General features: G+C 40.8%; 3 protein-coding genes and 1 long non-coding RNA gene across 6 annotated transcripts; 2 read left to right on the top strand and 2 right to left on the bottom strand.

Annotated features, from left to right (window-relative positions):
* Nucleotides 1-13,247: 13,247 nt before the first annotated feature.
* LOC144704291 (uncharacterized) lies at nucleotides 13,248-14,942 on the bottom strand. The gene is made up of 2 exons (XR_013581784.1): nucleotides 14,048-14,942; nucleotides 13,248-13,960 (listed from the first exon to the last, which is right to left on the bottom strand). It is a non-coding gene; the product is annotated as an uncharacterized LOC144704291 (long non-coding RNA).
* Nucleotides 14,943-25,283: 10,341 nt separating this feature from the next.
* On the top strand, nucleotides 25,284-31,941 carry LOC144704282 (cactus-binding carboxy-terminal, cactin). Of its 2 annotated transcripts, XR_013581783.1 has the most exons (15): nucleotides 25,284-25,545; nucleotides 26,007-26,399; nucleotides 26,481-26,572; nucleotides 26,769-26,868; nucleotides 27,237-27,308; nucleotides 27,428-27,490; nucleotides 27,631-27,771; nucleotides 29,212-29,307; nucleotides 29,488-29,772; nucleotides 30,313-30,448; nucleotides 30,552-30,712; nucleotides 30,799-30,975; nucleotides 31,049-31,315; nucleotides 31,408-31,604; nucleotides 31,704-31,941. XR_013581783.1 is itself a non-coding variant. In XM_078576650.1 (14 exons), exons 1-14 carry the CDS (start codon nucleotides 25,543-25,545, stop codon nucleotides 31,525-31,527), a joined length of 2,106 nt encoding a protein of 701 aa, XP_078432776.1. In that variant the 5' UTR covers nucleotides 25,284-25,542; the 3' UTR covers nucleotides 31,528-31,790. The 2 variants fall into 2 exon arrangements, 1 of the variants encoding a protein (XP_078432776.1); XM_078576650.1 differs by having other exon boundaries at nucleotides 31,408-31,790.
* A 7,571-nt stretch (nucleotides 31,942-39,512) lies between these two features.
* LOC144704274 (scopoletin glucosyltransferase-like) lies at nucleotides 39,513-41,027 on the top strand. The gene has a single exon (XM_078576634.1). The coding sequence runs from the start codon at nucleotides 39,517-39,519 to the stop codon at nucleotides 40,945-40,947; it is 1,431 nt and encodes a 476-aa protein (XP_078432760.1). The 5' UTR covers nucleotides 39,513-39,516; the 3' UTR covers nucleotides 40,948-41,027.
* A 24,666-nt stretch (nucleotides 41,028-65,693) lies between these two features.
* UPL5 (ubiquitin protein ligase 5) lies at nucleotides 65,694-71,300 on the bottom strand. Of its 2 annotated transcripts, XM_078589847.1 has the most exons (4): nucleotides 71,159-71,300; nucleotides 69,246-71,010; nucleotides 66,842-67,431; nucleotides 65,694-66,109 (listed from the first exon to the last, which is right to left on the bottom strand). In XM_078589847.1, exons 2-4 carry the CDS (start codon nucleotides 70,972-70,974, stop codon nucleotides 65,846-65,848), a joined length of 2,583 nt encoding a protein of 860 aa, XP_078445973.1. In that variant the 5' UTR covers nucleotides 70,975-71,010; nucleotides 71,159-71,300; the 3' UTR covers nucleotides 65,694-65,845. The 2 variants fall into 2 exon arrangements, with proteins under 2 accessions (XP_078445973.1, XP_078446049.1); XM_078589923.1 differs by having other exon boundaries at nucleotides 69,246-71,285.
* Between the last annotated feature and the right edge of the window lie 789 nt (nucleotides 71,301-72,089).

Below are 72,089 nucleotides of genomic sequence, written 5' to 3'. Positions count from 1 at the left end.
GCCTTCCCCCATTTATACTATGTATGAAGTTTTCATAAAAAACCCTGAAATTTAAGTATATATATTCTAATGTCCAAAAGGCCATTTGCATGTGACCCTCTTGGTCCATGTATCAGTTTAGTTAATTATTCTAGTGGCTCAATAAGCTTTATTGACCTTCCGAATTGATTAATTATATCATCATATAGATTAATTAATGCCGGATCGATTTAACCCAATCAATAGATCGAGTATCTAGCCGCGGTGTGCCAGGCTACATCTCATGCTCTAGTAGACATAAATAAGTATATCAACTCACTCATGGAATTTATATATCACTATTTTCCATATACCTATAGTCTCTCATTTGCTTGACACTCTTGAATGACTTAGGTTATGGACAACATTCAAATCTTGATTGATCATTTGAGTTAGTATTGTTGCGCATGAAAATTATTTGAAAACTCTTCTCTTTCACTACCATGGCCAAGGACTTCATGTCATCATCTTCCTTGAGTTGTCTCTATTGTATTATGCGCAGACAATCACATCTTGACCACTCAATCATCTTCGTAAACTTCTTGATGCAATCGAACCTTGATTGTTTAGAATTTTGTGATAAGGAACTTGTTGCTCATAATCATAAGTACAATTTTACATCCACAAAACGTCTTTGGTTTCTCAGGTCTAAGGACCACTTACACAATTGCGACATGAATCAACTTGAAAGATATTTTAGTATAATACCATTCAAGGATTTGTACGGGTCAATTGAAAGAACCCTTTCTGTAAAAGAGCACCCACTATCTATCTTGGCTATCTCCACACTTATGGCTACGGGACCGACAATACTTGTCTTATGAGTGAGATAGGATATTTTGATGTCCTTCTCGAGTATCTTTCAAATAGGAATATGTAGAACACATGCTAAAAGACTAGTACTCTCCATATTATGATCTCATCATAATTCAGTTAGTCTGATCATGTATTAATGAAATACTTAGTAACCATCACATGTGCACTATATCAAATAAATATAATAATGAACATGGAACGAGATTTCCTTGCAATTTCCCATCAATCATTAGATCATCCTTAAAAAATTTTGGTATGTCTCACTCTGTTTTATTATCTCAACATGAATCATGTCAAATAGTCAATCACACCCTATAACACAACATATGTTTAATTGGTTATCCTTTGGATACTCAAGTACAAGATAAAATTTCATGTCAGCTCAAAGAGAAGTTTTTAGACATCATGTGCGAGTCTTATATAATTTTGTCATTGTTGATTACTGTTCTGATTCTCTTCCGCCACCATAAGTTCCACATCACATCATTAACTTTGAGCATTACCTTCAACTACAACCATCAATGGAAGGCATCATGGGCATTGTTGTCATGACATTTTGTCTCAATATTGTCCTTTAAAGAGGTGTTATGGGAACCTCCACCTTTATATCTACCCGTAGACTGCCTGCACCATAAGTGCCCACCCCCATTACCATCATTATAACCATTCCAAGGGAATGCCATGTTTTTGTTGACATAGCCCCAATTTTGGTCATTCATACAATGTACACGCCCTTTTATACCTATACATATTGATTAATTAATTTATGTTATTTTAAATTTCATTTATTTTATGTAGTAATGCATATACATTGTTTCCTATTTTACCATGTCATTTAATGCATGAGATTAAATTTCATATAATAATGAAGATAATATTAATAAAATGATGCCAGAATGGCTTTATAATGTGCATGCTTTCAGGACTCATTTTGGGTTCATCAATGGGGTGAATCATGAGAGGTAAAATTATCTTCTTGTGTGGTTAAATTGGAGGCTGCTTTAACTAATTGTTTTATTCGTAAGCCGGGTTCAACAGCACATACATTAATCATTCCACCTTTTCTATGAATTACATTTCATCCATGACAGCTGAGAGTGGTGGAATATTAGTCATTATCTACTGGAGTTTCAAATTATTTAAAGATTCATCCGAATTTTCAATTTTTATGCATAAGTGTGCTTCCACGTGCAGTCTTAATCTCTTTCTGTCTTATATCTCAAACTTGCATAAAGGTTTGAAAATTTTCCCAAACTTCTAAATTGTGGTGAGGATATCTCCTAGGTAATTTCTTCATTTTTCCATCTTTCAACTAGGGATTCATTGAACCCTTGACAAAAATATCGTAAGTATTCACTTTTTTAACTGAATATTTTTAAAAATGTGATATCCATTTCTTTCCAAGAACAAAAACTGGTAGATAATGCTTTAAACAAACTTCAAGTTTTACCTCTAACACTGAAATGACATTATCTCATATTATTGACATAAAAAAATTAAAAGTCAGGCAAATGTGACTAAAATATTCCAAATGTTTATATGAATATTATTACATAAAAAATCAAAATTCTGTAAAGAATGAATCATATGATGATTGATTTTCAATTTGAATCCCTCATTGGTGGGAGCATTAATGTTATAAAGCGGTTCATGCCCAAAGAAACTGAATATCATTTTAATCTTTGTATTATTTTCACCATATTTTAATCATGAGCAATTCCACTTATCATATAATCATCAATTTGATCATTTTATCTATTTTGGAATTTTGTTATCCATCTGCTTTATTTCCTAAGTCATGTTGTCTTAGTGATCTTCTACTGTTCAACATAAAAATAATAATCAATAAAAATTCAAGGAAGATAACAACAATAAATAAAGTTATGCCTTCCATTTGACTTTTTCATGACTCTCCTTGATTTCAAACATCCCTAAGGAATTTTAGCAAAATATAAAAAAATTACAAATAAATAAATAAGACCCATAATAGTAACCATTCTCTAGCAATAGTGCAAATTAATAAGATCAAAATTAGGATTGAAATTACGTCATTGCTGTTTTTGAGTTGAATCAATAAATTTATAGAAAAACATGTATTCAGGTAACAAATCATGCTAGTGATGAGTACAGTTCATCCCCATGGGGAATGATGATTGGGGATTTAATGTCCTTGAACTTGCCATGAAGGTAGGAGAGGATATATGTTTAAAATGGGAGATGCTGAGATGATGGAAATGATGATGTAAGAAGGTGATAATTACTTTTTAATAAGAATGAGATGACTATTAATAAGATAAAAGATAGTAAAACGTGAACATAGTGAGTTAGAATAAAAGAATGAGATGGATGAATAAGTAATAAGGTGATGATGGAAACAGAATGCGTACAAAGAGATAGGAGTGAGAAAACAATTGAATTACGATTTTAAAAGTAAGTGAAGATTTAATGATGTGAGGTGATAATGCCAGGTTAAGATGTGATTATAAGACAAAATGTGAAGAAATGAGAATAATATAGATCAATAACGATAAAGGAGTTGAGGCAATTTAAGAAGATAAAAGTTACCCCTAGGTCTTTAGTTTATGCTAGGACCACAAAATTTTTTCTGCTTCAAGAAAGCCTGTCAACTTCTCTTTTGCCTATCCTCAATACTTCAAGACACCAAATAGCATACCTAAAAATTCAAAAATCATTCTTAAATAACTTTGATAATTTACACTTCCTAACTGATAATATCAAATAAACATCTAATTTTGATAGCAATTTCATGTATTTTATGTGCAATTCTCACTGAAATCACTGTGACACAATGTTATTTAGGCTTACATTTGAAGGGTAGATTAAAATTTTCTGTATTTTTTGGTATTTTCAAATAACTTTCTAACGCTAATTTCATAAAGAAAATATTCTCATAATTTAGAAAGTATAAATATAGATTTTTTTTATTTTTATGAATAGTTTTTTATATCTTTGGAATGAAAATGTATTTTTTTTGATTTTTTAGTATTTTTTGGAATTATTGACGTTAAATTCATAAATAAAATAAAATTATATGATAATATAATGTTAAAATTAATTCAAATATTTTTTAAAAAAATTATTGTTTTTTCTCCAAGGATTGTGTGCTATGTTGACAATTTGCTACACAAAACAGAGGAGAGAGAAGATCAAAGGAGATACATATATTAGATGGCTCACATGTCATCAAATTCAAACGGTGCTACCTAACGACATTGGAGTTTTGAGCTGAATAAATTTGTCCATTCAAATCGAAAACAATTTACCTCCTTTATCCATCCATCCATCCCCTTGGATCTAGAAATAGAGCCCCCATCATTTTAAAAAATACACCCTTAGATTTTTTTTCGTAATCATGATTATGACAGTGTGATGGGGAACCATCCAACATCAAAGACCCCGTCGAACCAGTTTGTCGAGTGAGGGTTCATGCATGAGACCCAGCCTTCAGAGTACCAGGCCTAGTCAATGGGCCGCAAAGGTTTGACATTATCTTTCCTTACATTTTCCTTGTTTAGTAGGCCATGTATGTTGGCCGCGTATTTGTTTGCTTTTGTTTGTTTTGCACGTGTTCGGACTGCTCTATGGACCTACACATTTGCGCGTGTGAGAGCCCATGTGTGGGCATGTTAGGGGTCTCTCTCTCCTAATACGGGGCCCTAATTACTTTAATTGGGCCTTTTCCCCGGGGCAGCCCCGTGATCGCCGCTCAGCCTCCCTTTGAATGCCCCGTGGCCGCCCCTACGACTTCCCCTCAACCACCCCGTGGCCACACTTGGGCCGCCCCTCGGCTGCCCCTTCAACCGCCCCTCGGCCACCCCCCCTGGCCGCCCCTTCGGTCACCCCTCAGCTGCCCCCGTAGCCGCCCCTCACCTGCCCCTATGGCTACCCATCGGCTGCCCTGTGGTCACCCCTCACCCGCCTCTGCAACCGCTCCTTGGCCGCCGCCGCCCCCGCATCCAGCCACGGCTGACCTTGGCGCCTGTCGCACCTCCGTGCCTTGACGCCGTCATGCCTTGTTACCATTGTGCTGCCACGCCATTACGCCATCGCACCCTACTGCTACTGCGTCCTACTGTTGTTGTGCCTTGCAGTTGTCACGCCATCATGTGCTAGTCAGTCTGCCCATTTTCGTGCCCAACGTTGCGCCCGTCATCTAACCTACTGTCGACCTGCTTGTGCCGCCACTCCTACCTATGTCATCATCACACCTTGTGTTGCTCGCCTTCCACTGCTACCAAATCAGACACCGCACGCGCCTATCGCTACTGGTATGCTCATCAACTCCCTTTCAGCGTTTTATTATTTCTTTCAGTGCCTCTGAACAGTTTCTCCACCACCATGGTTAGGTTAGTTATAGATAGGAATATGTCACTGGGCATAGGTTTCTATTGGTACGATCTTGGTTGGTGCTTCGAATGGTGCTTGTACGAGCAGCAATAGTCGCACTCACACCATTCGCTCTCAACCCGCCGTCCGAGTCATTAGGAGCCTAGTGGCATTCTTAGGCCACACTTACTGTAGCCTAGTGGGCGTTGGTGTTTGTCGACATCGGACATATACTTCTCACTGATTTCATCATTCCATCATCACTTGCATTACGTCCACATTAATCGTCTCCACTACATGACATGATTGCCCTTGCCCTCCCTATGTGTAACATGAGTCGTTTGATCCCGGCATCCGTCGTGTTACATTAGAGTGGCTTACTGATTCAAAATCTTTTCTTGGATAGGTTCTTGTATTCCAGGAGCAAAGGGTTGATGGAGTGACATTCATATCAACGCATGTGAAGAAAAAGCACCACTTGACCCATTTTTCATGTGATGAGATTTGTGATCATCGTTTTTTATGACTCACATGTTTGTATTTTTTTAAGTCATCACTGATAGCCAAGGTTTTCACCATCCTATACACCTCTACCAACCTCTGCCACTTCTTGGAGCATACATGCCTCATCTCTAACATCATCAACAACGGTATATTCGCATCACTTGCCCCTGTTCTATCACTTGTTGGCGCATGTCCGCCACCATCTTTGTTTCATCCAGCGTAGGCATTTAATTCATCTGCTCCACTCCATCCATGCCACACCATCAATATTCTCTCTTCATAAACTAAAAAGAGGGGCTAATTTATGTCATTATTAGATGTTTCATCAGAAAAATCTATAAACAAAAACTCATGAAAATGTAAAAGCTATCAAATGTGTATGGGTTGTCTCCTCATGGAACGGATTTTGGGGAAATACCTATCTCGATATGGTGATTTTAAGAGGATTAGAAGGAATACATATATGCTAAGATGTAGTGATATGATGAAGATGATGAGGTAGGATGGGGATAATAACACACGTATGAGTGGTAGATAGTGGAACGTGAACAAAGTGAGGGGAAGTGAGAGAATGAGATGGAGGAAGATGTGGAGAGGTGATGATAAGATAAGATGATGATTAAAGGGGGGATCATAAGAACAAATATTTAAAGTAGGGTTTAATATTTAAATTAGGAGTTATTATAATATAAGAGGGGTTGATGGCAAGAAGTGATGGAGATGACAGAATGAGGCATAGGAATGAAGGTGGTGGATGTAGGGAATGAATGAGAAATGAGATGGGGGAAGGTAGTGGCTAAGGGTTTATTTGGTGATTAGAGAGGAAAACACGTGATGGGATCATGATGTAGTCGATGGTACATGATATAGATGGTGGAGGATTCATGATGCTAGTTGTAGATGATAATGGATAGTGATGGTGGTGAGGAATGACAGGGGATCCCCCCCCACCCACCCTAACTAGATAAACTTCCGCTTATCCCTTTTTATTTTTCTTTTCTTTCTTTTAATAGTTTTCTATTTTTTTATTGTAATCTCAAACGTATCAAGGGAGAAGGTTATAAAAACCCCCTCCCTTGGCGTGAACGGTTGGTGGATTTTGGAATAGAAAAAGAGTTTCTTTTTCACCCCTGTTGTCTTCAGCACCGCCGCGTTATCGCCATGCCACCACTCGGACGGCAAATCCTCCTCCTCTCCATTGCGACGACCCGTTGTCGTCATTTGCATGCCCTTCGCCCACCTCCGCTGTCCGTCGTCATCCTGCATCAGATGGATGTTGGTGGATAGCGATGATGAAATGGATATGATCTATCTAAGTGATGGATATTGGTGGATAGTGATGATCAAATGGATATGTTCTATCTAAGTGAATGTGTTGTAGATAAATCAATGTAATGCAAGGTACTAACCTTAGATCCCTATGTTCTTTTGGGGTCAAGGCATCTTTCTGATGCATATCAGCCTCCCCACTTGTTTGTTGACCATCTTCAAGCACTAAAGGCGCTAAGAACACTCATGCAGGACCTTCAAAACCTCACTCTCTTTTAATTTGTTTCTGTAGGAGGAAATAAGCCTAAAGAGGTTTTTAAAAAGATTTAGGCCACAATTTATAACCCTACAAATGGATAGATGACAAAAAGATGAAGATATCCTACAAAGTTCAGCTCAACCAAAGTTTTGGATCGCCAGATATCTAGCCTTGATATTGTCCTAGTTGTTGATTTAATTCAAAGATTTCTCTATCATTATCCTCCTCAGTGCCATCATGTCCTTTTTTGAGGTTTTTCTTCGTCATGGCATTAAACTCCATGATTGGTTCAGATTGGTCCACTTCATCCATGATCAATGACTTCGTCATGCCACTTCTCCTCAAGGAAAAGGGAAAAAAAATTAATAACGATATATTAATGTCCTGTTAATATGTTAAGGAAAAGGGCATGCAATGTGGCAGTGCATCGGAACGTTTTAAAAAACCAGCAAAATAAAGACACTTGTGCACCACGTATCTCAGGACACATCTATCACATCAGTATTTTTGACCAGGCAAAGGATGTAAGAATCAGTTATCTTGAATTTGTTAGTCTTGTTCCAGGTGTGCATTGATTGAAAGAAAAGGGTGTCTTTTTTTCTGGTTGGGCCACATCACCGGCAAATTAAAAAGGGGGGAGAGTTTGTTATCATTAAATGCAATTATGGCATTGCTAATCATGATGCCAGATTGTTTCTTCTTTAATGATTGGTTTTCACCAACATTTAATGCTAATGATCGATACCCACTAGTGCAAAGGCAGCAAAGATATAGAATGGATACTCTTTAGTAAAAATAGTTTGTTGATATGTATTAATCACTTAATGGTATCATACGAAAATTTTAATCAAACGTATTCTTGTAGGATTGTGTAAGTGGTCCTTATCCATGAGATACTGAAAAATACTATGTGGATGGTTAGCGGCGTATTGACTATCATCTAGGAGTTCTTAATCATCAAACTGTAAATCGTCATAACTTAAATCCATCAAGATGTTCAAAAAGATAATTGAGTGCTCAACATGGTATCATTCATCCTAAATGTCTTTCAAGTAGACACAAAGAGTATGTGTATTAGTTGAGGGGATTCCATGGATTGTGGTGCCCCTTAAAAGAGTAAGTTTCTAAACAAGGATAGAACCTCTAGCTATATTGATGAAAATATATGTGGCCGATAGGAGAGTTACACATTTGACATCTGGTTCATAATTTTTTAGTCTAATGTATTCATTTTAGTGCACATGTGATGCTTATAATGAAGAGCATGAATACATGGTCCAACTTAGCAAGTTATGACAATATCAAAATAAGAAGATTACTATTCTTTAATCATGCATTCAAAATATTCCTATTGGAAGGATACTCAAGAAGGATAAGTATCTACTCCCACTCATATGATAAGTATGGCCGCTCTCATAGTCATTAGGGTGAATACACTAAGGACACATAGTGGGTGGTCTTTAGCAAAAATATCTCATTAAATCAATTCATGTAAATCACTGAATTGTATTATAACAACCTTTCACTCATGTTGATAGTATCATGGTTGTGTTAAGTAATCCTTAGAGCGAAGACACCAAATACCTATTGTGAATGGATGGTTGCACCTTGACTATGACATACGAGTTCATATTCATGGAATTACAAATAATCTTAACTCAAGTGCACCAATAAGTTTAGAAGGATGATTGAGTGGTCAAGATGGAATAATCAACAATTGGTATATGATGAGATACCTAAAGGAAGATGACACAATGAAGTCACTGGTCAAGGCACTAGAATATTAGAGAATAGTTCTCCCGTTATTTTCAAATGCATCAATACTAGTTAAGATGACTAACTAGGGTTTTATAATTGATCATACCCAAGTCATCCTAGGAGCATTAAATGAATGATGAATTATATGCACACATTAGCCAATGAAAGACAAGTTTCATGAGTTATTAAATACACTCCTTTGGATCTTCTAGATCATGAAGTCTAGCTTGGCACCCCATGGACTGGAAACTCAATACATTGATTGGGTTAAATTGATCTCTCGTTAATTAATATATTTGATGATATAGTTAGTTTATTTGAATGGCTATTAAATGTTATTGGTCCATTGTAATTATTCAATAGACTGATACTTGAGCCTAGAGGATCACATCTTTTTAACATTAAAATATATGCTTAAAGTTGAGGGAAAAAGAGAATCTTACTTTGTATAAATAAGGGAAGGCTTTGAATGAAGGTCACAAGGCAAGAATTTTCAAGGCCCTAGCCTTCTTCCACTTCTCCTTTTTTCTCCTCTCCATTCTTGATTTGTTAGGGAGAATGTAAATATGATGGTGAAGCAAGAACGAGGCTTGTCAAGATGATGTAAGAGATCCAACATGCCATGTATCATGTGGATACATCTGGAGGCTTCACACTTGAACTGCTCATTGCACATTTGATTTTATCAATAGGCTTTGAATCACCATTATGATTTTGTTCAAAATTTTCAGCGACCAGAATATATTTAGTTTCCTCCAAATAAAGGCTAGAGAACCCAATGTGTACTTTATTTCACGGAATCCTATACTAAGATAAAATTAATCAGAAATTTTTGGGTTGGAGTGAGGAGGATCAACAAGATAACATAGTTCTAATTGCCTTTGAGGCATCTCACGAACACTCATATTTTAGGGGATTTTTTTTGGAAATATATGTCACTTTAAAGTCTATTGCACATTCCACCTCTTGTTTTATACTGATTGATACAATATATATGAATTATAATGTCCATGCAATTATTTATATCTGAAGTCCATGAATTCATGCAATGCTTATGATGAGATCAAAATACATTGATCATTATTCTTTAAGCATTTGTTCAAAATAATCCATCAAAGGATACTTGAGAAATGCATCAACATATCCAGATATAAAAATATTCTCTAGTCATGATGCATGTTATGAGTATGGTTGATCCCGTAGCCATTAATGTAAAGACACTAATGACAGATATTGGGTGTGATTTTTAGGGAAAAGATTTAACTTGATTGATAAGTATGCATCCATAAATTATATTATGATTAATTTTAAAGCTTATTCATTCATTTTATGGTGGTCCTTAGACATGAGATATTGAATATAATATGCGGACAGAAAATTGAGTTTAGAGTGATTTCGGAGTTCTCAATCATAGAATTCCAAACCATCTTAGCTCAGATGCAATAAGAAGTTTACAGGTGATTGAGAGGTTAAGATGGAATCTTTTGGCATCAATATAAGAGAAGAATCCTTAAGGAACATGAAGTAATCAAGTCATTTACCAAGAAGAGTTCTTTAATGATATCCTAATGCGTTAGTACTAACTGGGATGATTGATTATGGCTTGATTTTAACTAGACCCCAAGTCATATGGGAGTTTTGAGATGATGAAGGATTATACCTACAAGACAACCAATGATGGTTGATGAACCATAAATAAGGGTTAAATTTATCATTTAAGGCATATTTATACTTAAGTAAAGGTTAAATCCACGATGTGCAATTAATGAATCAGTCCTTTTTAACTTTACTTTTATTATTTTATATCTTTTTAATGAAACCAATCAGCAAAAAGTAATTAAAAAAATTCTAGGAAGGTCAGAAAATACTAATCATACTCGATCTAATTTGTTTAAATTTTTATTAAATAGTCTTTGAAAAAATATGGAAATTCATAATTAGAAATAATAATAATGAATTATAGTTAAAATACTTTAGCATGCGCTCTGGGAAAGATAGGTGACAGTAAAAAACACTGTCCTGAGTGGTGGATACATAGATGAATGAAATCACATGATTGATTGTGATGGAGATGGTGATGGATACGCACCCACGAGAGACAGTTTTTTGGAGGCATGTTTGATGGCAAAAATATAGGCTATCTTGGATGATAATCTAAGAAAAAGGACAAAGTGAGAGTTAAAAAAGATGAAGATCGTATTAACCTTGTCCTCATATTCCTAAGGAGGTGAGTGGTGCTTTCTGTTCACTTGTCTTGATCTGAATGTCAATCCTTGAATCCTCCGCTCTTGGAATGAATAAGTGAACCTAAATGAGATGTTGAATGAGGATATCAATTCAATAATCTTAATTAGAAACAAACTCCAAGGGTGTCTTATATATATGTATGGAGGTTTTATTGATAGATCATAGATGATGGGTTGATAGAGGAAACAAAGATGAAAATACCCTCAAAATTTTGATCCCAAAAGCCTTCTAGATCATTAGATAATTATTGTTTGAATCTGAGACAATCTTTCCCATCCAATTTTCTTTCTCCCATAATTTAATATCTGCTCTGATCAGTGTGGCATTAAATTCTAGGAAGGGGTAGAAAAATAAAAAAAGTCATTGAAATATGAAAATAAATTCAATTTTTATTTTTAATTAAAAATTATTTTATTTATGAATTTAATTTCATAAAATTTCGTCAAATACCAAATAAAATCTATAAAAATCAGAATGTCACTCAAGGATTTTGGTGGAACAAAATCATAATATTCAGATTCTTAACTGCCCAATAAGTTTACTACTCAATCTTAAGAATAAGATGGGGTCATGCAAGTATAAAAAATATTAGTATTGAAGCATTTCACACCAAAATCCAAGGGTAAAAACTTTACAATGGCCAAAACTTTTATCTTTTTAGTTCTTAAACTATTGTAAGAGAAGCTGAACTCACGTAGTCTCTAATTATATTGTTCTATAGAGGGGAAGACATCATCTGATGAAGTGTGCAATCTTCTGGCATCAAATTCATTAAATACCTATGATGTTCATGCTTAGATATAGTTAAAATTAAGAGACAAAACCTATGAATTTGGACCTCAAAATAGTAAAACTACATAGTTTATATAAAGTGAGAGAAGTAGAAATATAAAGGACATCGAAAGCCGTATGGACATGCATTGAGGAAGAAAGAAAAACAAAGAGTGAATGATATAGAGAGAGGGAGAGATAAAAAGAAATAGAGAGATAACTATACATGGAGAGAGGAAGAAACATGCACAGATATAGAGTTAAGCAGTAAGAGAGAAAGAGAGAGATTCAGAAAGAGAGATCAAGATATGAAGAAATTGAGAGATATATATGCAGAGACACATATCAAAGATAGATTGAGAGAGATAAATAATGAGAGAACAAAAGGGAGAGACAGAGAGAAGGAGAGATGCACAAGGATACATAGCTATGTAGGGAGAGAGAGATATCTATTTTAGGAAAGAGAGATGCAGGGAGAGTGAGAGATGCAGAAATATAATGAAATACAAAAGAGAGAAAGAGTAGTAGAGCAAGAGATATATATAAAGATATAGAGAGAGAAAATCAGAAATGGGAGAGAAGGAGAGACATGGAGACGTGCAGAGAGATATACATGGAGAAAGAGATATGAAGGGTTAGAAAGATCTACAAAAGGTAAGAGATATAGCTATCATGGAGAGAGGGATATGCAGGGAAAGTAAGAGAGATGCAGAGAGAGATATATAAATGCAAGGAGAAATAGCCATGCCAAAAGTGAGAGAGATACAAACCAAAAGAGGGAGGGAAAGAGAGAGATGCATAAAGAGAGAAAATTCAGAGCGAGAGGGGATGCAGGGATATATAAATGAAGGGAGAGAGAGATGCATGAGAGAAAGAGAGGTGCATAAAAAGAGGGAGATATGTGTGGAGGAGTCTAGCTACTTAAAGTACCATCAACAACTCAATAAGACAGTGCATGGACTAATAGGATTTAATTTAAAACTTAGCTGGTAAGAAATGAGCATGTTCACCTTATACTAGAAACATAATTAATATTAAAGATAGATTGAGCGGAATCAATATGGATAGGAAACATTTTGATGGTGAGGATTATGTTGGGATCTCATGAAAAACATACCTAAAAGGGAAAACAAAGTGCTCAAGCTAGCCATAGGCCATCAAACACAAAGTGCTAAAGCCAAAAAGTGGCCAGAATGTGGCAGCGCACAAGCAGGATAAAGTAGCAGCAGGGCAACACCCCCACAATGAACTAGGTAAATTGAGCCCACAAAGCACCAATATCAGATAAATGCATAGCCAGAGAGCACTCATGAGGAGGATAGTATTTGAATTTAATATAAATATTGGGGAAATATGATGTCGGACGTCGTCCGGTCGGCACCGAGTATGATGGCTCGGTACCAATAAGGGATGGTGGTATCGAACGTCGATGGTGTCGTTGTCCGACGGGTAACCCTAACGGTCAATGTAACTACGATGCGCCAAAATGAGTGCTCTACGTGTCGTGCGTGCAAGCTCCGACTCGAGGGAGGCGCCGAGCTCCAAGCTTGGATGGGGTCACCGAGTGACGACGACGGTGGCCTCTCAAACCTCGTCGGAGCGATGTAGGCATCTACGGCCAAACAGACTCAGTCCATAGGGCTCTCACGTAACGAACGATCTCATCCGTACCGGTAAGACACTCACAGAGTCGTAGTTTTCTCTCAAAACCTCTCTCACCTACCTAGCCCGAGCGCGGTGGAGTCAAGATGAAAATGTACTGCAAGGAAGAATTAAACTAGTGACGGGAGAGAACGGCGTACCTCGTGATGCAGGGTTCATCGACGGTCACGACAGTCAAAGCGGGTGGGGCGGAGAGGCGCCGGAGAGCTGATGGCGGCTCGACGGGTGATGATGGTTCCGGAGCGTTGGCAAAGGGGCGGAGGAGAGGAAGAAAGAGAGAGCAGCAATGGTCGCGGCTCCAGCCAGTAACTGGTTGTGTTCGGCGCGTTAGTGTTGGACGCACAACTCCAGCACGATGGACAGTTTCGGCGAGCGAGCGGCAACGGATAGACTCACCGTCATGGCAGAATTCCCGTCCGGTAGCGCGACGACTGACGGGGTGGTAAGATCGACCGACGGTCACACGGCCCCTGGGAAGTTTAGCCCAACTGTGGTGGACTGATCTGTGTAGCGCGAATGGTCTGGGGTGACCCAATTCCAATTTGGTCGTCTAGTCTCATTGGTCAAGATCGGAAATCATTCGGCACCAAGGCACAAAAGGGTAAGCTAACTTTCTCTGGCGCTTGAGATCCATCGACAAACGGGACTCAACGGAGGTTTCGGTCACCTGGCGCCTGGCGTCTGAACTCCCGTCCACAGAGAGGATTCAACGGAAGACTTTATCACCTTGCGACTGATGCCTGAATGTCCGTCGGCAGAAGGATTCACGGGGGATTCAGTCCTCCGGCGCCTGAATTTCTATCGGTAGAAGAAATCCGACAGCGTTGACAATCATCTATTACCTGAATTTTCCCGGCAGAGTTTGAAGTCGCCATCTGCGATTCCTTTTCCTGGCCGCCCAACGAGGGGAACGGCGTCCGACTTCTCGTTGTTTGTTGACTCCGATGAAATCAGAGGGTCGTTCAGTCTTGAACCAACGACGGGGCTTGGAGGCAAGAAGCACGCCCCCAGGATATCCTGCCGAGTCCAATTCTGACGGAATTCGCACTGCTCTGACGAACCCCCCCCCCCCCCCCTTTCGTCAATGTGACGGCCGAATATCTAATGGTGGTTCGAATTTGCTTGCCCAGCGAGGGGCCAAGGCTATCACCTTGTGTTGAGAGGTAAGAAGATTAAACTCCTATCCCAACCCCTCTCGATCTTCCTCTTCTCCCCTCCCTTTCTGATATCTCTTCTCTGAACGAAGGGAGAGACCAGAACAAGAAACGACGATCCTTTCTCTGTGTTCTTCCTGGTCTGAATGTTTAGGGCGCCCCCTATTCCGTTATAAAGGGGAGAGGCCAATGGGCCCCCAATTGGGTCAACAAAGGGGGAAGAAAAGGGTCCATTAAGGGGGCCCTTATATAATGGGCCCTCTCATTGCAAAATTAAAGGGGAAATTAAAACAAAATAAAAAGAAAAGGAAAACAAGAGACAAGGCACAAGGGGGCCCAAAATGGCTAAAGACCCTTCTCGTGTCGATGATGAGGGACCACGGGACATGTCGCAAACACGACAAAAACACAACGACGAGACGAGAAAAACACAAAACACGAGAAAGAACGAAGAAAACAAAACGCGATAATTCGAGCAATTTCACCTGATCTTCGACGACAGTGTTGGGTGGTACGGACGACGTCGTCGACGATCTTTGATGGCGTGCGCCATCAAAACATTTATATAACATAAATTATTCTTTATTTTTCTGATACAGATTAATGCATGCCTTTTAAGTTTCAACTTATTTACGTGGGCTGGGTGAGAAGATAAAAAATAGGTCAATATTAGATTGAAAGAGATAGGAGATCAACCAGGCTTTGAGCAGATCCAACCCAAAGCCCTCATTGGAACAAGGTGGCTTATAACTAATAATCCAATATTGACCATCTGATTCTCTACAGAAGATTGGATGTTCAATTTATATCTAGCCCTTTTTCTTTTTATCTTGCATGCTTCTAATTCCTTGGTGGCTGCTAAGGGGGATGGTGGGACCCTATGATGGACCTACTAAAAGGCTAGATGCTGACGAGGCATGTGATGGCGTGAGCTGATGAGGACATATGATAGCCAAAAGAAAAAGGGGCCCACTGCTGAAAATTAATCACAACTCTTTGTTATGGAGATTGGATGGCCAGGGGTTAAGCCTGTCCTTCTTCATCCCTCTCCCCCGCTCCCCCCAAACCATCATCCCCCATCAACCGGTCAGTGGAGGCTGGAGATAGGAGTTTGTATTCCTACTCATTGACCCATGAGATCCAAGGTCATGAGAGATACCTCTTGATTTGTTAAACGCTTGTTTGGCCTTGATTTTTGGCATCTTCATCATAGAAAAGGTGCAATGGTGGCGACTCTTTCTAAAGTTCTAGAAAGCTGGAGTGATGTACGACGGTCGAAATTGACACTTTGTGTTACGTCCGAAGGGTAAAACTCTAAAAGTGATGTTAACGTAGTGGAAAAATGTATATGATTTTGAGAAAATGTTACGAGAAGTACGTCAATCATCAAATGACGCGAGACACAGCTCAATTGGAAGACATGTGATGGGTTTTGTCACAATCAAGCCCCAATGATCTGCGTGATCGGCTCAAGGGGTCAATGTAGTGGGGGACGATTCTCGTCCAAGGGTGTCCACAACGTCAACGTGAACGAGCAAATCCAAATACTGTCAAAGATAATTTCCAAACACGATGGTGGTGGCTAAATCCTATATCAATTATTAAAATCACTCGAGAAAATGAGCAATTAGAGATCGACACTGAAAGAAATAATTAACATTGTGAATAAAAGGAGAGAGAATGTGAACTTCCGACTCGATGCTGGTGGGATACTGATTGAGAAGGCCAAAATCGTCCGAGTACAAGCAGGCCGTCATTGGTGAATGCTTTCAGAAAAACCAAATGATTCATATCGGCAAGACGATCCAAGGAGTCGTGATCGATATGAAGATCCAAGATCAATAAGGTACAAATCACGTCTGAAGTAAGAAGATCACCGAAGAGGTTGCTTTGAATGGATGTGCTTGGAGAGCACTGCTGAGCACGGACAACAACAATCGCACAATTAAGGGATAGGCTTCAAGGGTGTTCACCAGAATTACTAGTCAACCCCAACATGAATTGTAACCGCTCATTGGTAGCACTTTGTGATGGAAGAAAGACGCCGTCGATATGGATTTGTCGTGGATGCTGATCAGAAGATGTCGACGTCGATGAAGCTTTTGGGAATAGCAGGCAAAAGACCCCTCCGTCAATGAACACTTTGGAAAAAAACCGACCCAAAATAATGTTGAAATCCTTGAGAGTCGCATGGCTAAAGGAAGGGTTAGAAGACCCAACCTCTTATCCAATTGTTCCGTCAAACTTCAAATATTCGTTCAGTTGTAAGAAGCTCCATTGAGTGTAAATAATATTTCTGGGCGATAAATAACCGAGGGGCCCAATAAAGACTATCTTTGCTCACGTAATCATATGGATGTAACGATTCTCGGCGGTTGTGTTAGGCCCCTAACTAGGCGGCATTTCCTGCCCAAAGGCCTGCGTGCTTATTGGGAGGGCGTGTCCGTTGTATTTGGCTCATGACATTTTATGGAATGAGTCATAATGGATAGTGATATCCAAATACCTGATCTATTAGGCCATTGCCACTGTCGGTGGTGATTCATGGCAGACTGCGCACGTGCCCGTCCACGCCCAGAGCGGGACGGATCAGCTATGGTCCGCGCGTGCTGGGCGCGCGAGCTGATCGCCGTGTGCGTGCGCGCGCCAAGTGCCACGCGCCAAAGCCAAGCGCCACGCGCGGGCGCCAGTGCTACGCATCAGCGCCGAGCGCTGCGCGCAGGTGCGGGACGCGCAGGCCGGGTGGCATGCCGCGGGTGCAGCGACGTGGAGTTGTGTGGGGTGCCGCGCAACGGCCGCACGGGCAGCGCGCACATTGCGTGTGCGGGGCGCGCGGTAGGGAGACCTCCCGCCAGGAGACTAAGGCAAGTGGCACATAGAGAGCGCCGAGACGTCACATCGGGCGCGCAGCGCTCCTGCGGGTAGTGCTGAGAGCTCAGCGCCCAGCTCGGTGGCGTCGAATGCGGCGACGTCATGCAGACTGCGCGCTAGAGTGTTGACATGGGTGCCGGTGGCGTGTGTGATCGTCAAGGTAGGAGTGGCGTGTGTGATTGCCAGGCCCGCGGGCGCACGGCGCCCGGCCCGGCGCGCTTGTGTAGCAGCAGAGCGGGTGCGCGCGCGCGGAGCAGTGGCTCTGAGGCGGTGTAGCGACATTACCTCGGCGCAAGGCGCCTTGTCTCGTTCCTTGTAACACCCCTTGTCTTCCCCCATGTAATCTTGATGCACTCTTTAAGATATCAATGCAATGACCCTATTCATGGATGGTGCCTAGCACCAACATCTCCTCTAACCCCTCTCAAGCGATCTTAAGCAATTGCACAAGCTTCCGCTGCAAGAGATCAAGGCTGCTCAGTGTTCTGCTCCAAGCACTGAGGCTGGCACACGCCAATTCCGAGCAAGAAACCCAGTTCGAGATTTGACCATGTGACAAGTTGTCATAGTACTCCTTCATCGAAGAACTGGCGACGGACAACGGACGCGTTAGGAGGTAGTTCTCCACCCCAGAGTTGAAGTGGTGAGGAGAAACAGATGAAAAAAATCCATTTCAAACTTGGAAGAGCCGACCAACACGAATAAGGGAGCTTGATGGAATGTCACAGAGCTCACCATCTTCTTTTGTCGAATCTTCCTCTAACGAAATAATTTGCAAGAGGGTGGCACACGATCACACGACGCACCTTCTCGTTCTGTTGAAATATCGTTCCAATACTTTGAATTTGTTAAACGAATCGATGACGTGCCGGTGAATGAAGATAACTCTCAGTCTAGGAGAGGCCAACGAGACCGACGATCGTTGGCAGAAAAGGAACCCAATGATACAATCTTCAAGATGAGTTTTCTTCAATTTCTTCCTCTTATTCTTTTAGAAAATAAACATGATTAAACTTCTTCAAAATGGGGGAAAAAACACACGATAACTGCCAATGATACCACAGATATGAAATTTTCAAGATGACTAAGCCTCCTCCTCCCACATCCACTCCTCCCCTTCTTTATAGAGAGGGAGTGGCCGTTATGGGATGCCCAATTGGGCCCCTTGTAAGGGAAAGCTTATTGGGCTTTTCCCCTTAGAAGGACTCTTTAGGGGGCAAAGAAGCCCAACATGGATTTCCTCCCCCTAAAGATGACAACTAATTTAATCAAAATAAAACACGTATGAGGGGGAGGCCGGCACTCACCCACGAGGGGCCTCCCAAAAATCCGAAGACGACAAATAAGAAAATTACATAAAGACACACAACATGAAGCGAGAAGACGATGGCACTTCTCAAACCTGATAGTGGAAGTATGGGTTCTTCATGTTGGCTTGGGCTCCGCGAAGTGATTAGTGATGGGTCAGGGCGCTATTGACTGGATAGTCCTCCATCATCCTCTTGTTGGGTTCTAGAGGCCTTAACATGGATGAGCAAATGAAAATGATGCGCAGCAGAAGACTTTTGAGAATCGAACGACATCGACAAAAACATTAAACGAAGTACCTTTGCACAAATCTCATTCGTGATTTCTTCGATCCCAGAGCGAGACGAGTTGAGCTGCTCAAGTGTGCAGCCTCTAGACGTATCCACGCGATCCTCGGCACATCGGATCTCCTCCTTCTCGTTGACGAGCCCCATTTTTTCTCCGTCGGCGTCGTTACGTCGTCCCAATCACATTAGGGATGGAGAGGGGATGTGGGGAGAGTAGAGAAGAAGGGGAAAGGCCCCTGAAAAATTCTGGCCTGGGTGAATTTAGTTCAGGGCCTTCCCCTATTTATACTAAGTGGGTATTTTTCATAAAAACCCCCAAAACTTAAGTATATCTTCCAACGTCCAAAAGACCATTTGCGTGTGACCTCTAGGCCCATGTATCAGTCTAGTTAACGACTCCAGCGGCCCAATAACATTTATTGGCCATCCAAATTAATTAACTATATCATCATATAGATTAATTAACGTCGGATCAATTTAACCCAATCGATAGGTTGAGACTCCGACACGTGGGGTGCCAAGCTACACCTCATGTACTAGAAGATACAAAGGAGTGTGTATCGACTGACTTATGGAACCTGTTCATCATCAGTTACCGTGTATGTATAATCCCTCATCCACTTGACGCTCCTTGGATGACTTAGGGTATGGTCAACTGTCAAACCCTAATCGATCATCTGAGTCAGTATTGATGCATTCGGAAATCATTGGAGAACTCTTCTCTGATATTTCACTACCTTGGCCAAGGACTTCGTTGCATCATCTTCCTTAAGCTGTCACCTCTTAAACCGAGGGTGGACGATCCCATCTTGACCACTCAATCGCCTTTGTGTACTTCTTGATGCACCCAAACTAAGACCGTTTAGTATCACATGATTAGAGACCCGTTGGCCATAGCCAAAGTACAACCGTCTGTCCACAAGACGTCTTTGGTGTCTCACGTCTAAGGACCACTTACATAACCGTGATGTGAATCTACCTGATTGACATTTCTGTACAATACCATCCAGGGATTCGTACGGATCAATTCAGTGAACTCTTTCCACAAAAGAGCACCCGCTATCTATCCTTAGTGTCGCCACACTAATGGCTACAGGACCGGCCATACCCATCATATGAGTGAGGCTAGATAGTGCTATTGTATCCGGATACTTCAATGTCCTTCTCACGTAACCTTTGAATAAGAATGTTTAGAACACATGCTTAAAGGCTAGTGATCTCCGTATTACGATCTCATCATAATTCACTAAGTCCGATCATGTATTCATGGACTTCATTACACACATCACACGTGCACTATAATGAATATGTTCTATTAATGAACATGGAACGAGATGTGGAATGTGTGATTGCCTTGCCGGCCGCATATATTTCTATCACCTCCCGGGGTTGGAAGAACTCGACTCCGACGAGTTAAAGCCAATGATATCTTCAATGGGTTGGATGAGCTCCGCTTGAGCCCGACGAAGTTCTGCCTCTGAGATCCATGTGTTGTCAGAAGCCGGTCGACCCTACTAGTGCACCAAAAACTTGCGGTCCATCTGCTCCCCTACAGCGTTAATTACCTCCTCCAGTACCGACATGCTCATGCCTTAGTGGGGACAGGACGGGAGGGGGTAGATGGCTTTTCTCGCTCACTTCACAACTAAGGCTCAAGGGGCTGTGATGCTCAATGATAGGTGGCATAGGTTGGTACCAGACCAGATCACTAACGTTGAAGGTGGGACAGATCCCCTAGTCTGGCGGGATACCCGCAACGTAGGCATTCTCACCAACCACACGGACTACCGGGAAAACCTGACACTATGAGCATGAAGCTTCGTAGCGACCCCAAAAGAGTATCTCTCGGGCCTCAACCTGATCATGACAAGATATCCCTCGGTGTAGCTAACTGACCTACGACGCACATCATCGGCAACCTTGTATTTCTCGTTTTGCATGATGATGCGAGTATGAATGCCATGCGTAACTCTCTTACACGATTCATAAATGCAACTCCATAATCTAAGAACCTATAATGCATGACTAAGGGTGTAGGGTCATGTGGCTTACGTGGTATCTGGCCGTACATGGTATTGAACATAATCAACTCGATGACGTAAATTGCAAGCGATAAGGTCGCAAACTCTACCCAAGAAATAACCCATTCCCACATCATGAAATCTCTCGTATCACAAGAACATACTAAGTAATACACGGGAGATGAGTCGGCCTTAGTCCATCTATCTATCGCGGAGGGGTAAGTTATTTATAGTAAGACCAACTCGTGTATCTCAGAGAAGCCACATCGGCTTCCAGAAGTACCTCACAAATAGAGCACCGTAATCATAAAGGAAATACGGAGGTGCATCAGACCTCCTCTCGTGAATGTGATTCGCGTTTGTGGCGACGCGATGTATATGTCTTAGCCTGAAAAGCACATCTATCACCATCTCAACTGCGGGGTCAATGACGCACAAAAACTTCTACAGTGATCGTGAATTATCCATAAATTCTCTCAAGATATGAATGGGAAGCATGGCTAAAAGTGGGTCTAAGTCTAGATCGGTACTAAATCCAAGCTGCAACATTGCCAAGGGCAGAGGTTCTTCCGAAGGCCCTATCAGGAATCAATAACTAAAGATAACCAACGGTTCAACTAACTCAAGGACTACAAGAACCATATACTATAGCGTCTGTAGTGGCAAAGGCTCTTCCGACTGCTCGTCCGGGAATCCATTACTAGATGTTGCCATGAGTTCAACTAGCTCAAGCATATCGGGAGAGGTAATCTGAAGTTTCTTAAGTAGAGGAAACTCTTCTGGACGATTTTCCAGGGAATCGTAACATCTCATAGCATCGAGCTCTACTAGCTCTGAATTAGTGAGTAAACTACCCCAAATGGTCTGCTGTGGCGGAGTCTCTATCGGAGTCTCCAGCGGGAGGTCATCACTAGGTGTGGCATCGAGCGCATCTACGTTTCACTCTGTAACGAAAGTAAATGATGGCCTCGAAAGTGGTAGAGGCCCATCTAGTGGGTCTACTAAGAAGGTAACACTATGGGCAGTCTTGAGCTCATCTAGCTCAGGTGAGACACAAGTATGAGAAACAGGTGGGGACTCAGTAGAAGTCGTGAACGTATGTGCATATGGTGCGTTACGAGCACTTCTCCTAGTCCTCCTAGTGGTCCTAGCACGACTGGGTATACGAGGAGGCTCTCCACCATCATCGTAATACTCGTCGTCGGATAGTCGTGGATAGGAACCATCATATTGTGGACCATAGTAGTCCTCATAAATCCATGGGGGCTCATCATACTAAGTGTCATACTCTGAAGCAATGTGAGAAGGCTGGTATGTGGCCGGGGGCGTATAAGTCACGTGAGGCACATGCGGTGCCGGTGGACCATACTATTTGAAGGGAGTCCACAGCGTGAAGGACGTATATGACGCGGGCGTAGCATGTGGTGGTGAGGGCGCTAAGGTTTGGTAATACCCCGTCGATGGCGCAAAGTGTGCAGTTAGCGCATAAGGCGCGGGCAACCCTTATGGACCAGTCTGCCCATAAGGAACCGGCGGCGCATGTGAGGCATACGAAGTAGGTGCAACCAGTGGGTAGACATGCGGCGGTGGCATGTCAGGCACAACATAGAGTGCGGGCTGCGCATAAGGCACAATAGGCACAAAAGACGTATGCTGGGTTGGGGCCACGAGTGGGCCCCATAGGTGTGCACTACAGGAGGTGCCTGTGGAGCATAAGGCATCAACATCGCATGGGGGTATCCTTGCCGATGCGGGTTTGGGGCAACATAAGGGGCCGTGGTGGGTATGGTCCACTAGAAGCTGGAGCATAAGGAATCGACTTGCGATGTTGGCTCTGGTGGTCGTAGGATGGTCCTCTTGTCTGATGTATGTCATGTTTTTGACGGGGGTCTTCCTGTAGCTGGGGACAGTCATCCGAATATCCATAGTAATAATCATGCGGGCAGTACGGATCATCCATGAGGTGATCGTCAAGGTAGTGATCATCCTGATGTCGGTAGAGATAGCTGTCGTCTTGTTCTCGATAACGATCATCCTAGGTGTGGTAGTCCTAGTAATGATCTTCGTGCTGGTGTTAATGATTGTCTCGCAGTCGATAGTGATCGCCCTGGTGGCGATCATCAAGGTGGCAATCATCCTGATAGCGATCGTCTTGATAGCAATCGTTCTAATGTCGATAGTGATTGCATTAATGGCGATCACCATGGTAGCAATTGTCCGGATAGCAATCATGATCGTTTGGATGGCGATCTTCCTGGTAACGATCATCTTGGAAGCAATCATGATCGTCATGATGGTGATCATTCTGGTAATGATTATCATGTCGATGATAACAATCATCTCGTTGTCGGTAACATTCGTCTTGGGGGTGGTCGCCTGGGTAGCTTTCGTTCGAGTAAGTGCGCGAACGATAAATGTAAAATTGATCTTCCATCGGAAAATTGTAAGTGAGGTCATTTTCCAATCCATGATCGATCATGTAGTCTCCTCAAACGGTGCTACGATTCTGACCCATTATCTTAGCCAGATACTACGTAAATGGTAGGGGACTCCAACTAAATGATGAGATGACAAGTATATGCATGAATGCACATGCTATGAATTTTGAAAAAATGAATGTGTGCAAGACGTGCAAAGATGACATAAATAACTTTTTTTTGAAAAATTTAATAGGACCGATAGTGCTCAGCACGGAGGTTAGCACGATCGGCTCACATACCAATTTGATGTAACACGAAGTGTCAATTCCGACCATCGTGTTACATCATGGAGGGGTCGTGACAACTATCAGCCATCTCAACAGGGATAGGGATGATAAAGAGAGTTTCAGCACACATTAAAATCATGTCAGCACAGAGGAGAAGAGGAGGGAACACACTTTGAGGTTTGGGGACGGCCGTCAACACCCAGTTCATGTTCTTTGAATCAGGGCAATATGTAAGTTCAGTCCATGTCTTGAATTATTTCTGATTAGTTTTGTTAGCCCATCTATTTGAAAGTAAATATTGGTATTTGCATTAGGAATCGAATTTTCAACCGAGTTCCTTAGAACAGCCTCATTGAGGCATTTTTTCAAACAATTTGCAGCTCTGATAACTTTTCTCCAATTTTCTCTCATTTCATTCTTATTTTATCATATAAAATACCAAAAATTAACTAGTAAATATAAATCATCTAATCTCTTAATCTACCTCCCTAACCATCTATTAACATATGAAATTAACATTTAGTCGCTCATATTATTCCTTAATATCTTCTATTATCCTCTCTTTGTCTAATATCTTAATTTATCCTAAAAGCTAAAATCCAATTTCTCCTGTCTATGTTATTTTTAACCTCTTTCCTCTCCATTAATCTTTTTTTGTCACTTTATCCCTTCTTTCATCTTACTGATTTCTCTAATTATCCATGTTATTGTCTTATTCTTCTTAATCCTGATTCAAGAATTAGATCTATATCTGACACTATACATATTAGAGTGAGTTTATAAAATCAAATTTTATTTGATTTATGCAAGTTTAATTTCAACGTACTAAAATTAACACCCAAACCTAGGCCATATCAACTCAGTTTTATGTTTGGACCTAACCACGGATACATGTCATGAGTTAAAAGGTCGTCTTCTACTGAACTGATTAATACCCAGTTCAGATTCAAGCCTGCTCCATCCGACTTTCAACAGATAAGTTCAAATTGTTGACCAGTGCTGCCAAGGTGAACTCCTTAACATGACTCTGTTCCTGCTGAAGGCACCAAAACTGCCCTCATGCTGTATCAATTATCCTATTCTAAAAATTCATAAAAGGGAAGGTTGTGAATCTAGTAATCGTATTGGGCTTCTATGAGGCCTGTTGGGCTTCTCTTGGGCCCATTGGGCTTTTAAGGTACCTGCTGGGCTTCTATGAGGTCTGTTTGGCTTGTAGTTGTGCAAGATTAAATTTGGAATAAATAAAGTCTAAAAATGTAAGGATACATATTATCATTTCTGACGTGAGGGCCGGCCGAGGGGGGAGATGATCATTTGGCGCGACTCCGTTTGATTCGTCTGGGAAATGAGCAGCGACTAGGGTTTAAGCTGGCTGATTTTGTCCGTCTTTCGGTATCCGCATCATACTTCGTGGGTCTTTTCAATCGAGGATTTTGAACCTAATTTCTCAGAAGTCGCGGTTTCTGTGGTGTTGGGATACCCGTTTTCGTTGCCAAGGAGGCTGATTGAGGAGTCGAAGGCTTCCTGGGAATAGAAGAACAGCATGGTGAGTACAATACATCTGTTTTTCATGAAAAAGTTTATTTAATTATTGTTTTTTCGCCCTTTTTCCGGTTGATTTCCGCTGAAAGTCATCTCGTGTGCTGCAAAGTGTAAAAAATCGTCGTGGAGTGTCAACTAACTTATGTAAAATTCATGTAATTTGATTTCATACTTTTCCTCGAACGACGTTAGAAAGATTGTTTTTTTTTTTGAGGAAAAACGTTAGAAAGATTGTAAAAATGAGTTTGAACTTTTAAGGCAGGAAGGAACGATAGGCATTCAAATGTAGAAGAGTTTATTTTCATAATTTTCTTTGTTATCTGACGACCATCGAAGGCTTATCATTTGCTCTGTACCCTCGCTGGAGTTCACCTCCAATTATGGCGTTTCTCCGATTTCAGTCATTCCTGGTTCCAACTTTTCTATCCTGATTCTCATACATCCCAATCTCTTCTTTTCAAACAGGGCAAGGAAAAACGTAATGATAGAGAAAAAAAAACTGGGAAGGAACAGAGGTTTGAAGATAATGATGAAAGTTGTTGGTCCAAAGAAGATGATTCAGAAGGCGGTTCTCTCTCCCCAAGAAGGCGTAGCAGGGATAAGCAGAAGGAAGAGAAGAGTTCAAGAAGCCGTAAGAGTAGCCGCAGGACTGGCCGCAGTAGCTCATCTCGTGGCCGGCATAAATATTCTAGTGAAGACTGTTCAGATGATTCTGCTTCAAATTCAGAAGAAGAAAGCTCAGATGACCTCCGTTCAAGAAAGAGTAGGGACAGTTATCGCAGTGGGAAGAGAAGGTCGTCCAGGGATATCACCGAAGAACAAATTCAGGAATACTTGGCCAAAAAGGCCCAGAGAAAAGTATGGCAGAATCTTCCTCTCTTTTCCTTTCAATATATTTTTAGAATTGTGATGATATGATTCCGAATTTCCGTCTTTTAGGCTCTTAAAGTTGCAAAGAAACTGAAGTCCCAGGCAGTATCGGGCTACTCAAATGATTCAAACCCATTTGGCGATGCAAATCTCACCGAGAAGTAAGCTATTGTCTTGCATGTTGATCTTGAAACGACCTTGTGGAGCATATTAAATTTCCCTGTGATAAATGGAATCAATTTGCATATATTTCCAATGAACCCATCGATCATTTTTTTGGTCCAAAATTTTTTGTCAATAATTTTATGTGCTTTTTTTTTATAATGAGTTTCCTTGACGCTATTTCTTGAATATCAGGTTTGTATGGAGGAAGAAGATTGAGCATGACGTTGCAAAAGGCTTACCTCTTGACATGCTATCAATGAAAGCTGAGAAAAAGAGACAACAAGAAAGAATGGTATTTGAAGAAAACGTGACAGAGAGTTGTTCTTGTGCATAATCCTTTTCTTCTTGTTTTTAATGATGGCGAAGTAAATCAATGAGGCATCAATATCGAGCAGAGAGATATGTCATCCTTAAGTTTAGAAAATGTTAAATTGGCAATGTTAGATGATCTTAGAAGTTGCCCTTTACTTCCATGCACAGAATCTCCCAGTTTAGGTTTCGAGATATCTAGTAATTAAAGAGTCGTCTGCCTTGCACTCTTCTTTTAATAGTTTAATGCACTCTTTAGCTTCGTAATCTGGTGAAGATATAGTGGCGTAATTTATCATCTTAATGGAGAAGTTTCGTACTTTTTTATGCATTATTTTTCCTAATTTTCAGGCAGAGATCGAAAAGGTAAAGAAACGCAGAGCGGAACGAGCAATTGAGAAGGCGCAACACGAAGAGGAAATGGTAATTTTCTCTTGACACTTATGCCTGACCTTACTTTGGATAAGGTCATTTTAATTTTTATGTCATTGAAGTCCCATTTGAAATATTAAGGTATAATTTCAATCAAATTAATGTGACAGGCGTTACTGGCTAGAGAGCGTGCAAGGGCTGAATTCCAGGATTGGGAGAAGAAAGAAGAAGAGGTCAATGATACTATCCTATTAGCTTCAGTTTCTTGATATCCATCTTTGTCTTTGAATTTGTTTTCTCCATTTTGGGTCATATTTACGTAACTTTGTATAAAGTTTGGAATCATTCCTTACTTGCATCTTATCTTAAACAGTTCCATTTTGAACAAAGCAAGATCAGATCAGAGATTAGACTACGAGAGGGTCGCACGAAGCCTATTGATATTCTGTCAAAGAATCTTAACGTCTCAGATGATTTTGATGTTGAAATTGATGAGCCTTACACAGTCTTCAAGGTAATTCTCTATCTTTCTTTATAGAGACCTTTCTAATTTTCAGTCTGTTATATTAATGGCGATTTAAGAAAAGAGTCCTAAATGGCCAATCACAGTCCTCGAGTTCTTGGACGACTTTTTTGCCTACAAATAAACCTTTGTCTTGTACACAGTGAAAATCGTTTAACTTCTATCTTTTTAGTATAAACTTACTTTAAATACGCGAAGAAACTAACTTGAAATACCCGAAGTATGATTACTTTAACACATCATGTGAACTGTGTTCCTTAAAAATTAGAAACAACATTATTGTGGCGGAATGACGAAGTTGAAGGCGACCTTTTTGTGGACAAAAGAACTGGGATTGGTCATTAATGGAAATTCTCTGGAACCTTCACAGATGGTGATGATAAACTCCTCTCCATTGCTGCCAGCACTCCGAGAGAACTTAGATTTTGAAAAGAAAGGCATCGTTCACTTGATTCTCTAGTGGGATTTCAATATAAACATCTGATAATATATTTTTTTGAATATAACATCTGAGAATAATATTTTACAAAAAAATAAACATCTGAGAATAAGTGACTGAAGGACAAGTCACGTGGGCCACTTAAATTATATTGGCCATTTAAGTCACTTAGTTTCATTTGTGAGAATAAGTGTCTTGAAAGGGAGGAGAAGAATGACTCACGTGTTACTTAATGTGGACACTAACATAAGCTAAGAACAAATGCAAAGAAGGGGTTGGGCCACTTATAACACGTGCCCCATTTACATCAGAATAACAACCATTACGACAGGGGAAATAAAGTTATAAAATTGAAGAAAGAGAAAGAGTGCTCTTTTACTGAAGTAAATGACTGTTTGTGCAAATATTGTACTTAGAGGCTGTTGTGGAAGAGAAGAGGAAGATAATGACATACCCATAACTGAGTACATAGGTGGGTATGTATACCCTAAGAGAGAGAAGGATAGATGGGCTAATGGGCTTATAGAATAGGGCCCATTAGCCCATAGTAGCTAGTCTCTCACTAACAGAGGCTAAGTAAATCAAAGTATATAAATGTTTTCTTCATGTTATTCCATAAATTAGACTTCATATGCTTACCAACCCATACATTTAATAATCACTTGTTGTATGTCTGGTTTTTTACCATCTGTATACGCACATCATTTGCTCAAGAGCGTCAGAGGTGTTTGGGGGTTGTTTTTTCTTGATAATTTAACCTCGGGATGAAGTTCCATTGGGATATTTTGGATCTCTGACATTTGGAAGTTTTTAAGGGTATCAATCTGTGTTTATTAGTTGCACTTAAGTGGTGTTCTTCTTTGATTTGATCAATCTTCATTTTCAGTTTATTCACTAATGGTTGTCAAATTTTGACCCTCTATCTTTTTCTTTGTTTGAAGTTCTATTTAATTATTCACTCGCTTTAAATCCAAATTATCTCATGTTCTCAGGGTCTCACAGCAAAAGAAATGGAAGAGCTTCATGATGACATAAAGATGCATCTGGACCTAGATCGAGCTACTCCCACCCATATTCAATTCTGGGAGGTATTTATTTAACACTATCTCATATTCCCTCTTGAACTTTATTTTTGTACTTTGTTATTTCTTTTTGTGCCTTGTCAGGTACTTGTAAAATTTAGAATTCATCCAAATGCCACTTTTATCTTCAATTCTCACTTTTAAGATAGTGAACACATTTTTATCTTTTAACAATGTTGGTGCCAGGCGATGATGGTTGTTTGTAACTGGGAGCTGGCTGAGGCTCGCAAGAGGAATGTAATTGATCGTGCCAGAGTTCGTGGTGAAAAGCCACCCCCTGAAGTGCTTGCTGAAGAGCGGGGTCTTCACTCAAGCATCGAGGCAGATGCTAGGAAACTCCTAGAGACAAAAACCCTTGATGAGTTGGAGTCTCTACAACGTAAAATTGAATCTCAGATGCTCAGTGGCACGGCCAAAGTTGTTGAATTCTGGGAAGCTGTTCTTAAACGGCTTCCTTTATACAAGGCCAAGGTAGATTCCTTCACATTGAAGATACATTGTTTGGATTATCATCTAGAAACCCTCGCTACATTTTTTTAACTTTATTATCCTATTTTTATTTTGTTTGTATTGCTCTTTTTCATATTTTCCTTCCCTTATTTTGTCTACTAAGCCCATTTATAGTAGGGGCCACATTGTAACCCCATAAATATGCTGCTGGCATCTTAGAAAGAATTGATTCAACCAATGCTAAAAACCCGTGTCTGTAATCCATCCATTGCCAGGGCCACCATCGGCTGGAGGAGAGCTGACAGGGAAAATTAATTGGGCTTAGGAGTAGTTGATTACCCTCTAATGATTATGCTGATTTTAGGCAGAGAGGATAGAGTAAAAAGCTTACTGGGTCATTATCCTTGTAATGAGTTAATCATTTGCTAGAATGAACGCACAAATTATGATCACGTGTAGGATGCTGAGTGAGAGTAAACTGTTTTTTACCTACCTTAGAATTTTTACCTCTGGACATTTTTAGTGGTTGAATTATCCTCGTATCATTTTATCGATTCGCAGGCTTGCTTGAAGGAAATCCATGCAGATCTTTTAAGGAAGCATCTGCAACGTTTGGAGCAGACTGTTGAGACCCAACCAATAATTGAGAAAGATATTGGCTCAAATCAGGAAGAAGAGATGGATAGCGATGCGATGGGTACAGATTAATCCCCCCTTTTGTTACGTAACTGGAACAAATGAGTAGATATTTACTTTCTTTAATCTTGCTGAACTTTATTTTCTTTTTGGCGGCTTGGCAGGGGAATTTATCTCAGATATCCGTGAGCCATCGCCTGCAGTAATGGCTGCCGAGGTCAAGGAAGAAGCAGAGGAAGATGAGGCAGGTTCATTCTCTCCCCAACTCTTGCATAGTGACGAAGACGAGGGAGCCATAGACCCTGATGTTGACAGGGCTGAGCTGGTATGCCCTTATCTCCTAAAGACTTCACTGACACCTCCTGAGTGCCACCACTGATTGACGCTCTGTCCCTTATTCTTCTGCTGCAGGACCGTAAACGTGAAGCCCTTGAGCATCAAAAGAGGATCCAAAAGGCCATGTTGACAAAAACTATCACCAAGGACGAGGACATCGCTTTGGAATCAAAGGCAATAAAGGCGATGGGGGCTATGGAGGAAGGGGATGCTGTTTTTGGCTCCGGCGCTGAAGTCAACCTTGACTCCCAAGTAATGTTTAAATGATCATTTTATTTCAGACATATTACCGTGAGAATTAATGTTTAATTTATTATGAGAGCAGGTGTATTGGTGGCACGACAAGTATCGTCCGAGAAAGCCGAAGTACTTCAATAGGGTGCATACTGGTTATGAGTGGAACAAGTACAACCAGACGCATTACGACCATGACAACCCGCCGCCAAAGATTGTGCAAGGCTATAAGTTCAACATCTTCTATCCAGATCTCGTGGACAAGTCCAAGGCCCCTGTGTACACCATTGAGCGCGATGGCAGCAGCGGCGAGACCTGCCTTATCCGCTTCCATGCCGGGCCCCCCTACGAAGACATCGTAAGAACATGCTGAACAGAAGAGTATAAGTAGTTATAGTTGCTTGACGTTCTGTATCTGAACTGGGTTACTCTTTATTTTTTCCTGGGCAGGCGTTCCGGATTGTGAACAAAGAGTGGGAATACTCGCACAAGAAGGGCTTCAAGTGCACCTTTGAGCGTGGGATCCTTCATGTCTATTTCAACTTCAAGCGCCATCGGTACAGGAGATGACCTCACGTTGATCTGTCCCTCAATCTTTTGCTCGATTGGAATTTTTCTTCTAGCTTCAATGAGAAGCAAGATCTTCAGTGAGTTGACTCTCTGGTTTCTCACTCATCAGTTATTTTTCTCTATCTATGTGGAGTTGATCAAACTGACTGATTTGATTTTTTTTATTCTTGGGGCAGAGGAATTAGAACAGCATATTGAGAAACACTTGACCTTTGTTGTCGGCCCATGTAAATTAATGACAATGTGCCAGAGAATTCAGAGAATGTCTGCTTGGATCCGTGGCTTTAACAGGTAAATATGCTGCAGTGCGCATTCTTCAATTTGTGCTGGAGGCATTATTCTAGCCAACACGAAATTATTTGAAAATTTCATAGTGTAATCTGTTCTGTTATCTCGTTTTTACAGTCGTTAAAACCAGAGAATCAACTGACACTCTAGTGGAATCCAGTAGAATTATCTCTACCTTTAATGGTAGCAAAAAATCTTATATTCTACTGGAACCCAGTAGAGTTACAAACTTTGAGATCTTGATATAGTATGAGACCACCAATATCCTTTCTAGCTACACATGTATTAACACAGGAGTTGCACAAATTTACTCCTCTGCATAAGCTTCAATTACTCCTATATTTAACTCACGAAAACTGCTAAGAACTAATGAATCAAATTACGAAGTTCCCTTTAAGTTAGTCATGCAATTTTAGAATTGTTAATCTTGCAATTACTGTTCCGCGACTCATGATGAATAGTATCACTATAGTTAGATTTGGTTGTTCGGTTCTTTTTGTGTGAAGTGTTTGTTCTGTTCGGTTTTCCGAATAGAACGAAAATGAATTCGAACAGAACATTGCACAGACCCATGTGCGGTTCTTTTGTTCGCTTTGTGTGAATTTTGTTCTAATTTTGTTCCAATGTGCGAATTTTTTTCGTTTTTGAAAATAAAAAAAGAACAGAACAAAGAACAAGGCGCTGTGTGGTTCTTTTGTGCAATTTTTTCTTAGTTTTAAACAAACAGAACAGAACAACCATGTCTAACTATAGTTAAATAATGAGTTGAATAGGATATCAGGAGTTTCACGTCAAGGTCCCTTAGATGTAAATCGTTCTGGTTTTACATTTTCAGGACAGCTTTTTATCACTAAATATCTGGTGACTTTGCCGTAGTAGAGAATCAGAAGGCCTGTGATGATGTCAAATCTTGAGTCTAATCAGTGGTACGGAGAGATCTATCAAAGACTTAAGTTTGGGTGCTAACTAGCTGACAGAAACTTATTTCTACAATTTGTGGGATGTTCAAAGGGGTCAAGGAAGCTAGGGATTGGAAGTGCCATTTGGGAATCACTGTAAACAGAATGGGTACACACGGACTTGGAGATATGTGCCTTGCTCTTTGCTCCACGTATCCTCATGATTTCAGCTCATACTTTACAAACCTTTTGGCTGAAATTAGGAAAAAAACCAAACGCAAATTGGTAAAAAATATTTGATCAACTTATACATTTGGTGTCAACTCGGTGCTTCAGGAAATCAATTTTGGCTCATTTCAAGTTTATCTAGCTGTATATTTTAGATGATGAAGTGATATTTTTGGGACATCTAGTTTATGGAATATTCAGTAGTACAATGAAGACCATCTCTTGTTGCCCCAGTATGAAGATCTATCTAAGTTCTTTCTCTAGGTACACTCTCACCCTCTGTTAATGCACTTATTGATTCTAAATAGAATGTGCGTCTAGTTCTAAGTGTGAGTGTTGACTTGTTCAACTCACATGTTCTAGAAGCTTTCGGAATGATACTATTCATCATGAGTCTTTCTAGAACCTTCAAGATTCTTCTAGAGCCTTCTAGATACTTCTGGACTATTCTAGACTATAATGGATCTTTCTAGAAGCTTTTAGGTCTTTCTAGGTGATGTAGGACGTCGTTTGGTCAGCACCGAATATGATTGTTTGGTGCCGATAAATGATATAAGTATCAGATTACGGCGGTGTCGTCGTCCGACGGTTACCCTAACGGGTATGTAACTACATGATGTAAAATGCCCTACGTGTCGTATGCGCATGCTCTGACTCGAGGGAGGCGCCGAACTCCAAGCTTGGACGAGAGTCGCCAGGTGTCGGTGAAGGGGGCCTCCCGAACTCGTCAGAGCGACGAGGATGTCTACGGCCAAACAGACTCAATCCGTTGGGCTCGCACGTAACGGAAGTACTCGTCTGTAACGGTAAGACACTCAGATTCGTAGTTATTTCTCGTTTAGCCTCTCTCACCTACCTAGCCCAAGCGCGGTGGAGTCGGGATGAAACTATACTGCGTGCAACAATTAAACGAGCGACAAGAAAGTATGTCGTACCTCATCAGCGTGGCTCCTGGTGCAAAGAGTCGTCGATGGTCGGCAATCAGAGCGGCTCAGATGACGTGGCACCGGAGAGATCACAGCAGCTCGGCGAGTGACGATAGTGCTGGAGCTATGTGTAAAGATCGGAGGAAGAGACGGTGGATCGATCGATGGTGGCGTCGCGGTCTCGGGCACAATGAAAATGTTGCAAGTGCGACAAAACACAATGAAAATGAGACGGACGAGAACGGGAAAAGAGACAAAACATGATAGAGAGAGAGACGAAAAGACGGAAAGATAACTGGAGCAGCTTCACCCGGTCTTCAACGTCGAGGGCGCGTGGCGCGAATGACGTCGATGACGATCTTCGATGGCGTGCGCTATCACTAGGTGTTCTAGAAAGTTGTGAAAACGTTCTAGAGAGGGAAGTTTCTAGAAGCTTCCAAGGAACTCTATAAAAGGCGTCTACCTCATCTTGTGGTAGAGGTGAATTTTGTTGGAATTCTGGAGGTGCCCAAGAAGGAATTCTTGAGAGCATTCTATGAGCAACCTTGGAGGATTCAAGCTTAGCCAATTGGAGAGTTGGAGAAGAGTTGGGGGCAAAGCATCTGGCAAAGAGGTCTTTGGAAGAAGGTGACACCAAGGGTGTATCTTCTTGTTGGTTAGTCCCTTTGGTGAAGTAGTTCTCTTTTCTCCTTTTGTACTTGCTGTCTTGGACCTCTATTGTGAACACTTATCATCCCATTCAAGAAGGTTATTTTCCCCAAATCAGTGTGTGGAATTTGTGTACTCTCATCTCTATACTCTTAGTGGAATCTTGAGCTTGGTTGGACACATACTTTAGGCTCCATTAAGCTAAGATCCTCAATACTAAGTACTGAATTTTGGGAGTTTGATAAGATTATTACATGGAAGATTCAGTAGATCTCACGTCTGAGAGCTCCTAACAGTTTCTACACTGAGAGAAACAACGACCTTGTTTACTTGGAGAATTTTCTCTTGATATTTTTGGCCTAAGCTATCCGATCAATGTAGGCCATCAGTCAGGATGGGAAACAATTTCTCCTTGACCTGTTGATAATCTCAATTTTAGGGTTAAAATTTGTCGTTGGTGATTGAGATTATTCAATAAAAGTATGTTTAATCGTACTTGATAATACTTAGTTAGTGATGAGTACGGATCGTCTCCACAAGGAACGATGATTAAGGAATTACTTTCTTATACTAGTGATGATGGATGGGAGGATCGACGAAAGCAAGATTTGAGGACGTGAGCTAGTGATATATATAAAAGATACGTAATTATAAGTTAATTTAACTTAAAGAAAAGAGTAAGTGATTGTGATGGATATGACGATGAATGACGATATGAACGAGGATAGTGGTTGGATATGGAGTGGTACAATGACAAGGATGGAGAGATGAGAGAGTGGGGACGTAAGTAAGTGAAGTGATAAATGAAATGTTGATAAAAAAAAACTATAACTATGATAATGATGATGTTGGGAGAGAAACAATGTAAGGCGAAGACACTTACCTTAGATCCTTACGTTATGCCAGGATCACGGCGATTTGCGAGTGCCGGTAAGCTCCCCCTCTTCTCTTTTGTCTCTTCCCACACACCCAAGACACCAAGAACACTCTTGATGGATCTCAAAACTCACTCTCTTTCAATCATCCCACAAAAGTGGGAAGCAAGTTCAAGATGGTTTTTACAATGATCCAGGCCTCTATTTATAGATTAGAGGGTATGGATAGAAAGAGGAGGGGAAGATGAAAAGTTATGGCCATTGGAAGTTGAAGCAATCCTAGCCTTCAATTTCTTCTCACTCTCCTCATCAATGTCATCGATTTCGTGCTAGTCAAGAAGTCAAAGCACTTGGTATTCTGTGGCTTTTCATATTCTGTGGCTTTTCGTATTCCGTGGCTTTTCATATTCTATGGCTTTCATATTCCATGGCTTTTCGTATTCTGTGGCTTTTCATATTCCATGGCTTTTCGTATTCCGTGGCTTTTCACATTTCGTGCCGCATATAGATAACAAATGGACAAAAATTAAAGGAAAAAAATTTCTTTCTCGACGCTGACGTGGCGGCGCATCGGCGCACCACGTCACCCTATGGCCTAAAAAAAACCAAAATACTTAAAATTTCATATAAAATGAAATGAAAGCCCAAAAAATATGTATATATATATATTTTTTGACTCAGAAAAATCATATCTTTCCAAAATTAATATCAAACAATTCCATAAAAACCATATCTTTTAGAATATATTGTCAGAAAAATCCTTAAAAATACAGAAAATTCAGAAATTTATTCTAAACATAGATTTAATCATTTTAAGCTTGATAACATGCAAATATGAGTAATTTAATGCATAAAGACACATAAATATAATAATATAAGGGACTAGAAATGCATGTTATCACCTGTGCAAGCCTAATGGTTATCTTTTGTTCAAACTGATCCTCAGCTGAATATGTAGTGTACATTTCCTAATCTTGTGATGAAACAGTTGAATAAAACACCCAAAAGATTATGATAAATACTATGAGTTAATACTAAATTATAATTACCAATGGTGAAGACAATATATTTCTAAAGCATTTTGGTTGGATATCAAATTTTCATTCAGAGATCGGCATATTTCCAATTTTTGCAGGAATATTTGACCAATACTGAATCATTTATTGTAAAAGGTATTCAATGAGCGTTACTTATAGATCAATTCAACATATCAATAATAGTTATGGACTATGAGCCACGTGGTCCATTTTTACTAGGCATTATTAAATGTATGCTAATCATAATGACGATAATCATTTGTGAGGGACAATCAATTGTAAAACACTTAATCAATCATTTGAAAATAACTAACATATGAAGTAGATGAACTTTGGCAAAGTGAGGAAGAAAATAGCTTCTAAGGCAGCAGACTCATGGGTCTAAAATGTGCGATCATATATATCATCATTGTAAATGAAGATATATTTCATTTAAGTCAACAAGTAATGGAAACAATTTTCAGGAAATGTGCTTTCATCCAATAAAAAGAAGTTTAAATCTAGTGATTTTTATTTACAATATTTAAACTTATGTTCCTTTTGTGCTGTTCTATTTTAGAAAGAATGATAGGGTATAATATAAAAAATACTGCATGTGAGGATGCAGAGAGAAAGGCTATGAGTGGCTGATAAGTATTTTAGCAAAGCGTACCAGAGGGAACCGTTACAACTGACAAAAACTGAGGCGTCAGACTGAGATGATAAAGAACAAGCGAGGGGGAAAAGAGGGAAGAGGAAGCACTTTCAGTCATCTCTGGACCCTGAATGGGTGAGGAGCTGGAGCAGTCGGAGGAGCGTTCTCGACGGCCAATGGTGGGAGAGCGTCCTGGAGTCTCTCTCTTGATCTATCTTTCTTCTTTCTTCTAGCTATCGCAACATACATTGTGTTCTTCCCCTTTATTTCCTTCTAATTCGAAGCAACTCTCTTCTGTGGGTGATTCGATATACAAGAAAGCTCAGGGACTTCCTGACCAGTATATCAGTGCCACATCATTTTTGGATTTTTTTGGGCTTATCTCAGATCAAATGAGGAACCATTTTTCCCTGATGTTCCACAATCAGATTACTTACCTAAGCACATTACCATAAATATGGAGGTTCAATTTCACACAAAAAATGTCAAACTAATATGTACTTAGAGAGAGTGCTCATAAAAATAAACAAGGAAACACACCATTTCAACCTTCAAAATGATGGAGTTAGGGATCGGCATGTCCAGAGGATAACAAGAGGAAACTGAATAGTGTAGAGGTGAAGAGTGATGAATCGACGATTTTAATCAGAAACGAATAGGGATAACATATTAAGATAAAAATTCAGACAGAATAGACCCCTAATCAGAAACGAATAGGGATATACAAGTCGCCGTTCCGCCCCGACGGCAATGAGAATGTTGAGGCCAATCATACTTTTACGCATTGTTAAATTTCATTAACACAAGTCATACTAAATATATTGGTATGTGATGACGGACGAAGGGACGTCGATCCTAGGGGCGACAGGGATAGTGACAGGGAGGGAGGGAGAGGGAGAGAGAGAGAGAAAGAGAGAGAGAGAGAGAGAGAGAGAGAGAGAGAGAGAGAGAGAGAGAGAGAGAGAGAGAGAGAGAGAGAGAGAGAGAGAGAGAGAGAGAGAGAGAGAGAGAGAGAGAGAGAGAGACAGAGACAGAGACAGAGACAGAGACAGAGACAGAGACAGAGACAGAGAGAGAGACAGAGAGAGAGAGGGAGAGAGAGAGAGAGAGAGAGAGAGAGAGAAAGGAAGGGAGAGAGGGAGAGGGAGAGAGAGAGATAGAGATAGATAGATAGAGATATGGAGATAGACAGATAGAGAGATAGAGAAAGACATTTATAGAGATAGAGATAGATAGATACAGATAGACAGATAGAGAGATAGATAGATAGATAGATAGATACAGATAGACAGATAGATAGATAGATATAAAAAGAGATAGAGAGATACAGATAGACAGATAGAGATAGAGATAGATAGATAGATAGATAGATAGACAGATAGAGATAGAGATAGATAGATAGATAGAGAGATAGAGATAGACAGATAGAGATAGAGATAGATAGATAGATAGATAGATAGATAGACAGATAGAGATAGAGATAGATAGATAGATAGAGAGATAGAGATAGACAGATAGAGATAGAGATAGAGATAGATAGATGGAGAGATAGAGATAGACAGATAGAGATAGAGATAGATAGATAGAGAGATAGAGATAGACAGATAGAGAGATAGAGATAGATGGATAGATAGATAGATAGAGGGAGAGAGTTGAGAGAGAGAGATAGAGTTATAGCTAGAGATACATAGATCGAGAGAGAGAGAGAGTGTGTATGAAGTGAATCTTTATTCTTTTAGATGAGTGTCGAGGAAAATCTTCTTAATGACCGATTACACAGATGCATTAGTTATAATCAGTCACATGACGTGTTATCGAGACTCAAAATACCAGGATTTTATTCGCCAATGATAGATCAAAAGCTCTTCTAAATCGTGAGAGAATGTGCGCCATGAAATTTTTGATTGATAAGTAAAAGCGAAACTTACTTGAATGAAACATAATTAGGAATTGAGATACATAAATATTGGACATAGATATTTCGATAGCGAATGAAAACTGAGTTTGGGATATAGCGGTGGGATCGAACGATGATTAAATTGGATGTTTCGTTTCAATATGGGACTGGAACACACGGTAGAGATATGTTTTAGTTTGATATCAACTTGCGAGAGAAAACTAGTACATATCTTGAGCTGGCCTTCCGACTATTTTTATCTGCAAGTTATGGAGTTCTCTGACTCTCATACATCCAGCCGGGACAGATGACGTCTAGTCAACCGAAGTTGCAACCAGCGTCGTACCTCATCCACTTAACCACTACCATTAATCAGCCACCACAGAAGTCCTACTGACGACTTGTTAGCCAGATTTCGGCCGGTGGTTTTCAACCCATTTGATTTAATAATGCAAGCTTGAATACCTATCACTCTCTGACGTTCTATCTACAATTCTACACATAACATACTATAAAGCCCGAGGCGTAGGTGCATCCACTGGAGTCAGGACAAAGCCATGGAAACTTCAGAAAAGAGAAGCAGAGATCACGTCATGATCTTCCCGCTGATGGCCAAGGGCCATACCATCCCTCTCCTTCACCTCTCCACCGCTCTCTCGGCCCGTGGCGTGGCCGTCACCGTCGTAACCACGCCTCTCAACTCCTCCTTCATCCGCCAGTCTCTTCCTCCTCGTCCCCTCTCCAACATCAACCTCGCGGTCCTCCCCTTCCCCCGTCACCCCTCTCTCCCCTTCGACTGCGAGTCCACAGACCATCTCCCCCACCACGACCAATTCCCTCTCTTCCTCCAAGCCGCCGAGTCTCTCCGCGACCCTTTCCGCAAGCTCTTACACGATCTCTCCGAGTCCAACTCCCTCCCTCACTGTGTCATCTCCGACTACTTCCTCGGCTGGACTGTCCACGAATGTCGTCGCTTCAACATCCCTCGCGTCGTCTTCCACGGCTTTGGCGTCTTCTCGCTGCTCCTTTGCAAACGCCTCGTCGCTACAAGGCCGCACCTCGCCGCCGCTGCCGCCGGCGAGGAGACCTTCCATGTTCCGGGAACCCCCGCGGGACTTCGACTCTCCGCCGACGACTTACCCTGCGCGCTCCGCAACATCCCATCCGGGGAAGACCCTCTTCTTCCTTTCGTGCTCAAGAGCACCAAAGCCGAGTTGGAGAGCTGGGGCGTCCTCGTCAACAGCTTCCAAGAGCTGGAGGGGGAGTTCGTGCCTTATTTGGAAGACTTCTACAGGGCGTCCCACGCGAGAACGTGGTTGACGGGCCCGCTGTGCCTCTACCATCATCCCCTTAACGCTATCTCTCGTGCGACTGACCCTTGTCTGGATTGGCTCGATGGGCGGCCGCCGAGGTCAGTCGTGTACGTTTCGTTCGGGAGTCAAGCCCACGTCTCGGAGGAACAGATGGAGGAGGTTTTGCAGGGGCTGGAGATGAGCGGCCAGGATTTTATCCTGGTGGCGAAGGCGGCGGAGATGGCGCGGCCTACTCGGGGGCTTGTAATTCATGGGTGGGTGCCGCAGAGAGAGGTGCTCTTGCACCCGTCGACTGGGGGCTTCCTTACCCACTGTGGATGGAACTCGGTGTTGGAGAGCTTGTCGGCCGGCGTGCCGATTCTAGCGTGGCCGCAGACCGCAGAGCAGCCGTTGAACGCGAGGTTAGTGGTGAGGGAGCTCGGCGCTGGGGTTAGTGTCAGTTCTGGGCATGGCGGGCTGGTTCAGCGGGGTGAGATATGCAAGTCGGTGAAAGAGTTGATGGGCTCTGGAGAGAAGGGAAGAATGGCAAGGAAGATGGCAGAAGATCTGGGGAAGATGGCCGTGGCGGCCGTGAACGAAGGAGGTTCGTCAGATTTGGGGTTGACCCGATTTATAGAGGATATCCGTCGGGCTGCCGGAGGGTTGTCACAGGTCAATAATGTTGGATCGCAGTGATAACGATGGTTTGTGTAATTTATGTTCGTTTTTTGTGAACATTGTCTTGTCATCCTTATCTTATTTTTTTATTTTACAGTTGGCCAGTGGGCAAATTATTTTAAGTTAGCTTAATAAAGAAGCCCTTTAGGTGTTGCCAAGTGGACCATGGATAACTGAGATTCTGTGGTACTTAGTTTCCATCGTGCCCCATACATTACCTCAGATGTTATCCATATTGGATTTATTCATTGACTTTTGCTTTATGCGTGCTTCTCCATGATGGTCTTCTTTCACACCTAGGGAAGGACATGGTCCAGTTGCGGTATGGTTTTACCGAAAACCAAAACCTAGACCTGAAGTTCAGTCCCTTCTCGGTCTCGATCAGATCTCAGTCTCTGTCATGTTGACAAGACAATGTTTTTTTTTTTTAATTGGCAAAAACACGGTGCCGGGTACGGCCAACCCTAGGGTTGTGCCCATAGACCGATCCATCCGTGCCCTGGAAGCCACCCAGGAGGTTTTTATTTATTAAGTGAAGTGTTTTTCAATGTTTTTAGGCGTGGAGCGAGTATATATATCCCAATTACACTCAGAACCCACTCATCCACGCCCATAGTTTAGGAAAAGAAAAGATACATAACTGATACCTTGCAGGCGCTCGGGAAAGTGTGGTCGTCATCGTCCCTCTAGAGCCGCCCGGCGGTATCGGTGTTGGTCGGGAGATATCCTTGCCTTCATGTCATCAAGCGGGGGCTGAAGTGCGTGGGGGGCGCTAGTCGGGGCGGGTGCAATCCACTCCTCAAACTCCACCGATCCATGCGATTCTCCAATCCCGGGGGCCTGCCTTCGCGTGGGTTCGCCGTGTGCGGAGGGTCGGTAGGCCGAGACGATCGACTCGATAACATCCCCTAGCGATAGAAGGAAGCGCCTGCCAAGAGAGAAAGACGGAGGCGGGGGTCCATGTGTGTACCCCGTGATTGGCGAGGGCGTCAGCGGTCTGGTTGCCCTCTCGTAGCTGATGGCGAAAGCACTTGATTTGATGATGACACCGCATGATATCCTGCCATATTCGGTGGAGGCGCCACTGGGAACATGGACCTGTACGAAGCATATCAACTAATACCCGTGAGTCCAACTCTACGACGATATTGTGAAGGTTCCGCTCCTCACAGAGGAGTAGACCATCGCGTATCGCCATAGCCTCGGCTACTGTATTAGTCTGTACTCCATAAAAAGAAGAGAAAGCAAAGAGTATACTCCCTGTATGATTCCGAAGGATACCGTCTCCCCCAGCTGGTCCCGGGTTCCCTTGGCTGCGCCATCTACATTCAGTTTGAGGATGTCAATTGGCGGTGAGAGCCAATAAACAATCCTGTACTGAATACGGGTAGGGGCATGGGTCACAGGCATCCCTAAGGATCCAAGGAGCTCGCAGGCGAATGCTGAGCTGCAGTCTCAAGGGGGGATGAGGCGGTGAATACGGCGTAGCCATAACTTGACCCGACGTAGGATGTCCACAGCGGGCATGGGTGTACCTGCAAAACGACAAGAGTTTCGCCCTTTCCATATCTCCCATAGTAGATAAGCTTTGGTGATGTATAGGATGGGGCGTCATTTAGAGTGTATTGGCGAGAGAAAGAGCTTGCCAAAACACTCAAACGGGGTCAGTAGACGCCAATGATTTGTGATTGGGCGCCAGCATGCCAATGCTACCTCACTATAAAAGAAAAGGTGATCCATGGTCTTTGTGTGGGGAAGTGAAGGACAGCAATGGCAGCAGGAAGGTAGCGAGTGCCCTATACGATTCACTCGATCGTCAATCGGGAGCCCTCGATGTAATAAGCGCCAAAGGAAAAAGGAGACTCGCGTAAGGATGGTCGGATGCCAGATACGGCGACCCCAAATGCTGTAGAGGGGATTTTGGGCGAAAGTGTTCCCAAGAAGAGTGGCACGTGTAGGTTCCATTAGATGTGAGTGTCCAGATAGCAGAGTCAGAACTCGAGTCCAGTGGTGTAGTCTAGACCTCAGGAAGTGTGTCCAGGGGGAGACCGTGTTGCTCCCAGAGGTGTGGTGTATTGCCTCTGAGAAATTGAGTCACCGTGAGTCTCACTCAATGTGGAACGAACTAGGGGTGGCAAGCGAGGGGCTCAATTGACTAGACAATGTGAAAGTCAATGTTAGGTTGACCTGGTCTACTCAGTGAATCTAACTAGATGCCATCTAATTGTCACCTCGGGAGTCAAAGTAGTGTTCCACAATGAGATAGTGAGAGAGGGAGGGAGAAAGAATGACATGACTATACTTAGAGATCGAAAGAGTGTGAGGAGGAGAGAGTGAGAGAGTAGTACAGTAAAAAAATGGAAATAATGAGAGGGGGGTAAGAGGGAGATAATGAGAGAGTGAGAGAGGGAGAGAAGGAGAGAGAGTAACGGGGAGAGAATGAGATTGAGACAGTGAGAAAGTGGGAGAACAAGATAGGGAGAGTGACAGAGTAAGCCTGAGATAGTGTATGGCGGAGAGAATACGAGAGGGAGAGAGTGAAAGGGTGAGTGAAAGGGCGAGACTAAGAAAGAGAGAGAGAGAGAGAGAGAGAGAGAGAGAGAGAGTAAAAGAGGGAGAGAGGAAAGAGTGCAGGAGGTTGAAACAGGGAGAGGGGGAAGTGCGCGAGAGAACACAAAAGGAAGGGACTACGAGAGGGAGAGAGGGTGAGATAGTATGAAATATTGAAAGAGGGAGAGGGGGAAGTGAGAGGGAGAGAGTGCAAAAGGAAGGGACTACGAGAGGGTGAGAGAGTATGCAATATTGAAAGAGGGAGAGGGGGAAGTGAGTGGGAGAGAGTGCAAAAGGAAGGGACTATGAGAGGGAGAGAGGGAGAGGGAGCAGGTAAGAGGAGAGAGATCAGGAGAGAGTGAGAATGGGAGAGAAGGAGAGATAGAGGGAGAGTGATAAGGGAGACAAGGGAGAGATAGAGAGAGAGAGGTTAGGGAGAGAGTGTTAAGAAACGTGAGATGCCAAGATGCAATCAAGAAGATGAACTAGAGAAGAAGAGCAAGGGGCATCTCATGATCTTTAATCATCAAGCCAATTTAGGCTGAAATGAGAGCATGGATTAGAAGATGGGCAGGGCGATGGGCGGAGCCGCCGCCTGAGAGACACATTTTATTAAGAAAAGCCTCATTGAACTAATGCATTATATCCCTCAGAATGATCATTGGATTGTTGATGCACTCCCGACAGTTATCCATCCTCTGTTGAAATAGCAGCAGTCAACCATTTTAGCCCTCTTTTGAAATAGAATTGTGTCGAAAGCAACGCTCGTCCAGTCTTTGAATGAGGTCACCCGTTGCTTCCTTATCAGCTTCCTGATCACTCCCCCTCAAGACCATGATTGAAAAATCATTGGGCTTGCTAGAAAAGAGAGGTTGAATAGAGTTGAGCTACATAAATATTCAGATATGTTTTGCTTGTTCTCCAAGGTAATGACCATGCCTAGCCGTACGAGGACGCCAAAGTCAGTCGGGTAGGCGTTAAGTCTAGAGGCTGCTGCAAACAGAATTTTGCAAAAGGCTCGGTGCAACTTTAATCGAGGTGTTCGATCGGAGTGGTCGAGTGGGGTAGCATCAAATCCTGCGCCGATAAAGAACCCCTTATGTACGGGCTCAACCCTCTTTTGAAACTTTCCTTCTATGCATAAATATCTCTCAACCCCGCTGTTAGGCCTCTAACTAGGCGACATCCCTGCCCAGAGGCCTGCGTGCTTATTGGGAGGGTGTGTTTATGGGAGACTCGCGATGTTTAATGGCTGAGTCCTATTTAGTGCGGATCTGCAAAGCACTAAGGGTGGTGACACCCAACCCCGATATTTTAGGCCATGGCCCTTGTAGCGGTAACACACTATGGATGGTGTGTGTGGCAGTCTATGCTCTACGCGACGGATCACGGTAACTTGCGCGCACTGGAGCGCATGGCCGGACATGGGCAAGCGTGTGTGTGCACCAAGTGCTACACGTGAGCACGGGACGTGCAGGCGGGGCGGCAGTGCCGCGGTGTAGCACATGGAGCTGTGCGGGGAGCCGCGCAACTACTGCGCGGGCATCATGGCATTGCGTGTGCGGGGTGCGGGGTGGGATACATCTTGCCAGAAGACTAAGGCTATTGGCGCACAGTGAGCGCCAAGACACCTTGGAGCGCATGGCGACCAGCTTGGGGAGCCGAGCACGACGACGTCTGAGCAGACCGAGTGAAAGGTATTAACGCGGGTGATGTGGCATTTGTGATCGCCCAGAGGCTAGGTTGACGTGTGTGATTGCCACGCCCACGGGCGCACGACGCCTGGCCCGGGGGCATGCGTGTAGTGGTAGTCCTGGCGGGCGCACGTGTGGGGCTGCTGGCCTCAAGGCATAGTGGTGCCCCAAGCACTGATGCCAGCACGCGCCAGATTCGAGCAATTGTCCTAGCTCAGGATTTAACCACGTGACACCCGCACATCTGCGATAGGGAAGGTTGGATGAATGACCTTATAGTACAAGAGAGCCTTTCATGTTTTGATTCTTCTGCTGGGATTATCGCAAATGCCTGTTCTTGAAGGGGTTCCCAATGCCCTTCTCGCTAAAGGTACCAGTTCGGTCATTGTCGATGAAAGTTAGGCCAATCTTGACGCAGACGGCAGAGAGAAATATTGCCACAGAGAAAATCTTGAGGAATAGGAATTTTGGTTATATAAATCCATAGAATGTGTCACCCCCCTCTAGTCTTCTGCATGTAAAGATGAACGTGGTGAATCCCATGACGTTCGACTCCCCTGACAATGATCGCAGAGTGGATGGTTAACATAGAGAGACTTGTTCCAATCTTAAAGATGTAATGACCCACGAGGCTCTTAGTGCTTTCCAATCTTCGTTGAGTCTTCAAAAGGACGTCACCAGAATCTACGTCCAAGGTGGATCCAAGTATTGGTGAGTTCAGAAAAAAAAGTTTGTTGAATTCAAGAGGACGGAGAGGGGGCTTGTGGTTGACTTCTTGCTCAAATCAATCGGGGAGATAATAAGCTGACAGGACCCCACAAACAAAATTTACCGATGACCGGTAGCAGATATAATCTGCTTCAACTCAAGGCCGCGAATAACCAAACTGCTTCTTCTTGAAAAAACGGTATCGCCGCTGATGCTGGAAAAATTACTGCAGATAAAAAAATATGTCATGCAAAACAAGATAGAGAATTCATTGGCAGATCTTGGTTGTGCCTATCCAACATAGCCACAGGATCTTGAGCATTGCCACAAGGCATATGGTTCTGATAAAATGTTAAGAAATGCGAGATGCCAAGATGCAATCAAGAAGATAAACTAGAGAAGAAGAGGAAGGGGATCTCATGATCTGCAATCGTCAAACCAGTTTAGGCTGAAACATTAGAGAACAAAAGCAAGAGACAGAGATTAGAGGATGTACAGGGCAATGGGCGGAGCCACCGCCCTAGGAGACACATCTTAGTAAGAAAAACCTCATTGAATTAATGCATTACATGGCATTTTATATCCCTCAAAATTGTCGAGTGGTGAGTGCTATATGGAATTTGGTTGGAGAGAGATTTGAATCTGATTTGCCATCGTAGCAGGAGATGCATTTATTGCCTCATCATCACTTCTGAAGTTGTCCAGAGAGACTTCAGAGTGAAGTGCAGCTAATAAGTCATCAAAGGAAAAATGTTTGTTTCGGGTTGTCACACCTGGACGAAACGAGATAAACTTAGATTCGAGCCCGCGAAGGATAACAAATTTAATAGTGCACTCAGGAACGTGCTCATCCACATTAACAAGTTCAGCTAAGACTCGTGAAAACAAAGAAATATAGTCATCCAGGGATCGGTTCCCCTTCTTATGAGAGTGAAACCATGAGATTAACTTCATTATACGGGATTCAGAGGCACAGGATAATCCCATATCAAGTTTCTCCCAAGCCTCTTTCATAGTAAGACAGCTTGTGACCATGGTAAGAAGCTCAACAGTCATCAAAGAAATAATGCCAGATAATACATGTTGATCACTCCTTTTTCATCTGATGAATGTAAGTAATGGGACATATTATACATGTTTATGTATATGCATGAATTGTATTTTTTGTCTTTTATGTGTTATATTTGTATATCAGATGATTTATTGACAAATAAAATATATGAGAGTACCGACTAAGAATGTGATTAAAATGTCTCTCAGAATGTGTATTAATGGTTATCCAAGTGAGCAATAATTAATCAGGATGTTGTCTTGGAATCCAAATGAACTATTAATTTTTCAGAATTTTTGTGTCAAAATTTGAAATAAAATATCAATCTGCATCATGTATAAAATATCTATCGGCAAGTTAGGTCTCGCATGGGTGAACTAAAATTTGCCCCTCTCTTAACCTTATATAGGGGCCCATTTAGGGAAATCTCATTACCCTAATTATATTGGGCCCATATACTCTTGGGCTTCCATTTAAGAAATCACATTTCTCCAATGGATCATTACTCTAGATAATATCCCATCGATTCTCATGCCTTATTTGTGTGTGACCCTCTAGGCCCATGTACACCCAAGTTAAAGGCCATTTGAACATAACACCACTTGTTTGTCCAATCATAAATTATGCTCATCATCATGAACTATAATTGATGGTCCAACTAATCCTATGGACTAGGATGGCTTCCAACAAGTGAGGGTGCCAAGCTACACCTCTTGTCCTTGGAAATACAAAGGAGATGTTATCTGCCTTCATGGAACCTGCCAGTCATAGTTCCCATTATTATATAATCCCTTATCCATCTTATGACTCCCTAATGATCCTTGGGATATGGTTAACCGTCAAATCCCAATTCCATCATAGGATTTGTACTAATGCTTAGTGTTGTGTTACAATCACTACCCTGGCCAGGGTTTGTTCAAGCATTCTCTTCCATGAGTGAATACCCCTTTTGATAGGGATGGACAGTTCCCTGAAATTTATTCAATCATCTCCATGAGATTGTTGATGCACCCAACACATAGCAATTGAACTCCTTTGATAAGAAGTCATTTACTATGGTCAAAGTAAATCCTTCCTCTCACAAGATGTCTTTGATGATTCAGGTCAAAGGATCACAATCATAACTACGACATGTGAATCATTCTGATCGACATATTAGTTTAACCACCATTCAGTGATTTACCTTTGGATCAGCTCAGTGAACTCTTTCTTAAAGAGCACCCACCACTTGTCCTAGGTGTCTCCACACTAACGACTTACAGGATCAATCATACTCACCTAGTGAGTTGGATGAAGTGATGATATTCTATCAGGATTGATTGATGCCCTTCTCAATAGTCCAAGAATAGGAACAAGTTTAAGGTTGTGTGATTAAGGTCTAATAATTCCTGCGTTGAAATCTAGTGTCAACTCATTTGATCTCCACATCAATCCTAGGCTCCATCATCAATAAACTCGACAATGAATAAGTAAACTTCCATTGCATTCATTAATGATATAAAATTACATGTTCAATAGTGATTTTGGCTATTAGGCCACCTATATTTCCATCAATAGTCATGGGAAGGTGGGGGGGGGCAAATATGATCATGCCAGCGTTGACGAGTAAGGGGGCATGTGGCGCGGGTAAGGCGGGTGTACCAGCGAATATGAATAATCCCAAGTGTACTCCTGTCTGCAAAGGTTGATAGTTTTGAGGGGCTTGTGGGGAAATGACTGTCCCACAAGTCAAGTTCCACCAGGGTTGATGCCGGCAAGGCTACCTCGGTCCCTGATGTGTTGTAGAATCGCGAAAGAATGATTCTCTATCCTACGGATAATCATCGTTCGAGTAAGTGCCTGAACGATGGTTGTAAAATTGATCTTCCAACAGAAGATCGTAAGTAATCAGGTCATTCTCCCATCCATGATCCAACATTTAGTCTCCTCGGACAATGGTACGCGTCCGACCCATTGTCCTAGCCAAATACTACATATAGGATAGGGTTCTTACAATGATGAGATGATGAGTATATGTATGAATGAACATGCGATGAATTTAGAAATATGATGTGTGCAATCAAGTGCATAAACGAGAAAAGAAAAATTGACCAACGGTGCTAAGCACAGAGGTTAGCGCGATCGGCTCTTATACCAATATGATGCATCACACAGATCATGAACTGAAAGCACTTAACTCAAGCTCTGACACCAATGTGATGTAACACAATCGATGTCGGGATCAAACGGCTTGTATTACACCGCAGGAGGCAGGGGGGCATTCATGTTATGTAACGGAGATGAATAATGATGATGTAATGCTAGTGGTAATGGGACACTAAAATCGATAAGAAGTAAGTCACCCAACGTCGACGGAGACCAACGAAAAATAAGTCAAGTTAATTAAGACCTGGGAATGCCACTAGGCTCTCGATGATCTAGATATCTGGTCGAAGACCGATGGTACGAGCTCGACTACTATCGCTAATGCGCACGCCCTTAATGGTCCTGATTGAAATCCTTATCCTCAACACGAGAATCCTATCTATCACTAATCTAATTGGGGCTGTGGACACACTCTCGGGAGGTACTAAAAGAAATAACTTAACGTGTAAAAGGAAGATGTGTGAGCGTACCAGATTTGTTATGGCCCTAACGTCTATATCGCTGCCAGGTGACGGTGGTGGCAGCTGACGAGCAATGGCTGCAAGCGCTGAAGAGCGGTGATGGATGGCGTGATGATGAGGCACAACACCACGCTTGATGGCGAGGCAGGGCGGCTGACCTAGCAGCTAGGTGCGGGGGTGTGGTGCCGTGGTGGGTGTGGTGGCGAGGTGCGACAACGGGCATAGTGGCTGGTTGTGGCGATCGCAGCTGGTTGCATCTGGTCAAGAAACAAACACATACACGGCCGACGTATAAGCCCTACTAAACAAGAAAATTTAAGGGAAGATAATGTAAAACCTCTATGGCCCATTGACTACACCATGTACTCTAAAGGCAGGGTCTCGCACGTGAGCCCTTGCTCGACAAACTGGTTCGATGGGTCTTCAAGCCTCCCTCTTTGTAAAAAACATCTTTAAGCTCACTTCCTCCTAGTGAGGCTAATTGAAAAAAGTGAAGTTTTGAAGGTCCATCAAGTATTCCTTGGTGTCTCTAGTGCTTGGGGAGGTTCAACAAATAAGTGGGAGGCTGATCTACAACAGCAAGACGCCATGATCCCGACGCAATATAGGGATCTGAGGTTAGCATTTTGCCTTACATTGAATCGTTTCCAACACACTTAGTTTATCCATCTATCACCCTCACCCATTATCATCCTCAATTTTTCCTGTCATCATCCCCTACCCAACCTCACCTTAACCTTCATTTTACATTACCTTTACACCCTGATGATCTCGTCACACATCTCTCTCCTTTCTATTTTAACCAACATACATTACTACGTCTCTCATTTCTACAATTAGATACTTACTTACTAAGTAAGTAACTTGATAGATATAAATATATTAAGAGAGGAAAAAGGGAATAGTAATAGTAATTAATAAGTATTAGATTAATATAAGGTTTCCGATAGTGTCAGAATACCCGTTATATAGGTTTACTATTTATTATGGAATTATTATAGGTATTTTTAGATGTTCTCATATGCATTTAGATTTTTTATGTGTTTTTATAGTAAAATATTGGGTGTAGAATGGATTATTTAAGGTGTTCGACCAAATGCCCGAGAGGCGGTCAAAATAAGAGTTTATATATTTTTTATATGATTCATGCATTATATATATTTAATTGAAGAAAATTGGGGTAGAAGAGGCAGTTCTATCGAACGCCCCTTGGGTGTTTGATAGAATGCCCATTATATGTCGATTAGGTGAGAGAGATGAATATGTTTTAAAATTTTACGAGGTTAATAAATTTGAACTTAGATAAATCAATAAAAGACTCAAAAGCACACAAAGTGTTTGTAAATATGCCTCAAAGAGACTACAATATCTAATTTCAAAGAAAACTTGATCACTATATTGACTTAATTAGAATTCAAGCGTCCAGAATAAGTAAAAACATAAAAATCAATCGAAGAAACTCATAAGGTAACCTGAATCACCCTAATTCAAAGAGCTAGAGTGGCAGCACCACCCGCCACCTCCTAACATCGGTATTCGGGTTCCCTACCTCTTCTCTGTCGTCTGGGTACGAATCCAAGCTGGTCCAGAACTTCTTCGGTGCCTTCCTTGCTGTCCACAACTCCTAGCACTATTGGGATGCCACAATTTACTTCTAAACGCAAAGGGGATCTTCGCCGCTGTTGAGGGCTTAAGGTTGAAAGATGAGAGAATTGGGGCCTTCAAGCCCCCTTATTCGCGTGGGAGGGACCTCCCAGGCCATCTGATGGAGGAGGATGGCATGGGGATCCTCCCAAGCTGTTGGATGGCCTGGCGGTACCCCTACCGATCGTAAACAGCCTACGACCAGCAGCGTCAACGGTCAGGGGCTAGGGTGGATAGATATGCCCCTGACCTTTAGATTTCCTTCATCTGGCCCAATGGCTATGATAAAATTTCAGCCGTGGACCCGGATAAGTTCGGTGCACCCACGTTGCCATTTCCACACACATCGTCAGGCATCGTGTCAGCTGCTTAGTCATGGCACACTCCTTTGATTCCTCCATAGTTGGGTCCCGTGTCAGCGTCATCCTCACTAGCCTTTAAGAAGGCCTGAAATGGATATAAAACAAGTTAAATAAAATGGAATAGATCTCACAGTCCAATCTTATTTAAGAAGATCAAACAGCTGAGATCATATCCATCTTTAAAAATAGCCCGAGAAGACACGGGCTTTAGGTCGTATTGGGTTGAAGCCCTGTCTCAATTTATTCCTTTATTTATTTGGATCTCGGCCCAACAGCCACAATCGCATTCTTGTAGATTGATGGTCCAGCCCACTACGAGAGCTTTAGTGATAAGTTTGAAATCCCATATTAGAAAAAATAGAAATGTGCCATGCTATATAAACCTTGGCATATTTTGTTTAGCAAATTAAAATGTCATGCATCCCTTTGTACCGCGCACTTTATACCTCTCTATGGGCCTGTATGGGATATGTGTTCCTTGCATGGCAGGTTGTGTTTGCCTACTAGGCGCTACCCCTTGCCCAACTATGGCGGGCTTGGGCTGGTCAGCTGCCTATGGCTGACTTGGGCATTGATGCGCCTGGTCAGTGATGCCCGACATCATCTAGGACATCGTCTGGTTGACACTGAGTTGGTTGCTCAGTACCTAGATAGTGATGTCAGACGTCGACGGTGTTGTTGTCCAACGGATAAAGTCCTACGTCTCGTACTTGCAGGCCCAGACTCGATGGAGATGCCAAGCTCCGTGCTCTGAAGGGGTCGTCGGTTGACGGCGACGATGACCTCTCGGACCTCATCGGAGGGGGACGATGATGTCTACGGGCCGAATGAAATCAATTCAAGGGCTCATGATAATCTCAATTTTAGGGTTAGAATTTGTCATTGGTGATTGAGATTATTCAATAAAATATATTTGACCGTACTTGAAAATACTTGGTTAGTGATGAGTATGGATCGTCTCCACAGGGAACGATGATTAAGGAATTACTTTCTTAAACTAGTGATGATCAATGAGCGATCAACAAAAACACAATTCAAGGATATGAGCGAGTGATATCGATTAAGAAGTACTTAATTTATATGTTAATTTAACTTAAATAAAAGAGTAAGTGCTTGTGACGGAGACTATAATGAACTATGGTATGAACGAGGATAGTAGTTGGATATGGAATGGTACAATGGCGAGGATGGAGAGATGAGAGAGTGGGGACGTAAGTAAGTGAAGTGATAAATGAAATGTTGATAAAAAAAAACTATAACTATGATAATGATGATGTTGGGAGAGAAATAACTTAACTTTCCTCTTTTACCTATCTATCCCCAGGGTGGTGGAGTCAATCGAAAAGTAAACTACAAGGCATAATGTAACGAGCAGTGGAGAGACAACGTACCTCATCAGAGCATGGCTCATGTGCAGATTCGTTGTCAGTTGCGGCGATGACAACAGCTAGCGCGGGTGTAGTGGAGAGGTGCCGGAGAGGAATGGCGGCTCGACTATGACTCGGCAAAGCGCAACATCAAATCTGACTTGGCAGGTACAACCGACTGCTGGCGCTCACGGCAGCTGCGATAGGGCTTGGCGAGAGCAATGCCCCGGCCCCACTCTAGAAACACCAAGGAGGAGAGGTCGATTGCCGGTAGTAGTAGTACACGAATAATCGGGTACCAGCCAAGGGTAGGGGCAGTTGGCGAACAGATGTCAGGCACCATGAAAGGTTTTGCTAACCACAGGAATAGGTCAGTGCCTAGCCTCTGGGATCATTGTCAGAGACAAGGTCAGTAGCCACTTGATTAGATAGACGGCTCTGAGGCAAATCACTGCCAGTGGCCAAGGCCGTCGTGCCCCGTATGCCTAGGCGCAACGACCCCAAAGAGAGATGACAGTCACCCTTAGGGGAATCGAGCAGCACCTGGCGATGGGGGGGCGATTGGTCCTATGGGTGCAGGTGATGTCGGTGGTCACCCACCCAGCTTCGTTGTGCAAATGGTCAGCGGAGAATCGCGGGCGGGTCCCACCCCAACTTACGTTGACCGATGCCGCCGCTGCACTCGCGCTCAGCCAGTAATTCACCTATGGCAGCGTTCGTAATGATTGGCAGACAACCTCGTGGAGGATGGTTCTCTAACGGATGCAGGGAAGAGAAACGGCGGTCTCCCCTAACCTTCCACCAATTCCCACAGCCTTGGGTTGAGCGGCGCAAACCCCGTCTCTCGTGCCCCGTCGTGATGCCTCCACGGCACCGTTGGGGAAGGCGGTCAATGAAAGGGGCGCAGAAGCCTGGTCATGGGTAGGTGCGGAGTCCCAAGGCAGAACGACCCAATGATGGAGACAAAAGAGTGGGAGGAAATCGGTGGCTTCCCCAACCTCTTGATCAGTCTCCTCTCTCTCTTGTCTTCAGATTCGCCCTCCCTCTCTTCCCTTCAATCTTTCTTTGAAAGGGGTGAGATCTGAAACAAGAATGTAACTGCAAAGACAAATTCCAGATCTGATGAACGTGGTGCCCTTCATGGCCTTATATAAGGCCATGATGGGCCCCTTACAATGAGTCCAACAAGGGGGGAAGGGGGGACAGTCCAACAAGAGGGGCCCTTATATAATGGGCCCCCATTAAAACAAACTAGAAAAACAGAAAAAGGGGAAAGGGATGGGTCCCGATAACTAAGTACCCCTTCCAAATTAATGACAAAGACACACAGAAAAACAACGGACAAAACAATGGACACGATATGACGACAATGACTAGACGAAGGGGCGAAATAAATCAAAACATGATAAAGATACGAGCGATAATTCCACCCGAGATGTTCGAAGCCGGGTGTCTTCGTTGGCACCTTGGTGTGCCGGTTAGGCAGAACACTAACAAGTGGGTTGTCGATGACGAGAAGGACGGCGCTGAAGTCGTCTCCGAGGGAGCAAGCTGGCGTGCTCTAGCAGTCAGCCCATGCTGGTCTAGTAAGTCCAAAAAATTTTAAAATATTTTTTTCTTTCTTCTTCAATAAATCTTTCTTTTATTTCTTTCTTCAATTTCAAATTCTTCCCTACAATAATATAGACTAACTTAAAAGATAGGGCATTAAAAATTAAGAATGCCTTAATTATAGTTTTTACTAAGAACTACTTGAAGTATAGAACATATTAAAATGACATTAAAAATGCACTGATTCATCACTTGCATGGAGCATATTGACCACCATTTGTGACTCCACTTCTAGGATGATATTTGATAAGTTGCATTTTTAGTACCTTATATGATAATATTTACATGTTTATCTGCATTAAATTACTCATATTTGCATGTTATCAATCTTAAAATGATTAAATCTATTTTTAGAAGGAATTTCTGAAATTTCTGTATTTTTGGGGATTTGTCTAACAATATATTCTGAAATAATATAATTTTTGGATATAGAATATGATTTTTTATGGAATTTATTCACATTAAATTTAGAAAGATATAATTTTTCTCAGTTGAACCACATATTTATAAGAATTTTTTGGCCTTTTATTTTATTTAATATGAATTTTAAAAATATTTTTAGTTATTTTAATTTAGCACTGCCATGTGTTGCCGTTCCATTCGTCGAACGACGATGAATCAGGTCAGCCAATCATTAGCTGAGTTAATGATTGGCATCAGCCAATCATTAACTAGGCAATCATCGCACATGTTTTTTTATTGCTATTTTGGTGTAGAGTGACGTGGTGAGTCCACGTCCGCCCATTTAAGAGTAAAAAAAACAAAAAAGAGAAAAAAGAAGGAAGTCTGCGCTGACACGCCTACACTAGTGTTCGCCCAACCGATATCCGTCCGATATCTGATGTCGGACAATCGATATCCGATATCGGCAAAAAAATCGGGACGGTGTCTGATATCAGATATTGGATGTCCGTGGGTATCCATCTTTTAGATGTGGATGGATATTGGTGACGGATATTGGAGGGGTAAGGACGGTACACATACCGGATACCAGATATCGTATTTCGATTTCCAGATATCGGAACCGGTATCCGGATATCGATATCCGGTATGGACAGAAAAAAAACAATATCAATCATCATTTTCAATGATTTAAATACATCCAAGGTCATACAATTTTATTCTATTTTCAACCCCGGTTAATTTATACACTGCAAGTTTTTTATTTTCTACCATATGGAATAAAGGGATTCTGAGTGTACATTAGATTTCGAACCCCGTTATCCCATATGGAAGAAAACAAGAATCGTACTCTGTATATATTAAAAAGGGTATACTAATCATTAAATGATATAGTAATATATTTATAAATATATAGTATATTTTAAGCCGGTTATATAAATAATATATTTAATATGTTAATACTTCGTCCAATAAATACAGCCCAAATTTTCTGTTTTCTTCCATATGGGATAAAGGATTTGGAGTTTGATGTTAAACTCGGAATACTGTTGTTATCCCATATGGAGGGAAAAAAGTTTGAGCTGTATATATTGAACGTGCCCCTCATTAAAATAAAAATCTCCCATCGAACCTCTTCCGCACGTTGACCTGCCTAACGGCTGCTTGATAATGAATAAACTAAATTTTTATACAACCCTTCTAAGTTGGATATTGGAATCTGATATCCAACACCAATATCTGATATCGTCATCCTCCCCCCCAAGATGGAGGTGGATGACGACATCGAGATGGATATCGATATCGTATATCGGCACTATAGCAACCGATATCCGATATCAGGATATCGAAAAAATGGATACCAAAAATTTGATTTTCGGTATCTGGTACAGCATTCGTCCCGATACCATAATCTGATACCGACATCGGAGAACTCTTCTTCAATATTTAACTACCTTGGCCAAGGACTTTATCGCATCGTATTCCTTGAGCTGTCACCTCTCAAACCGAGGGTGGATGATCCATCTTGACCACTCAACCATCTTCGTGAACTTTTTGATGTGCCCGAACTAAGACCATTTAGAATCTCATTATTAGAAACTCGTTGGCCATAGTCAAAGTACAACTGTCCATCCACTAGACGTATTTGGTGTCTCAGGTCTAAGGACCACTTGCGCAATCATGACGTGAATCGACCTGATTGAGATTTTGGTATAATACCATTCAAGGATTTATATGGATCAATTCATTGAAATTTTTCCACTAAAGAGCACCCACTATCTACCCTTAGTGTCTCCACTAATGTCTATGGGAACAACCATACTCATCATATGAGTGATGCTAGATAGTGCTACTTTTTCGGATACTTCGATGTCCTTCTCGCATATCCTTCGAATAGGAATGTTTAGAACACATGCTTAAAGACTAGTGATCTCCATATTACGATCTCATCATAATTCACTAAGTATGATCAGGTATTCATGGAATTCTTTAGAAGCATCACACGTGCACTATAATGAATATGATGTATCAATAAACATGGAACAAGATGTGGAATGTGTGATTGGCTTGCCAGCCACATATATTTTCATCAATATTGATAATATCAATTTTAGGGTTAAAATTTGTTGTTGGTGATTGAGATTATTCAATAAATATATATATATTACCGTACTTGAAAATACGTAGTTAGTGATGAGTACGGATTGTCTCCACATGGAACGATGATTAAGGAATTACTTTCTTATACTAGTGATGGTGAATGAGAGGATCGACAAAAACAAGATTCGAAGACGTGAGCTAGTGATATCAAATAAAAATACATAAGTTATAAGTTAATTTAACTTAAATAAAAGAGTAAGTGCACATGATAGATATGATGATGGACGATGGTATGAACGGCGACAGTGATTGGATTTGGAATGATAATGTGTCAAGGATGAAGAGACGAGAAAAGAGAGTAAAATGAGAGTAGAAGAACAATGATAAACCCTAATTACGTTAACTATGGCGTCGGGAAAGAGAAAACATAAAGTGAAGATACTTATCGTAGATACCACCTCCACCTGTTGGGCTCGGGTTTCTTTTGGCTGCACCATCCATATTAAGCTTTAGAAAGCTAATGGGCGATGGATGCCAATGGACAATCTACAGCCAAGTGGTGATCGAAGTCAAAGTCGTTAGGATTCCCCAGGTGTGAAGTATATCGCTTGTAAGTGGGGAGCATCGGGAAATGGGCGGTATTAGATGATGTGTTCTCGGTAGCCATTGCTTACGCATAGCATGACGTATAGTGCTCTCATGGTAGACCCTGCAAAACAAGAAGAGTTTGACCCTTTCCATAGCTCCCATAGCAAGTATGTTATGGTGATTTGTAGATGAGGACTAGAAGGTTGAAACATGACTTTGATTCCTCTGATTTTCATCTTCCTCTGTTTGCTTCCATGCTCATCTCCTTCAGTTTTGAAATACTAAACTCAATAAATGTGGTAAATTTCAAATGGTTTGACCTTGAGAAGGTCAAACATGAATAAATAATATAATTTTCCTGCAAATGAAGTTAAAAAAGGACGGTAGAATGGAATGGTAATGGTGCAAATATCATAAGTAATGATAAAATCACCATAATCATGAGAATTAGGCATTAAATGTAGTGACGGTTGATATAAATGAAATTACAATAAATTATTCCTCAACAGGTGAAATCTAGTGAAAGTTTCACTACCTAAGGAAGCTTAAATTTCATGGTACGTTTAAAAATAATAATATACGCATATTAAAAATTTTACTCTTATGTGCCAACTATTTCAGTTCTGTAAAGTCATTAATGAACTGATGACGATGATTGTGAAAGAAGTTTTGTTAGGTTGAAAAAATCAATATAGAAGATGTACAAGAGAGTTTTATCCAAGCCCCAATTACTATTAAAGGAACTAAATGAATCAAAAGAAACTCAATAAAATTTTTCAACGCAATACAATAAAGGATTGGTGAATTTTCCAAATTATATTCAATTCTAAGTGATCAAGGTAGGAAAATGAACAATGCCACAAGTGGATTGTGCGAGGATTTAGATGAAGCTGCTGAATTTTTTGAACTTATTGCTGAAAATGATGTTTTTTATACTGCACTTCACCCTAATGGATGAAAATAAAAGCAACATAAGGTTAAATGCTATAGCTTGTTCATTCAAACATGATTCCTATTTTTTAAAAAAATTATATAAGTTGTATCTGATTAAGGATTCATCACATTCTTTAGAGTCTAGGTATTCTTACATGATTATTATAGCTCTCATTGTGTAGAAGTGTCGTTTGATATTTATAAAAAGTTGACAAAAATCAACTCGACCAATATGAATGCAAGACATATTTTGAATATTTAAGCAGGTTAGTATTGAAATAATATTTTGAAATAATAGCAAAATGTTCATTATATTTTATGAAATCATCCTTAGGTCCTAGTACTAATGACAAGTAACATGCTAAACATTCTAATATTAATAATAGTTTTATGTATTAATTTTCCTTGAATTGATCATAAATACATGTTTCTAAGGGTGCAAATGATATTTATCATTTTAAGAACGAAGTTCTGATTTTTCCAAAAATGTATCTTAAAAGAATTTCTTTGAAAGAAAATGTATATATATATATATATAAGGGAGACAATATATAATTTTTTATTTTAATATTTCTAGAGGTTCATTATAGTACTAGAAAAAAACTCTGATTTTTTCTATAGAATTTTTATCATAGTAAACAAATAAATAATTTAATAAGTGAGAACATATATTTTTGTTTATTTAAATATTTCTTAGCATGATATTAAAATATTTTACACTTTGCTTTATTTATATGAAATTTTATGATATTTAATTCATAAATAAAATACAAATTTTAATTCAAGTATATATGTATATTTTAAGTAATTTTTTGAGTTTGAAGGTTTTTCTAAACGTCTGTGCCATGAAGGCAGTCGGCAACAAAGTTTAAGGTTGAGAGAGAAAATCAGATGATTAAGAATAACTTAACTTCAAATCCTGTTATCAACGATCTAGAAGGAGTTTTCAAATGAACTTTGAGGGCTGTTCGATATTTTCCTTTATTCATTAATTAGGTGATCTATGAATTAAGTCCCCATAATTTTAGAAAAATGCACCCTAGGGTTTTTCTTATTTAGCATTAGAAGAGTGATTTACCATTCAAAGTCTTATATAGGTCCTTTCTTGCATTCTAAGAGCTAAATATTTAAGAAGTAATTCTTAATCCAGAATCACGAAGAGAAAGCACCATTCAAAGTCTTAGTGTGGTAGTTATCTATTCAAATTCACTTATTTATCTTTTTCCTTGCCTATGATCATCAAGATATTAGGTTTTCACACTCTCACATACCACCACAGACTCTGCCAATTGCATGTGTGTCTTCATATTTTTTGCTATTGTCTATGATAAACCTGCATCATTTGCCTTTGCTTTAATTATCTTCAGCACTTATCCATACAATCACAATCACAGTTAGAGGTGGTATTTCTTTCACCTACTCTACTCCATTCACGCCATATATATATCACTCCATGATCTGTTATTGTCAAAGCACTAAATAGGGAACTTAATTATAATTAATTACAATTTCTCACAAGATAATTGCAAAAAATATCTTAAACAACTTGGATATATTAGGTTAATTAGGACAAATATTTTGCGTGCTAGAACTATTTGGAATCAATCTTTACTTGTATTTCTTCATTGAATTATATTTAAATATTGAGATAAATATAAAATAAAAATAATATTAAATTTCAAATTCACTTATTTATTTTTCATTCCAATGGATTCTACCCTGACTCTTTATTTTCTTCAGGAAATGGAATGCACGAGAGATTGATGGATGCCAAAAAGGATGCAATATCGAGGGAGATAGAGAGAGAGAGAGAGAGTGAGAGGGAGGGAGAGAAAGAGAGGGGGGAGGGAGATAGAGGGAGAGAGAATCATTAAAGAGCAAGAGAGCCAAAGAGATAGAGAGCGAGCGCCAAAGAGATAGAGAGTCATGAGATACAGAGAGAGCTAGAGATAGTTAGAAAGCAAGAGAGTGATCAAGAGTGAAAGAGACATAAATTGTGAGAGAGCGAGATGAAGACATGGAGAAAACAAGTTAGAGATACAGAAGGATAAAAAGAGAGAGATCAAGAGTGAGAGATACATAGAGGCCAAGTGAGTGTGACAGAGAGCATGAAATAGATTTATAGATAGAAACAGAGATTGAGAGAGACATCAAGAGAGAGATAGAGGACTAGAGAGAGAGCTGTCAAGAGAGCATGAGAGACAGTTTGTGAGATGTTGACAAGAGCCACCATCAGCATCAGCGTCATCATTCCATTTTATGAAATTCATGATCCTTGAGAGGATGTTCATCATCTGGTCAACAATGGTCATCATCTCCATCAATAATCTTCACTATCTCCGTCAGTGATGATCATTTTCTCTGTAGATCATGGTCATCATCTCGTACAACAATGATTTTTGTCTCCATCTGTAATACTTCTTATCCCAATTGAATACATTCTTGCCATCTCAATAAAATTGTGTTCCTTCTTACCAACAGTCATTGTTGATGATTTCCATTTTCACCATTCATGGGCCTTGTCCCCATCAAGGACAATCATTTTCCTATTGTCAATGGTTTATGCCCTTAGTTATGATTGTTGCTGCATTGCCAATGGTCATCGATGGTCCTCATTCTTGTCCACGCAGGTTTTCATCAATGTACATGTCAATCATCTTACTCTCTTAAAGGATTGTTGTGTCATTTTCCATCATACATCCTCATCATTCTCATTGACTGTCGTTATCCCTGTCAGAAATAGTGCCCCTCCTTGTCTTCAAAGGTTATCTTCCCTATCTTCGATAGCACTCATCATCAGTAGTCTTTATCCCCATTAGTTTATTCACTGTCAACATCGTAGTCACTGTTTTGTTTGTAACCATATTAGTTGCAAAGTACACAATTTTTTATCTCAATATATTGATAATAACTTTATTTTTATATGTTCAAACATGATTATTATGTCCTTTTTGAAAAAATAATATCCACAATTATGCCATCCAAATCTTCATCAGTTATCCTCCATCATTTCTATCATCATTTGGCTGTATGTCTGATGACTGATGACATAAATACGTTTTAACTCTCCCTCTTGGTGGAAAATCACAGTTCTCTATATAGGAAGCATCAGATCTTACCTTTTTGAGAACATTTCTGGCTACTCAGCCCTAACTTTGTTTCTAAAATCATTCCATATCCATATGGTTTAATTGTTTTGGGGGGTTTGAAGCAGTTGCAAGGAAAACAATATTTTCCCCTATAATTCACATTGTTTGTGAACTTGTTCTAGAGTTCATCATTTAGATGTTTTTGTTAATATCTTTCAAATTTTTATGGAACATAAATTTTGTTTTTAAAATTCCTAGAAATACATACTCTCTATAATGACACCGTTTTACTTAATATTAAGAAAAGGTTACAATAAGGACAATGTTATGACTTGAATTTCCACCATTAGAAACCTTAGCCTGAAAATCACATTTGGAGATATTTCTAATTATGTTTTTTATCTCACTAAAAATGAAATATATTTTTAACACTTTTAAAAATACATATCATCTAGAATTCGATGTACAATTGAAGATGTTAAAAGGAAGCAGCGCACAACATTGTGAAAGAATGGAGAACATGTGAATTTTATGATAATTTACAAGATATTTACTTAAAGAACCATCATGAATTGATTTCGGATAATCATTTAGGTCCTCCAGATACAATGGATATTTTATATGTATTTTTTTTTCCTGAAGTGTTTCTTAAAGTTTGGCGAGAGGAGAAAACATCAAGAAGTGCTTCTCCAAGATGTCAAACAAAAATCATGATTTCCACATGGCTTCAACTGTTGCTAAGTTTGATCCTGAGAAATATTAGATATACATCAACATACAGGATGAGAAAAAGATAAAATTGAAATCAGATAATGAGGTGATGTGATTGCATCACTTAATTGGATCCTAGTAGACATTGGGATTAACCAAGTGAAGGCTTTGGAGGCAGAGTTGAAAAGTGTCAAGTAAAAAAAACCTTGAATTATATTTACTTTCTCAGTATCCTTTGTACGACTTACATTTGTGTGATTTTTTCGGGGATATTCACACAAACTTGGTAAGGCCCATCATCAGCCTAAGCTGGATAGCACTTAAAGTAGTCTCATTAAGGACTAGCCTAAGCTATAAGAAAAAATAACTGAGTCTACCCTACCCATTAAGAAAAAGAAAAAAAAAAATTACAAAAAATTTTAATTTCTAGGAAGATTAGGGTGTGTTTATGAGATAGTAGTTAGTGAATGTGGCTTTAAAGTCCTCCCCAAAAAAATTAAGACCAAATCTCCTTCTTATCCACTCTAATTGACCCCTTTGATCCTTTTTATTGGATCAAATAAGTCAATCTAGAGCTCCTCATTTCTTCTATTCTTCCCATCTCTTCTAGGCCCCCCCCAAACTCTTCATCTAGTTAGGGTGATTTGATCTTCATTGAAGACTAAATTAACTCTAATTAGGGTCAAATTATTCAAGCAGATCACTATTGAATTCCTTACTAGCTTCCCTTAGATGATACTAGTAGTTATCAGCATACATCTTAAGTTAGTGTTTTATAAATTTTATTATATAAGCTAAAATCAACAATGATAAAATTTCACAATGGCCAATCTTTTGTGATATTTTCTACTATTTTATTTTTTCAGTTAAAAAAGAAGAAAATGGCATAAATGATTGGTCATTATGGCATCAATAACACCTTTTTCCAATAATATGAAGACTAATGACTCACTACAGCGAGCATTGGGTGTGACCAAAGATGGACCACAATATGAATTAATCTTAAAATAATTCATAAATCACTTTATTAAATTTTAAATTTAAATACATATTCCATATATAATCTGAAAATTTTATTTTAAAGATAAAAATTTTGAAAAAATAACTTTATTATTAGAACGCCTAAATATACACTTATAATAATTTTACTGAAAATAAACATGTAAGCATTATGATATAAATCTAATAATTAATGTGTTATCATGGTGATTGGACAAACAGGTGTCAAAATTATTGGTGATCGTTGTATGTTTTAATTGAGCATGGTTGCAGCAAAAGTTGAACGTCATGGCACACGTTATTGGTGACCGTAGAAGCACCCACTCACTAATCATGTAACATTATGAGGGCACCATAGTGGGAGGAATGCAGTAGATTCACACCTTACAGAGATGTGGTGGCAGAGGGAGACATGTAATGGATACAATACTCTATAATGGTGGCAATGATTTGAGCATGGCACATGCATACAGTATTTGGGTGACTATAGCAGTGGTCAAGTGGTGTAAATTTTGGGATTTCTAGGGCTTGATTGATCATTCAAACATTTAAAATTTTAGGAGAACCAATCTGAAATAAGATGAATTTACTGAAACATGAAATGTGGTCTTTCAACTTGCGTGGACGTTGTTCCACTTTCTATTTTATCCTTCGAGCCAGTCATGTTTGTAACCTTTACATGTATTTACGCGTTCAATTGAATGTCCAATCACCTCTTGAACTTCATCCAGTATCCTTTAACATCTGATGTATCTTATCCTGATCAAGTCTCACTCAATAGATAGTGTTTGAGTAGATGAGAAGCAAAAAAAAGGGAGGGGGGAGGAGGGGGCAGTGATAGAAATATATGTGGTCTGCAAGCCAATCACATATTTCGTATCTCATTTCATGTTCATCACTAGAACATATTTATTATAATGTACATGGGATGTTTATAATGAAGTCCATGAATACATGATCGAACTTAGTGGATTATGATGAAATCATAATACAAAGATCAGTAGTCTTTAAGCATGTGTTTAAAATATTCCTAGACAGATACTCAAGAAGGACATCCAAGTGTACATATAGAATATCATTTTCTAGTCTCACTCATATGATGAGTTTGGCCGCTCTCGTAGCCATTAAGGTGGAGACACTATGGATAGATGATGGGTGCCCTTTAATAGAAAGAGTACGCTGAACTAATCCTTACAAATCCCTAAAGGGTATTATACCAAACTGTCAATCAGGTTTATTCATGTCACAATAGTGTAAGTGGTCCTTAGACGTGAAATGCAAAAGACTTCTAGTGGACTCGTAATTGTACTTTGACAATGACCTAGGAATCTCTAATCATGGGATCATAAACAGTTAGTTCAATTCCATAAAAAAATTTGTGAAGATGTATCAATGGTCAAGATAAGATTCTCCACCCTCAGTAAGAGAGGAAACAGTTCAAGAAAGAAGATGTGATGAAGTCCTTGGCCAAGTGAGGTGAAATATTGGAGAGGAGTCCACCAATGATTCCAATTGCATCATTTTAACTCGGATGACCAATTAGGCTTTGACATTTGATGATACGCGACATCATCCAAAGAGTGTCAAGTAGATGAGGGACCATAAGTACATGGTAACTTATGATGAACAGGTTCCATGTGCGAGTCAATACACACTCCTTTGTATCTTTTAGAGTACGAAGTGTAGCTTGGCACCCAATGTGTTGGAGCGAATTGTTCCAATATTAATCAAGTTATATGACGATATAGTTAGTTCATTTAGAAGGCCAATAAAGGTTGGTGGGCTAATAGAGTTGTTGACTAGACTGATACATGGGTCTGGTGGGTCACACACAAATGGTATTTTGGATGTTGGAAGTTATACTTAAGTTTTGAGGTTTTATGAAAATACTCAATTAGTATAAATATGGAAAGGGTCTGAATGAAGTTGACCCTATCACTTGATATACATTTACAATGCTATGAACGACAACCTTCTTTGATGGATGTTGTTCATTCTTCCCTGTTTCAATCATAAAGGCAAATTCATAAAGGTTTTACTGACTGGCGTAAGTATCATTGTGATTCCTAAAAAGTACCTTTTGCCAATATTTGGAGGACCTGGAATAATTTAAGTAATCTGTCAGTCTTTTCTCTAACGATAAATTGTATCATTTAATTCTTAGTATTCTATAAACATAGTTTACATTTGCTGGTGGAAAATGCATGACTTCAATTCTTTCTTAGCACCCTCATATCCCCAAAAGTGCCAATATTTTATAAAAATGGGTTAACATTCAAACCAATTAAACACGATACATGATTTCGATAATTATTTTCAGTTATATGCCGCGCACCGGAAACTAATACAGTTATAAAGCACAAGATTCATACCCAAGGGGACCCAATGATGATATTTAACAATCACTAAAAAGAACACAATCACGAAAGTGGATATCCACCTATTATTAAGAGTATTCTCACAATGAGCCGACCGATTAGGAGCATTATTGACCAGGACCATTACGGTTCGCCGAACCCGGAGTTCACATGAGCTTGGGTGACAAAGAGGAGTCTCTTCTTCATCGTTGCATGAGATGGATAAGGGGGAAGGGATAGTTGATAGAAGCAGGTCTGAGACACTGGCAAATGGTCAACGGACTTGGAACTTCGGCAAATGCTGAGTTTGGAGCCCAGTCCGCTGAATCCTTCCAATGGCAAGAACTTTACTGAAGTCCAGAAAAAGAGAAGAGATCTTCTTTGATCTTTTGACATGCACTCCACAACCTGTAAGAGGAAAATTTCGATCATTAAAAAAAGGTTTGAAAATTTCGTACTTTCCCTTATGGTATCACAAGTAAAAAAACTTTGAAAACTAAGCTCAGACTGTTACATAATTTCGCGGTCACATATTTATGAAGTTAGGTCTTGCAAAAGGTTTAGATAAGTAACGCTAAGAAATGACACAGGTCCTATACAATCAAAGTTTGGGAATAGATTCTCACTCATGTTTTCAGAGTTTATTTCTGGTGACAAAACAATATATATCATGCATCACTAATTCCAGTAACCTTATAAAACTTAATTGGGGAGCGTTTTATGAACTTCCATTATCGACTACAATTTTTTAATTGCATTATATATTTCCAAATTGTGGATATCTTTGTGAGCTCCAACCATCATAGAAATTCTTGGACTTCCCCATCCCATGACTTTTTTGTTGTACATAATCAGACGTTTTGTCTCAAAAGGACAAGGGCGTCAGAAATAAGTTTCCAAAGCATAAAAATATGCAACCCAAAAAACTGATCTAAAGCAGCGTTTTCACTTATGCCCCAGTAACTAGAAACATCTAATGCTTTTTACAAAAAACCCGATTCCAGCTTCGAGATCAACCTGGTTTCAAGGTTTTGAAGAGCTCCCCTGAATAATACATAATAGTTTTGAAAAACATAACAAAATATACAAGTGCAACACATATTAAAGTAAAGGAAAAAATCTGCCAGGGTGATCATGTACCTTCCAAAACCAGCAAATTTGATTATCCGATGCCTTGTACCCATTATAATCTGTGTGTTTCTTCCAATCTTTCACGGATACAGAGCCATCATCCCCCCCCAGCATGCGATCAAGATCTTCAGGATCCAAGCTTCCAAAGAAAAGCTTGTGAGACAGCGGATCGCAAAGAATGTCGCTAAAACCTGTCAAGAAACTTTTAACCTGTGCCGATGTACTCGTAACAAAACAGTGCCGTATCATAAGGTCTACGTATCTCTGCCTATTTCCACTGTTTACGGACTTATCTTTCCCTCCGTAGCAAAGCTCCACAGTTCTCCGGACTCCTAGTCTTTCTATCTCTCTGACGAACGTCAGCCCTAAGACATCCGAATCTAAAAGTTCCGCATCCATCTCCAATATTTTCTTACAACTACTATGTAGAAACGGATCTGCGTCCTGCACGTCATCCAGAGAGATAGGCCTCCCGGCAAGTTGAAGATAGAATGTTCGATCTAAGACTATTCCAATTTGGATACCATGCATTAATGCCAACGCAATCAACCTTCCGCAGAACATGAAGTATCGAAGGTATAGAGGTTCCACGTCAGAAGCTGAAGAGTAAATTGACGAATGGTCACAATCAGAATAAACAAGCAGAAATAAAATGTTAAGTTGTAATCTCTAAAATTGACAGTGGTATGTAATATCGTATACTTAATGCAGAGCTGAGAGATATTAATGGCATGGACGACGATTCCAGTGATGGGGTCAGTGTTGGTATCACAGATGGTGCTGACAATAGAAGAAGTGCTACTGACGGCATGGATGATGCCGAGGATGGGAGAAACATTGTATGAGACGACACGAACATAGTGATACGCTACAGTATCGAATTCGTAAGAAATGCTGTAAATTGGACTTACAGACGATCCACGCTCTAGCTCTTTGTCTTACAAGAGTGTTATTAAAATGTTTGAATAGGGATTCCGAATTAATACCATGCATTGGCACCGTCTGGGGATAGCACAGACGGTGCCAATGAGAGTGCGAATATGGTAATGGCGCCATTAACAATGCCAGTGGGTCAGGAGATGAAAACGAAGACGAAGCAGATGCACACGGAGCTTGTATTGATCGTTTTCCATAGCTCTCCTTGTGGATCCACGGAGATGATGAAGATGGAGATCCGTGAGCATCACAGTAATGGGTTTATTTATAGAAATCATTTTCAACGGGGCCAATGCCACTATGACATTGTGGAACTGGCAGACTGAATTAATGAACGCGGCTGTGGACGTGGAGAGAAAGCCGAAATGTTCAAGACTAAGGGGGAGATTGTTGGAAATAATCTTGATGCAGTCAACTGAAATGGCAACGTCAGATGCGGAAGGTAACACTTTTGTTCATTCTAGAATTGTAATGTTTGAAACGTTACAATTCATTGGTTCTCCCTGTCTTTTAAGAAGACAGTTTCGAATTACTCAGCCATGCATCCCCTATAAATAAGTGTATTCCCCATGAACATGTACGCAGTATGAAATTTGAATTCCATTTCTCCCTCTCCTTTGTATCTCTCCGTACCTGAGTCTTTGTCCTCTCGGTGTGACAATCTTGACGCCGTTCTTCGATAGTTGTGTGGGAGTGACGTCTTGGAGTAACAATGCAGATAATTAGGGGGGACTAAACGTATAAAGACTATTGTTACCACTTGCTAGGTCAAATGGCTACCCTTCACGATCAAGACTGCAATTGACATTTAACTATGTTATTTATGTAAAATCCACGTTATGTTCTCTATCTTTTGTTCTTGGATTGATTCATCCTTAAGGGGATCAGTACTACAAGATCCCTTAAATATTCATCAATATAGTATTTTCAGAAGAATGTCACCGTACATTTAGAGTAAGGGTAAATTGTGATTTCTATGTAATCATCCACACAGAGAAACTCGTTCGTGTTAACTCTTTGGATGAATCACACTGCCTCTGACAGTCAACATGAGAGCTCAAATGACAGTTAATTGAATGACATGTAAGAAACATAGCTATTAAAATGATTGAATAGGGGTTCCGAATTCCGCAAATGTTTTTCTTAAAAATAAAATTCTTGCTAAGGTAGCTATACATCTGGATCGAAATATTTTTCTCGATAAATTTTGGAAAAAAAATATTCGAAGGAAAATAATTTCGACCATTTTAGCTTCACGACAAATTTGAGTAGAAAACTGAACATTTCGGTTTATTTTGACGATACGTAATCAAGTTTGTTCTTGCTTGATGATTGCTTCTCACAACTACAATGTTTTACTCTAGGTTATGATAATGATCGCATGATCACTCAAGTCAGCACAAATCATAATCAATACGAATAACCAGGCTTTCACTTTCCTAAATACGATAGTAAGAAATAAGAGGAAAAAAATTACCAGGATTTGGGTAAAATCTCCGGCGATCTAGTGGGCATGACCGAAAGAGAACGTTCGCATCGTTGAAAATCTCCCGACACAAAAGGCAAAACCATTCTCTTAGGACACCAGGCCCTGTAGCTTCCTCGTTTTTAAACTCCACGAAAAGGCCACCCTGTAATGACAGAGCATCCGCATTGTAAATATACTCAAAAGACTCTGTCAGTATAGAAGACCTGTCAATCAGCATTTCATGCATTTCTTCAAAATCCTGGAGTTCATCTGGAAACATCAACAACGCCAAATGCCTCCTCGATTCAAAATTCGTCACGTCTCTGTGCTTTCGAATCCACCATAGACCGTGGCTATGCTTTGCTTTCCTGATCAGAGCATTAACTGCACGACTGTGTTTGGCTAAAAGTGCGTGAAATACATTTTCCCCCTGAGGAAAAATCTCCGTGAGATCATTGATAGTCGTCAACAAAGTGAGAAGAATGGTCGATCCCGCCCATTTATCGTCCCTTAACATTTTCTCCTCAACTTGGCCCAGGCAGCGCCCCATTGTGTCTAACAGTTCTACAAAAATGATATGCAGCCAACGAAACCCGTTCTCACTCAACTTTATACCGGCTTGCTCACATGTACATGGCAGAGAAAGACACGGTCTACCGATTCCAGCTCTTAACGGTGATAAAAAGCTTGAAAAATCTTCAATAAGGACAGATGCGCATATGAAATTATCATGGGAGAAGTTCGACGATACCCACTGCGACAAATTTAGGGCTAACACGCCAGAGCTATGTCTTACGTAAGGAAGTATTTCTTCGAGAACTCTAAGATGCCATCTCTTGTCATTGCAATGAACGTACTCCAACGTCGCCGTGGACTCAAGAAGAGAGCTAATGGCTCTCCGGCAAGACAAAAGAAGCCTGTCCGACCTGCTGACGGCAGCAGACAGCAGCTTATAGAATTCCAGAACAACTGTTAAGCTTTGTCTGAAAAGGTGACTAGGCCACAATTCAGAGTCGAGGCGCAGAAAAATTTTAATGGCATTCTCTGCATGGACCTTGGCAGATGAATGCACTTTGGAGGAAGCATAGAGAGAAACCAAAGCTGCCGAAGCCCCAGAGAACACGAAGACGTCAAGATAGCGCCATGCACTATGGACATCATCATTCGGAATCATCTCCAAGAAAATATTCACAAGATACTCGATATAACTGCAGTCTGTAGATACCAGCTTTCTAGGAAAATAACTTCTCGTGGCAGAGACTAACTCGTTGGCCACCATCCATGCTCCTGGGAGCGGAGTGCTTTTCAGACGTCCGATTAGCTGGATGCTAGAGTTGTTCTTAATGCCGCTCTCTGCAACGGTGAAATCCGGACATAGCAGACGACATTCAAAGACGAGTCTCTGTTCCGACTGAGGAATCCTAGTTTTCGCATTTAGTTGGTCTTGAACCAGCTTTACAGTGTCTTCTGGAAGCGCGCGGATAACGATTGTTCTTGAAGAAACCCGGACAAAGAATTGTAGAACGCCGGAGAGATCGTCATGTAGGCCGCTTGTACTTTTGAAGCATTTCTTTCGGAGAGATCGCATTCTGTGAGAGAATGAGAATTTATCTTGTTCAGGGTTGATGGACAGAATCTCGTCTAATTTACGTTTCGAAGGAAAGCCAGAATCTCGCTGGAGCTTTCGGCGGAGGCACTTTAATGCAGCAGCGAAACCCGGGGATTCTACCACGAACATAGCAAATGGTTACTGATCTTCGGTCTCTGCGTTCATCTACGAACAACGACGCGTGAGAAGGAGAAATAGACTGAAAAAGGAAATCGACGAAAACCAATGATCATTGTTCTTAACCCTAATCCACATCTATTAACAGGGAAAAAAAGGGAAGATCTCTCGATTAGCCTACGCCGAAATGATTTACCATTGTGAGGACTTCACCCGAGTGTTGCGCCGCGCAGAAGATATCTTGTCACGAACTTCTTCCCCACGGAACGTAAGCGAACTCTACGCTTTAATCGATAATCATGTATGATCATATCGGTTTCCGATTCGCTCGGCGTAACTTCCATCGATCAGTTTATTCATCTAAGATGCATATATGATTAGTACTTTTAATTTCAAGAATACTCTGGCGTTTCCGCTTTGTCCGCTACTTTCTTGTGACACGGTCTCCGAGTCGTGCTCGGGAAATGCGGTTCTATCGCCACGGCGAGAGACTTGGATACTACGCTTCGATATTTACCGAATCTTCTTCGGATCTTGCAAATGCATTCAGAGTTTCATGGCCAGGTATAAATTCGGCTGAGTCGTGGATCAAGTAATGATCTTGGTTTGGAAGTTGGAACTGCGCTCGCACTGTGATCTAACATTTTACTTATCTGTCTTCTTGTTCAGCGCTTGATTTCCTCCGTTAGATTCCCATCCGGTAGGATGTCATTTTATTTGATTCCTGGTGGCCTATTTGTTCCAAGTTTTTTAGCTTGTTCTCTCGCCCACCAGATCTGGATTCCGGAATTTGACTGAGCCTGGCTCTTCCTTTGTTAGTCCAAAGTTCTTTGAATCTCGTTCTTGTTTTCTAATCTGTAAATAGGAGAAGATGTGTGAATGTCGATCCAGTGGTGTTTCTCTAATGGTTCAAATGCTTGATTTTCTTACCCTAGTCTGTTGTCACGTTGCTCAGACACATTACATTATCATTAAAGAGAAGTTTCCATCGTCTGAGAATGAAATTTGGATTTCGACATAGGAACCGATTAAATTGACTATGTGCGAGTGCGATCAAGACATCAAATTCTTAAAGAATCTGTAGAAATTTATCGTTTTCGAATTATCGAGTTTGGATGATGGATCAG

Source organism: Wolffia australiana, chromosome 1 (assembly GCF_029677425.1).
Source record: "Wolffia australiana isolate 7733 chromosome 1, ASM2967742v1".
NCBI classification, from domain to species: domain Eukaryota; kingdom Viridiplantae; phylum Streptophyta; class Magnoliopsida; order Alismatales; family Araceae; genus Wolffia; species Wolffia australiana.
Note: the sequence above shows the minus strand (reverse complement) of the source record. Positions and strands in the feature narration are given on the sequence as shown.

What these genes read in the sequence shown, in the direction of transcription:
- LOC144704282 (XM_078576650.1), top strand. An exon ending in CCCATATTCAATTCTGGGAG is followed by an intron (nt 29,308 to 29,487) that starts GTATTTATTTAA and finishes TGTTGGTGCCAG; the next exon opens with GCGATGATGGTTGTTTGTAA. An exon ending in TTCCTTTATACAAGGCCAAG is followed by an intron (nt 29,773 to 30,312) that starts GTAGATTCCTTC and finishes ATCGATTCGCAG; the next exon opens with GCTTGCTTGAAGGAAATCCA.
- LOC144704274 (XM_078576634.1), top strand. Translation starts at nt 39,517, where the DNA reads ATGGAAACTTCAGAAAAGAGAAGCAGAGATCACGTCATGATCTTCCCG.
- UPL5 (XM_078589847.1), bottom strand. Translation starts at nt 70,974, where the DNA reads ATGTTCGTGGTAGAATCCCCGGGTTTCGCTGCTGCATTAAAGTGCCTC. An exon ending in GAGATTTTACCCAAATCCTG is followed by an intron (nt 67,432 to 69,245) that starts GTAATTTTTTTC and finishes TTTACTCTTCAG; the next exon opens with CTTCTGACGTGGAACCTCTA. An exon ending in AAATTTGCTGGTTTTGGAAG is followed by an intron (nt 66,110 to 66,841) that starts GTACATGATCAC and finishes TTCCTCTTACAG; the next exon opens with GTTGTGGAGTGCATGTCAAA.